We start from the raw sequence: 72089 nt of genomic DNA, 5'->3' as shown, positions 1-72089 counted from the left end.
TGTAAATTAAGACAAGAACATTTATCTGGCAGGCTTTTAAACTACAGCAAATATAGCTGGTTGGCAGTTGTGGAAGTCCTGATTTGTAGCACTGTGAATTTCTGTAATGTAATTATTTATACCAGAGCCAATTTCAAGGTACCATGTAGGTGAACTACCTCAGAAAATTTCTGAAAATTTAACAAAAGTGTCTCTCATGAGGCAGAGAGAGCCATTTCCAGCACATCATTAGATTAGGCAACTATTAGCTATAAGTCATGGGAAATCAGATTATCTTTAGGACTAACTTGGTATAGACAGTGGTTCCAAGTGATTTTATTAGCCCCAGAGTTGTATTATCTTTCCAAGTATCCTTCTATCAGATTCAATTCCCTCCAAATACAATGGATGTAGGTAAAACCACATCCGTTTATATCTATTTGAGAGAGAGGGAGGAGTGTTGAATAGAAGTAACCTCATGAGGAAAGTCCACTATTAACCCCAACAATTGGTGTGGTCACATTTCCAACTTTAATATCACAAGTAGACAAACTCCTTCCTGCCTCAGGCCAAAGGTCACAAATGCATATTGTGCTTCCAGAGAGAGGCACGTTTTCAGCAGCTTCTGTGCCCACCTACAGACATGCTGAGGGAGTGCCTTTAAATGAGTTCTAATTCTGAGGGGGAAAAACTTCTCAAACTCAAGGAAGAAGATAGGAAAGCATTATTCAAAGATATAGAAACTTGAGGTCATCCTGGCTTAAATTATTTAGATGAAAAGGAGCAATTTTAACATTTCTGAGTTTAACTACAGTAATATTTTAATAAATATTATGCCATTTTATTTTCATTACTCTTAAATTTGAATATTCCCTCACAGTTTTCATCATCTCAAAAGCACCTTTTTTCCTATTTATGCCAAGTCACTTTTACATTGTAACTAATCAGTTGTCACATCAGTCACCCTACCCTATCTTCTTTACTGGGTTTTGGAGCCAGCTCACTCTGGGTTCACAGTCAGGCAGAGATGTATGGATTTTGCACCAGGATGGTGTAGCCATAATTCATTCTTCTGCTTGACTTTTGTCCAAGTGTTCCAGAGCTGACTCCAAGAATTAGGAGCCCGGATAGCTTTCATTGCCAGCCTCCCCTTAACACAATGGATAAAGCCTAGAATCCCTACTACAGGCCCCAAAACAAACAAAACAAAAAACATAAAAACCCTAGGAAAATTAAAGGCATAATAAGGCACCTGGTATTTACAAAAAAAAAAAAAAAATCCTTCTATGCTTCATACAGACAGTAATGAAAAACAAGAACAATAAAAATACTTGCTTTCATTTCATGTTTTATTTACAAAGTAATTATAAATGCATCAAATACTACAGAGATTAGAAAGTAAAATTGTGAGTTTTTTCTTTCTTTTTCAGTCTAAGCAGTTTTCTTTTATGTTTATATTCTTTCAGACCTATTCCTATATAAACACAAATAAATAAACCCACATAGATAACATTCATTGTACATTGATTCAGTAAGGTTTTGCTGTAACTAATTCTTTTTTTTTAATTAAAATTGTATCATGGACATTTGTCTAGAGTACACATCACAATTTACTTTTTTTTTTCATTCTGACATATACCATACTTTTTCTAAATATGTATTTATTTATTTATTTTGGTAAAAATTCAGAAAACCAGGGACATATGGTTTGAGCAATTCAGACCAGAGAATGGAGGGATTAAAGCAACCTTCACTTCTCTCCTCATATTTTTATTTAAGGCTCATGCTATTTCCAGTGAGTTTCTAAGCCTCAGCATGGGAGAGATTGCATACCCCAGTCACTTTTTTTTCTTTTTTCCCCCCAGGATTATTGAAAAGATTTATTGAGGTAATATTTGTAAGATACATAAAACAGTGCCTGGCACATGGTAAACACTTAATAAATACTAGCTATTATTGTTGCTGCTGTTATTTTATTCTTATTAATTTAGAGAATTGGGTGAACTGTTTTTGTTTTATTTTTGTATTTGTTGTCTTCTGTTATATTTAACGAAGTTGTTGAAATTGTTCTTCAAAGGTTAAATGAGAAAAGGGAGAGTGTTTTCTCCACTTCCATCCAAGACTGGATAATAAAGGCAAATGTGCCAAATTTGCCTAGTTTGGTTCACTTGCCTGCCAGTGTCCAGGGCTGGCAGGCAGAGCAGTACTGTGACTAGTCATTTTCCCAGAATTGCCTGGAGAGACAGAGGCAGTTCTCAGGTAGACACAGAAGGCTTTTTTATTTTTTTTTTAAGCAGGTGATGGAAGATGGAATGTTTAGCAAAACAAACAAACAAACAAATAAAACAAGCACTACAGAGTGAAATACCTGAATTTTCATATTGAAATGCATTTAAAAAGAAATAATTCACTTTTAAAGAGCGGTTAAAGCCAATTATCCCAATATTGTTTTGTATAGAAAAAAATGTATGGTTCAGGGTCCAATCTATATTGCATTTAGTTTCCAGATCTCTAGTCTCTTTTAACTTAAAATGATGTTGATTTTATAAATGTTTAATACATTGCCTGAGAGATTTCTTTTGTATAAAGTTACTACCTATCTCTTTTAAATTAGCAATTTTTGTAAAGAGATATTTTAAGACCATGGAAATATGCCATTTTTCATCAAACAATTTTTACCCACTGTTTTAATACCTATTAATGATTATAGTCCTGGATCAATTATTAAAATGATTTTGCCAAGTGTTGATTTTTCTAGCTCTATTAGTATTTTTACATTTATCAGTTCCCCTTCTGCTACAATAAGGAATATAATTTCCTTCTTGCCTACTTGTTTACATACTTATTTATTTGCATTAGTATTATCAGCATTGACTCCTGGATCCCTATTTCATTCCACTGATTATAATCCATTGCTATATTTTGATGTTCAAATTGCACATAACACACTTTGAGCAGCAAGATTCTAACCAGCTTTATTTTAGCAAATCCTGCACTGCATTTTTAATGAGTGTTTGTATTTTTGTATGTTTTTAATTTTTACTGGCATTCTCTGGGAAGAGAGTTCATTAATCTCTGCATTTCTAATGTCTGATAGAATGTTCGAATTGTACTAGTCATCAACACTTCCTGGGTGGGTAAAAGGCTACAATAGTTCTCATGTGAATTACTTTCAGTAAAAACTTACTGAAAGAAGTACAATAACCAAAAGGATGAAAAAGTAACTGTACAGCTCAATTATTTGCATAAACATTACCTTGTTAAGGAAAAGACCTTTGCCGACACCCCAGAAACTCCCTTCATGCCCTGCCCAGCAAGTAATCCATCCTTTCTCGTCAAAGGTAATCCCTTCACTTCCACATCATGAGTTATTTTTTTCTGGTTTTGTATTTTATGTAGTAGAATCATGCAGCATTTTTGGGTGTGATCTTTTTCTGCCCAACTTTATGCTTGTGGGATTCATTCACATTTTGTGTCTTATAAGTGGTTCAATTCATTTTCCTTCTTGCATAGTGTTGAATTATGTAAATACCCACAATTTATGGACATTTGAATTCCTTCTGATTTTTCACTATTGAATATGATACTGATATGAACATTGCAACATAGTAGGTCTTATTGCCTATCAGCATACATTGCTGTTGGCTACATGCTGTGTGTGCAAAGGCTGAGACATAGTATATATACATGTATGCTGAAGATTAAGTAGAAAATCCTTACTGTGATTGAACAATTTACAAACAGAATATGAGAATATGAGAGTGTCCATTGCTCTACATTCTCACCATGCTTAGAATTGGCAGTACCTTTTTGTTTTTGGTCATTGGTAGATATGTAGTCATAATACATTACAGTTTTATTTTGCATTTCCTTGATGACTAATAATGTAAAAGAATTCTGGTTTATATGTATATTGGCCTTTTATGATTTACCTTTAGTAAAATCCTTATTCTAATATTTTACATATTTTATTGGTTTTTATTTTTTTACTAATTTATAGACATTATTTACATAATTGAATATGAATTCTTTATTATTGTATCTGTAGCAAATATCTTCTATAGACAGTTGCTTCTACACTGTACTTATGCACAATGTCATATTGTTTTAATTATTGTAGTTTTGCAATGTGTCATGCTTTGTGATAGAACAAATCCACACATCTTGTGATTTTGATTGGAGTTTTAATAATGGCATTTTTAGACTATTGAATCATCTAGTGTTTTTACTTAGCTTATATTTTATTCAGTATTTTACTTTATTTATTTTGTTACATTGTTTTCACTAATTGTAATACTAGGTATATGACTTTTTTCCTGCTGTTTCAAAGGGTATATTTTTATCTGTAGCATTAGCTTTTCTTTCTACATTACTAGTTTACAAGTAGTAAAAATTTTATTTCTTCCTGTTCATTATTTATACCTTTTATTTTTGTTCTTGCTTGTTTCGCTGTCTAGACCATCCAGTACATTGTTAAATAAAAGTAATGGCAATGGACACTTTCACTCTGTTACTTTCTCAGACACAAAGCATTAAATATTTATTTATGAAGAATAATATTGTTAGGACACCATCTATCAAGTTTAGTACTTTCCATTCTATTCCTTGTCTAAAAGAGTTTAGTTTTGTTTTTTAAGTCAGAATAGTTGCTGAATTTTATTGAAGTATTTTACTCTTTGTATTGAAATGATCACGGGATGTTTTTTTCCTCCTGTATTCTGCTAAAGAATCATAATTACTGGTTTTGAAAGGTTAAAAATAATTCCTGAAATTCATTTAAATACATTGTTATGTATTTTGATTTTATATATGACTCTATTCAGTCTAATAATAATGTGTGAAAAAAGTTTGTGCTTGTGTTCCTTACTGAGATCAGTTCCTAATTTTCTTCTAACATTCTCATCAGTATTTAGTAGTAATGCTATGATAACTTCATAATATAAATTGGGAGTGTCTTGTCTGTTTTAATTTTCTGGAAGAGTCGTAAGGTGGCTATTATTCTTTCCTTACTTGTTTAGAAACATCGATCAGTGCAGCCATCTGTGCCTGAAGACTTCCTTGTAAGAAGATTGTGATTATGAACTTTAATTTTTAATAATGATAGAATATTCAAATTTTATACTTTTTTCTTGTGCCATACTTGGTAATTATACTTTCATAAAAATTTGTCTATATCGTGTAAATTTTAAAATGTGTGTTCCAGTTGTTATAATAGCTTCATATCTTTAAAATTCTTTTATTGTATCTCATGGGGACCTTTTTCCTTGCTATTGTTAGTCTAGATAGTGTATAATTACTTTTAATAGATATTTTAAATAACATTTTCAGTTTGTCAATCTTAGTTATTATGTATATTTTTTCTATATTAATAATTTTGACTTTGTCTTTATTATTTTCTTTTTGTTTAATTTCCCTCAGGCTAAATTTACTTTTACTCTTAAAATATCTTCTTCTTTTATGTGATGTCAACGTTTAATGTTATGATTAGTCATTGCTTTTTAGTTTTCTTCTTTTCCAAAATATTTTCATCTGTTAGGCATTTACCTCTTTATGATTTTAACTGTGTCCCACAAGATTGGATATGTAGAGTTTTCATTATAATTTAATTTAGAACACTACTGATTTGCATTAGTAGTTCTCTTTGACCCATGTGCTATTTGGAGTGTGCTGGTAAATTTCCATACATATGCATATTTTATAGATATGTTTTTCTTATTAATTTCTAGCTTAATTAATTGCACTGCAGTTTACAAATTATTCTAAATAATTCAAGTCCTTTGGTATTTCTAGAAATCTGTTTTAATTCAAAGAATTTTTGACATTAAAAATATTCTGTATATTTTACAGTTGATGCACACACTATAATATATTTATGTGTATGTTTATTAGAGAAACTAGTTAACCATGTGTTCCACTATTATATATTCTTACTGATTATTTTCTGTTTATTCTGTCATATATAAGAGGGTAGAGTATTAAATTATACCTGATGACTATTACTTTATTTATGTTGCTCCATACATTTTGAAGCTATATTGATTAAAAAACAATACAATTTTATAATTTGTATATTGTCCTGTGGAAATGTATTTTTTACCTAGTAATGTTTTTTTGACTAAAATTTTGTCTTCTAATATAAATATAGCTATACTTGCTTTCTTTTTATCATTTGCATATGTAAAGGTTTTTTAAATGTTCTATTTTTAGCATTTATCTGTATATATGGCATATATATATCTCCCGTAAGCAACATGAAATTAAACATTTTAACCTAGTTTAACAATCTTTTAATTCTAATTGCAATATGTATTAGTTGGCCAGGGCTTCTGTAGCAAAGTAGATAACAAGTACCACAAACCGGGCAGCTTAAATAACATAAATTTATTGTCTCCCAGTTCTGGAGGCCACAAGTCTGAGATCAAGGTGCAGGCAGGGTTGTTCTGTTTGAGGGCTATGAGAGAGAGTTTTATGCCTCTTGCTTAGCTTCTGTTGGTGTCTGGCGACCTTTGATGTTCTTTGGCTAGTAAAAACATCTTCCTTCATCTTCCGCTAGGGTTCTCACTTGTATCTGTTTCCAGATTTTCCCTTTTTATACAGGCATCAGTTTATTTGGATTTGGAGCCCCTTCTAGTCCAGCATGACTTCACTTTAACTATGTCTGCAGTGGCCCTATATCTAAGTAAGGTCATATTTGGAGGTATGGGGTTAAGACTTCAACGTATGAATTCTCAGGGAACAAAATTCAACCCATAACGAAGTATTTACTACTCTTAATCTTCATTTAGATACAGATAGATTTTGAGTTAAATATACCATATTAGTATTTGTTTCTTCTTTCTCTACTATATTTATTTTTATTTCTTTTCCTTTTTATCTCTTGTCTCCTTTATTGTTGAATACTTTTCCCTTGAGATAATTAAAAGATATTAAATGATTAATTTTTCTTTCTGGTATTAGCTTTCTGTTTCACCTTATTTTATTTTCTAATATAACAATACTCTTATTTTATTATAACAACACTTTTTAAAGTAACAAACCACACAACATTTAAACTTTATTTTTCTGTTTGGCAGAATTTTACTTTTCTCTTTATTATTTTTTTCATTCATTTTGTTTTTATTATAGCACATTTGCTTAATTTACAGCAAGCAGAAAATAAGCTGGGTGTTATTTTATTTAAGTATATTTTATTGATTATGTTGTTACAGTAGCCCTAACTATTTTTCCTTTGTTTCCCTCTACCCAGTAATCCTCTTCCTTCTAGCAATCCCACCCCCTTTAGTTCATGTCCATGGGTCATGCATATAGGTCCCCCGGCATCACCCTTTCCTATACTATTCTTAACTTCTCTGTGTCTATTTTGTACCAACCAATTATGCTTCTTAATTCCTGCACCATTTCTCCATTTCTCCTCCTTCACCCTCCCAGCTGATAAGACTCCAAATGATCCCCATACCTATGATTCTCTTTCAATTCTGTTTTGCTTAGTTGGATTTTGTTTTTATTTTTTAGATTCAGTTATTGATAGTTGTGAGTTTGTTGTCATTTTAATGTTCATAGTTTTGATCTTCTCTTTCTTAAAAAAATCTTTTTCTTAACATTTTATAAAATAATAGCTTGGTGATGATGAACTCTTTTAGCTTTACCTTGTCTGGGAAGCACTTTATCTGCCCTTCCATTTTGAATGATAGCTTTGCTGGATAGAGTAATCTTGGTTGTAGGTCCTTGCTTTCCATCACATTGAATACGTCTTGCCAGTCCCTTCTTGCCTGCAAAGTTTCTTTTAAGGAATCATCTGATAGTCTTATGGAAACTCCTTTGTAGGTAACTCTCTTCTCCTGCTGCTTTTAAGATTCTCTCTCTATCTTTTACTTTTGGCATTTTAATTATGATGTGTCTTGGTGTGTTCCTCTTTGAGTCCAACTTGTTTGGGACTCTCTGTAATCCTGGGACTTGTATGTCTATTTCCTTCACCAAATTAGATTTTTCTTTCATTATTTTTTCAAATAAATTTTCAATTTCTTGCTGTTCCTCTTCTCCTTCTGGCATCCCTAGGATTCAGATGTTGGTATGTTTAAAGTAGTCCCAGAGGTTCCTAAGCCTCTCCTTATTTTTTTCAATTCTTATTTCTTCATTCTGTACTGTATGACTGTTTATTACTTTCTTATGTTCTAAATCATTGATTTGAAGCCCAGTTTTCTTCCCTTCACCATTAGTTTTGTGAGGATTTTCCTTCCTTTCATTTAGTATAGCCTTCACTTCTTCCTGTATGCATTTGCTGAACTTAAGCATGTCTGTCAAGCCTGTGAGCATCTTTATCACCAGTGTTTTGAACTCTACATCTGTTATGTTGGCTATCTCCTCATCTGTGTAGGTTGACTATCTCCTTGTCACTTAGTACTCCCACTGGAATCTTGATCCATTCCCCACTTTGGGCCATACTTCTCTCTCTCTTTAACTTGACAGGCTCCAGTGTTTGTTTGCCTAGGTGTCTTAGGTAGAGTCATCACATCTGTTATGATGTAAGGGGTGGAGCCTTAGGTATTGTCAGTAGGGCGACCCACTTCACCATGTAGTGGCGTAGTGTGGGGGGGAGGGGTCTGAGAGGGAACAATGCCACTCGTTCAGCATTCACCTCTTTTCCAGACACTTCTTCTACTTCCACATGGGACTAGCGCCTCTCCAGCCATTGCCCTGGCCTTCATCCTCAGAGTGGATGGATATGCAGATGTTCTAGGACCATGGGGGCCCTTTAAACAAGCAGACTTTACTGAGAGACTTAGCCCCCACTGATTTGCTCAGTCAGAAGCAATGAAGCTTGATTTTCCCCAGTGCTGGGACCATGAGCTGTGCAGTTTGGTCTGGTGCTAGGAGCACTCCCCAGGTGTCCTTCCCTACTTTTTTAAAACATGTGACTACACTTTCCACCAACCTGCCACTGCTGCTGCTACTGCCACCACTACACCACATCCTCTCCACCCAGGCTCAGTCCCTCCTACCAGTGTTTATATCTTTGTTTGTTTTACATCCATGCAGCTTGATTTATCTGGAACTTCTGGTCGTCTCTAGTTTTGAAGTGTTTGTATTCCTTCTTAGTTGTGGATGGAGATGCAGTGTGTCTGTCTATCTAGGCCTCCATCTTGGCAGGAAGTAGCTAGGTGTTATATTGATGCAAACATTGATGTTTTAAAGGTTGTACACAATAGTAGCTTAAAAGAACATATAAAAATACATTTTTAAGAGCTTCTATACGAAAGAAAATACAAGGTTTAACCCTACAACTCCTCTTTACTAGAACTGCAAACCATAGCTACAATTTTAGACTTCTTGTTGTTTAAACTATACATCTAGGAAAATCTAAAAAATTAAATAAATGTGCATATAAATTATTTCATAGCAGAACATGAACATTAACTGCAAACAGTAAAGAAGTGAAAGTTAGAAATGCTATCAAATATAATTACATATCATTATTTTGGAATATCTTCATTGAGATTCGCATGCCATACAATTCACCCACTTAATTTCTTAACGGGTCGGGGGGGCGGTCACAAAGATTTACCTGTGAGTTTTTACTTAAGAGTTTGATAATTTTAGGTCTTGCATTTAGGTCTATTGGTTATTATTTGTGTACAGTGTAAGGAAGTAGATCCATTCTCCATCTTTCACCTTTCTCTCTGCCTGAGAAGTCTGATAATTATAGATTACATTAAGAGGCTTTTTTATGCAATAGCCAACGAGAGCTTTAACACCTTTGAAGGAATTGCTCACCTTTTGCAGGCCCAGGGGAAACATGGCTGAGGACCGGTCCAGGTTACCATTGTAGGGTTGTAGCATTAGCTGCCACTGTTAAATGCTCTACTCTTGGATCACTCTTGGGGAAGATGGTTCACCAAAAATCATAGCATGTCTAAACTTAACCTGAGAATTTCCAGAAGATGCAAATAAACTGCATGAGCATGTTGATCAGATTCTCAGAGTACCCTTCCACTGTGCTTGACTGCCTCTTATTCAATCCACCTTAATAACTCCATGCAGAATTTCTTATTGCTTATAAGAAAACACCCTGGCTGGTTTGGCTCAGTGGATTGAGCGTTGGCCTGTGAGCTAAGTGTCGCTGGTTCGATCTTCCGGTCAGGGCACATCAGAGAAGGAAAACTCTGATTCCAAAAAACCTCCGCTGCCTTGCGGCATACCTCTTCAGGGGAAAGGCTAAGGGAGTAAACCCCGACAGAAAATCCGGAGCCGGAGTCCCTAAGGCGGTTTGACGTTGTAGTCAACACCGGCAACTCCTGCGGCACACCTGAAGCCAAGCTGTATTGACTTCGTCTTTCCCTTGGATCCTTCAGCTGCGAAGAGAGGGGGGGTCTGCTGCATGGGCAACAGCAGACCCTCCATATCACCCTGCCCAGGATCTGTAGCTTCAGCTCCACTGGAGAGGACACTCCAGCGTCATCGCAAGATGTTGATTCAACACGGGAGGAGACAGATACCGTGTCACTCCCGAGTCGGACTGCACAGCCATTCTCGGCGGTGCAGATAGACTCTTAAGAAGCTACACCATCGTCTCTCGAGACGGACGGCTGCCGCCACATAAGAAAACAGAAAAAAAAGTCTAGCATTTTCTTGCTATTATCTCATTGTATTACTGATTATGTGGAAAAATCGATATATAATAAAAAAGTTTTCTTACAGAGAATATCACATAATTTAAAATCATCACATCATCAGCAAGTTTCATTTATGTGATAAGCTGTGAAAGAACCTAATGTTAACATATTATTGACTTACTCTCTAAGAAACAGTAACATAGACACATATCTATGTTACCTTTCAAATATCTATGAGCAATCTCAATGAATAAATCCAGAATATGACTTAGAACATTTTACTAAATAATATTAGATTGTGTTGTTGTATGAACCAGGCACTCTTATGTATGTTGTTGCAATCATATTTGAAATTGTAGCTATACTTTTCAATAGCACTGTCACTTTTGATGATTGACATAAATCTTTTTGTCTCTTTATTTTAAAATGATTATAGTAATGCCTACATCACAGTGTCATTGTTAATGTCTTTTGCTATAAAGAGTTAAATTTATGTTTTATGTAAATCAAAAGTTCTTCATTTTAATCTGTGTTTTAATCTAATTCCATCTCATTTTTTGACTCCTTTCCAGACCTTCCTTCAAAGTGCCAACCAAGTTTTGTATCATATTAAGCGGTCAACTCTTCAATATTAGTCCATACTGGCATTGGGATTTATTGTATACATCATCCCAGCTGATTCCCAAATAGCAGCAAACCTCCATATTTGTATCTGCTCCAAAGTTTTATTACCATCTGATCTCTGTCCTTTTGTTTGATGATGAATCTTTTCATTTATATCCTTTATATATGTCAGCACTCACCTTCTCTCTTTCTCCACCCCCACCCCAGGTTTTCTTATACTACTTAAGTACATTACTTGATCCCTTTTTTATCTTTGATGCATAGTTGTTTTATACCTCCCATATGATGATTGCTAACTGAAATTTTACAAAGAAACAATGTCTCCCAGAGATCCAAACAGAAAGTGTAGGGCAGTACTCCTCAATTCCTTGACACTATAAGTGTTTATCTACTGTTTTCTCTTGATTTTCACCCTGGAGGTTCTGTCCCATTTATGCATTTGTCTTTATCTTCTTTTTCTAGGCAGAATATTTTTTCTTTATTATCATTTTTTAAAAAGCAAAACAAAAAGAAACAATAAACTAAGGGTGGTAAGATACCTTAACTTTTTTTTTAAGACATAGGCCTTTGAAAAATCACAAGGTAAGAATGAATTTTATTTCTCTTTGCATTTTTTAATGTTCTGTCTACCCCTTGAATAGTAGATGACGAGGTTATGACTAAGTGGGGAGGGGAGATAGAATGAGTAAGAGAATATATGTATAAAAGGATTAAGGAATGTACAAAAATAACATACCTCACTGGCTAATATTTTAAGCTGTCATTTTCCCACAAACTTAGCAAAATTTTTGACACAGAGAAAGCAATCAATATATGGTAGCCAGAGCATCAATCGTCCTAATTTTAGTAGTGATGATAGTGATAATATCATTCACTCACATAATAAAACCTGAATAAGCTCTTAATCCTTCTGGCTTCTGCAAAGGGTGCATTAAATGAGCTTCTACTGCCCAGGAGCTCACCACCTACTGTAGCACGGCACAAATGGAAAGGGCTAAACTTGGACTGTGTTTTTCAAGCACACCCTCCACTCCTGTGACACTTCTGTTGCCTTAGTTCTGCCTACTTAGCTTAAAGGGAAAGTGCTTGAATAAAGGCTATTATTAATCACAGGACACTTTGACTACTTTTTAATAGTTTAAGCATTTTTAAACAATTTCTTATGAAATATATCATTTATACTGAAAAGTGAGTAACACATGCTTGAACAGTGAATGAGTAATTATAAAATGAATGCTTCTTATTTAAGAAATTGAACCTGGCAATCATCCCAGATGTCTTTTGTGTCACATGGAGACCACACTCATTCTCTCCATCCCCTTGAAAATAAACATAATCCATAAATATAGGTTAATGAATAATAGGTATTATGCATAGTTGAATCATGAATAATATGGACATGCAAATATGGATTATGCATAAATAAACATAATAAACAAAAACTTTATTTTAATAACTTGCTTGAATTTCTTTATGGTTTTTATCACTTTTCGAATACATCCCTGTTTTATCAAGTTTGTACAGAAAGTCCATTGTGTTTACTAATATGGGGCTTTCTTTTGCCAATATTATGTTTGTAAACAACGTGTTGCTCCCTGCTGCAGTAGTCATATTTAAAAAACAAAGAAGTTTAATCTTTGCTCAAGGATATGTTTATTGATTTTAGAGAGAGAGGAAGGGGAAGAGAAAGAGAAACAAACATCTATGTGAGAGAAACATCTATAAGTTGCCTCCCATAATACTCTGGTAGGGGAATCAAACCCACAATCTAGGTAAGTGTCCTGACTGGGAATCGAACATACAACCATTTGGTGCATGGAATGCCACTTCAGCCAACTGAGCCACCTGAACAAGGCCATAGTCATGTATTTTCATTGTTTTATAAAATTCCCTTATTAAAATAGATACTAATTTGTTTATTTTTTAAATTTTACTATGGATGAACAACTGGGTTGTTTTCCATTTGAAATGATAACAAATAACACTGGTAAGAACATTTTTCAGCATATCTCCTGAACACATGTGCAACACCACAAGTCTGTTAGACTATTTTTGTGATCAGAAAAAATTCTCAGAACTAAATTAGTTCTTAGAAATAGGCTTATCTCTGTACGATCTTATGTTTCTTAAAATTTAATCTGGTGTAATTCACTGCCTTGTTAATTTTATGGAGATTTTTAAAAGGTTTTCATTAGTATTTCATTTGCTTTTTAAATTATCCTTAGTAAAGGGGACTATATTATATAGCCCAACATTACTGGAATCAGAATTCTATGAGGCATTATTTATAGTTTGAGTTCACTTAAAAGCAATATATAATTCCAGTAACATAGAATCATCAGAATAGGCAAATGTACAAAGACAGAGGTAAAATAGTGGTTGCCTAAGGTGGGGGTTGTGAAACTGTGGTTGGGCAAAACTGGGAAGTGATTGTAAATAGGTATGGGATTTTGGGGGGAGATGAAGAAAATGTTCTAAAATTGATGGGGGCCATGGTTGTATATGTAAATATATTAAAAACCTTTGAATTGTACACTTTAAGTTAGATAAATTGCATGGTATATGAGATATATATCAATAAAGCTGTTATAAAAATTATTTCAATTGCAGCTGAAAATAACAAATCGGTTTTAAAAATTTTTTATTGTACTTTTTTTCTTTATCATTTAGCCTCATTATAACCCTATTCTCCCCACAATCACCATATTGTTGTCCATGTCCATGAATCCTTTTTTCTTTTTGTCCATCCCTCTGCCCCCTCACCTTCCCCATAACTGTCATCCTTCTCTCTATCTATAAGTCTGTCTCTATTTTGCTTGTTAGTTCAGTTTGTTCATTAGATTCCACATGAATGAAATTATATGGTATTTGTCTTTCACTTAGCATAATATTCTCCAATTCTATCCACACTGCTGCAAAAGGTAGAAATTCCTTCTTCCTGCTACATAAATTTTTAAAACAGTTATGGTCATAGTGCACATTCACTTTTATTACCCACTTTTTAATATAAACATTTTGTATTAATTTTCTATTGTTTTGATTTTACCATAATCTTGATGGCTTAAAACAATAGATATCTATTATCTTACAGTTTCATTGTTTATTTGGGCACATCTTACCTGGGTCTTCTGCAGGTTGCAGAAAGCTACAATAAAATTGTTGGCTGTGTTGAGCTCTCATGTGGAGGCTTACCTAGGGAAGAACCACTTCCAAGCTCCCTCAAGTTGTTGGTAAAATGCATTTTCTCACTGATAGATCCAAAAAATTTGTTTCTTCAAAGCCAGCAGTGAAAAAAATCTCTTCTACTTAGAGTACAATTTCAAGGAAAGCTTGGACCATCTTTTGAAAAGTTCATCTGATACATCATGCTCTCAGAATATTAAGTCATTTTCTCTTTCTATTAAGTCAAAGTCAAATAACTAATCATCTTAACACATGCAAAATCATTTTCCCTTTGCAACATACCATTGTTTAAGAGTAAGTTACAAGTTTTGTAAAAGATGTTATTCATTTATTTTTAGAGAAAAAGGAAGAAAGGCAGAAAGAGATGGAGAAAAACATCAATGTGAAAGAGAAACATTTGATTAATTGATTGCTGCTCGCACATGCCCTGACTGAGGACCAAACCTGCAACCCAGGCATGTGCCCTGACCATAATTGAACCTGTGACCTTTTGCTTTGCAGAACAACACCCAACCAACTGAGCCACACCAATCAGGGTATAAGTTACAAGTTTTAACCTAATCAAGGGGAAGATTAAATAAAGTGTATACACCAGGGAGTGAGAATAAGGGGACATCTTAGAATTCTTCCTGTCATACATTATAGCATATCTTTCCTGTTTCTTTATTTTATTTTATATTTTATTGTTTATTCTCTTACAGTTGCCCCACTTTTTCCTCCTTCATCCCCTTCCACCCAGCTGATCTCCCACTTCCATAATCAGTCCCCTCACTGTTGTCCACATCCATGGCTCCTTCATATATGTTCTTTGACTAACCCTTTCACCTTCTTTAAACCAGTCCCCGCCTCTACTTTCTCGTGTTTCAGCTGTCAGCCTGTTCCATTATTCTATGAATTTGGCTCTATTTCTTCTCATCAGTTTATTTTGTTCATTGGATTCTTCTTATAACTGAGATCATATGGTATTTGTCTTTCACTGACTGGCTTATTTCACTTTAGAATTTTTCATTACTAGTATATTCAAACATGAAGTACTTTATAATTCACTTGAACACTAGATTATCAGGACATAATTTTGTGTTACATGCCTAGTTTTAAGGTTTAAAAATATAATCATATCTAAAAAATAGTTGGGTGTCAGTTTTTTTCAGATATTAAATAAGTTGTCCACAAAAACTGGGAAAAAAGGGTAGGTACATTATTAAAATTTACTTAGTGTCTAGTTCTGTTTTCAGATCAATGAAGGCAATGAGTAGACACTAGATTCATCTCATTAAAATGTTAGTGTCAAACTTTGACAAGTGACACTTGAAAAATAATCATGAATCAAAAGGTAATCATTATTTTATAAAATAATAAATAATGATGAAAATGCCCCTAGATTAGACAATGGGGTGCTGTCAAGATATTTAAAATAACTCACTTCTTTTGCCAGCAAACCAGCCATATCCATCATATCCTTCAGGAATTGCATACTCACAGATTTTAATACTAGTATTTTGTTCATTTTAAAGTCTCCTAGCCTAATTTAAATAGCACATATACTTTTGAAGATAAATTATTCCAAACCATATTTGGTACTTTAGTATTCTTAAAATCATGCTGTAACAAGTTGAGATTGGTTCGGCTGTAGCAGGGAGTTTTCACTCAACATCTGTCCAACTTCCACTTTTTTATGATTCAGAAACATTCTAATGCTTGATTTAAAATTCACCAAGTTAATATATTTCATTCTGAGGTTGCTAACAGGTTCTTTCACATTATGATTATTGCTGTTCTTTGCCTTCGTGCTGCTATGATGACTGCTACTGCTCCTGCCTCTGCTCCTGGGGCATCTATTATGAGCCAGTCATTGTGTTCAATGGTTCAGACATATCTTTGGTGAATAAAATTGGTTCTTGTGTTTATCTTTAAGCATAAGTTTGCATAGTGCAACATTTGAAGGTAACACAAACCCCAAACCCAGATGCATTTATAAATCATGAAAATTTTACAATATTTTCTTCAGATGAAGAAGAGAAGATAGCACTGCCCAAAATAGAATAAAACATTCTGTAATGCTCTTCATCCATCACTTCCTTCCTGATTCAAGGCTGCTAAATTCATGATGTCTCTCCCTTGTAAAAAAATGTCAATATTGGGCTTTTCCTTTACCCTCTCATTCTATACTTATTCTTTTCTCCAGCCTTCAGGACCTTTTTTAATTTTAGAGGTCTTATCACTCTACATGTCTACTGCCTGGAGCAAAATTGTGAGACTTTCTCTTCCTTGTAGGCTCATCAGAACTGATATTGCAATTACAAATAATTATTTTACAAAATAGTGTTTTTATTATTTTAATTACTACAACTTGTAACACTTTTTCAGACACTTGCTAAAAGTTAAATTTCCATCTTTATTCATTCAACAAATATTCATTGAGAACCCTTTTTGTCCCAGGTCTTCCTCTAGTGTCAAGGATACAAAGGTAAATGAAAGACAAAAATCCATTCCCTCATAGAATTGTAATTTTACTTGGTGGAGTCAAAAATAAACAAAGAAACAAAATGTGTGGAAGTTGAGTTGATGGTAATTGTTATGGAGAAAAATAAATGATTATAGGGTGGGGTTATAATATAGAGTGGACAGGGTAAGTGCACTATGAAGAAGACATTTAAATAAAAATTAGACAGAATTGAGGGATTAAACTATACCTATGCATAACGATGGGTTGGTAAAAGCAGAAAAAAAGCAAAAAACAAAAAGAGAGTGCAAAGTTTTTAGCAATAGTTTGCCCAATGTGTCTGAAAAACAGCAAAGCGGCCCATGTGATCCAAGTGGAGTGACCACTGAAATCAAAGATACAGTGTAGATAGATCATGTAGGACTTTGTGGCTATTATAAGAATGTGAGCATTTTCTCTGAGTGATATGGAAAGCCAGCAAAAGGTTCTTGGTTTCCTCTAAGTTTTAACAAGATCCCTCTGGCTGCTTTGTGGAAAATAGACTGAAGGGGCACAATGTCTGAAGCAGGATGACTAGTTAGGAGGCTATTGTTACATTATAAGTGAAAGGTAATGAAAAGTCAAAGCAGGAGATATAATCTCATTATGTATATATATTTTACTGTATAGTCTATGAAACTGTTAATAAGCAAGATATGGTATATAACAAAAGAGAAAAGTAACAAATAATTCCAAGGCTTTGGGCCTCGGCTTTGAAAAGAATAAAGTCGAACTATGATTAGAATGAAATAATATGGGAAGTGTAAAGCAGATCTGTGAGGCAAAATGAGGAACTCAGTTGTAGATATGTTTTGAGATTATTAGAGATCAAAATGGAGCAGAAGAATTGGCAGTTCAGTACAGAAAGGGAGCGCTCCAGACTTCTAGGAATGATGTTTTTGTATCCTTTACTCAGTTATCTCTTAAATTTATAATTTATTAATAAAAATGATCATGGATTTATGATGTTGTAATATTATATTACTTTTAGAAATATGAAAAAAATCACATTAAAATGATCATTATGTTGTAAAAGCTAAAATGATGTCAGTAAAATATGAGGAGAATCTACCTATTAATACTGGGTAGGGAGAGTGTGTTAGAGGGAGGGAAAGGGAGAGAGAGAATGAGAAAGAGAGAGAGAGAAAAACACTGCTTTCAGTGGTATGAAAGCTCCCATATGGTGTCAGTTTGTCAAAATATTTTTGTGGAGTACCGCCAGAAACTTTCACCCACACACATATTTAGTATTTAAACACTCAATAGTAAATTCACTTCTTCCTTTGTATATGTGTATGTCTTTCTTTGTTCTCCCGTTTCCTGATCTTTTCATTTAGATTTTCTATTGGTGATAACTGGCTGCATCAATGTAGGCAATAATGTCAGCCAAAATTTAACCACACTTTTTGTCTGAAGAAATATCCAGATTTCTAGATACCTGAACTGTGTCAAAGTATCTGTGCTGTTCATCCTGTCTGCATTGCTCTGCAACAGTGCCTTTTAATTGCTATGGCAACAGCACAATAGAGCCAATAGAGCCAGAGATTAGTCACATGAAATGTAAAACACCATTCTGAAACTGAAACATAATGGATACATGACATCTCAAAGGCTCAGAGACTCACCTTTCAGAATATCGAAAAAAATTGGATAAAGTACAAAATCATTTACTAGATTTGAAACATCAATTAATAACATTTATATTGTATTATTACCCTTTTTCTGCCCTTTCAAATTGTCATAAAATTAAGATGAATTCTGAGGAGAAAGCTTTTGTGTTGTTGGAAATTGAGGAAAACAGGGGTCATCTATTTTGCATAGGCGGGGTAGCCATTTCTCTGCATTTCATATTTGTGATGTTTCATGCCCCGAACCTTTCCCTCTCCTCTGTGTTCATTGAAACCTGATTATATTGCAAGGAGCTACAATGGAAAGAGAAACCAGTGCATTAAATCCAGATTAAAGTCTTAGCAGGCTTTCACTGGGATTCGATTTCCCCACTATTCAATACCAGTGCAGACATGGAACACAGTGCTTTTTTCCCATGATGTTTCCCACATGGCCAGGGTTTTAGGGGGCACACATCTTCAGGTAAAATTTGATAAGGAGCAACTGTGTAATAATACCCCAGCGAAAAAGTTACTCTTTATCTGAGAAGTTATTATCATTTACTTGTGACTCTTTATCTAAAGGCTACATGCCTATAAGTTTTACACAGAATATTCTCCCTTTATGAACTTCCTTCAGTACTGTCTCTTTACTTCTCTTCCCACAGTGAACATTAAATTATTAAACATGGAATTTGGCTATCCCTTGTTTCATTGCCCTTTTAAAATCCATGCCTTGGGTACTCACTATTTACACACAAGTGGATTATCAAATTATTTTACTAAACAAATAACCATCTACTCTCCAGATATATTAAACTTATTCCATAGAGACATTGTTGTCTTTCTTAGTTGAAGTTTTAAATATACATTATCTTGAACTTTGGTACACACATCAACTCTCCACCTTCCCAAATATTTTCCATGTATATCTGGACAGCCACGAGGAGTGCTCACACGCCATGAATATCCATTTTAGGAAACCACGTGCCACGTGTGCCAGTTGACCCAATTCCAAACTCCTGCTGTTCCAGCACTGTGGGAAATCTTCACAGCCTCTCAGCCCCAGGCTGCTCTAGGCTGCTTTCTCCCTCCTACAAGATCACTAATAATATTTACTCTCAATATCTATGGGCCCTCAATGGCATTATGGTCTCTGCAGACAGACTTCCAACTTGGCAAGAAGGAGGGCAACTCAATCTATATCAGTAGGAGAACACTGAGACCTCTTTATACACAGAAATCACTCTCCTTTCTATAAGGTAGAATTTATGTTCTTCAAAAGAATATTAGCTATATGGACTTAAGCCTTTGGGTAACTTCAGTCATGTCTTGACATACCAAAGAAAAATGACTGACAGTGGTTAAACATGGCATTTGGGTTGTTGTCCAATGTGCTTATAATTCTCTACGACAGTAATATGCAAGCACCTTAATTATAAAGAGAGACCAGGAAAATAAATGAGTATATCACTTGATGACTTTAAACAGTCATTGTTGGAATCAACAATATTTTGTGTCTAAAGGTTACATAATCATAAAAACACAATGTAAATAATATTTATAAGCATCATTTTATCCTAGGAAGAGCATAGGTTTTGAATATAGATCTACCTTCATCTTAAACCTGGCTGTTTTTGTTTTTATGTGACCTTGAGGGATAGCTTAATATTTCTTAACTTTTATTTTATTATATAAAATGGAAATAAAAGTAACTACTTTTTATGGGTTGTGCAAGTATTAAACGGGATTTGGTATAATAAATACATTGTATAAAATATCCATCTTGGTTTCTAATATAAGCTAACAAAATTATTGTTAAAAACATTTTATAAAAGAAATAAACTATCTATGTAGCTTTCACTTTAATTTTAAAAAGCAAATAACTGCTGGAACATTTTCACATCTACAAGGTAGATATTTGTACATATACTAGATGGCAAATATTCCATTTAGTAAACTGGTTTAATATAAAAGTTTTCAGTATCTCAATATAGTTTTCTAACCTATAAAATAATAAGACTATTATTTCCTTCATTTTACCTGTGTTCAATGAATGTTAACTTGTCTTTTAAAAAAATTTGTTTTGTTCAAGTAATTGACCTCTTATCTGTAGTGCAGTAGTGTAAATGTGTTAATGTATACATATTCCATGTTAAATAAAAGAAAATATATGTATACACATATGTTGAGAATAAAAGTTACAGGATACTGTATTAACTCAGAGCCATTTGTACTGTGTTAATTTTTAAAAATTTTTTTATTACATTTTATTGATTATATTGTCAGAATAGTTCCATTTTTTCCCCTTTGCCCCCCCCACCCAGTACTCCCCTCCCCTAGCAATCCGTCCCCTCCCCAGTCCATGCCCATAGGTCATGCATGCAATCTCTCCGGTTTCTCCCTTTCCTATATTATTATTATTTTAGAATTAATTCATTAATCGGTTTCTTTTTATAACAATAAAAAAAGTAACATCCCCCCCCCACCAGACTTTAGCCCCTTTATAATCTTATAGAGGACAGTGGGCGACGGTCTCAAATGTCATGCCTAAAGGAGACATGCTTGGGCTCTGGTTGTTACCAAAAACCCTGAGGGACCAAGGGTGATCTTAGAACGTAATAAAAGCCCACGAGGATAAAGGCCTGGTACCTAGGTTGGATGTGCGGCCCATGGCAATATTTCCAGGGAAGGAATGAAGGTTGCTTTCCTGAAAGATGGCTAGAAGGGACCTTAAGGCACAATGGAAAACCTGAAGGACTTGGAAAAGACAGGTGTTTACAGGCAAGTCTGATTGGCAGGTACATGGCTCAGCTTCTGCACCTTGAAGGGCAGACTGAAGGTCACCCTAAATGTTCCGTGTGTAAGTTCCAGCAAAGCAGAACTAAAGATCATAAGTGATCATTTGCTGCTCTTGTTGAGTTCATGCAAATGAACAGGATAAGTTAAAAATGAACCTAATGCAAACCCTTTAATGACAAGGGGGATAATCTTAGGGAGAAAAATTGTGACCCAAGGAAAATCACAATGCCCATTGGTAGACTATAAAGTAATACAGCTAACCATCATTAAAATTTCTTTTCATGTACTGTGTTAATTTAAATATGAAAATATACGTTAAGTTAAAACTTTTCACAGTCTGCCTTCTTTTATTGTGTTTGTGTTTGTCCTAGTTGGATCCAGCCTTCTAAACTTGATACATTCTAGGAATCACCTACCTTGTCTGTGGTGCAGATATTAAATAAATCTTGATGAAGAAATTAATAAAATAATTAATGAATGGATGAAGGGGTGAATTTTAAAAACTTATTTTTTTCAATGTGCTTAGGAATTTTACTAGTAGCTCTCATAATCAAAAACCAAAGGGTAATTGTAGGTTTTAGCTGTCAGACTTTGAGGCTTGGTTTTAACATGTTCAATGGTCATATCCTCAGTACATATTCTAGTAGAGAATGGAGTTATAATGTCATCAGTTAAAGTCCTACTTTTAAAAAATTGGGCAGAAATCTAAAATACTTGTATTTTAAATGTGTTACATGTGTTTCATGATGCAAACTACATTATAAAAGATTTGTTACAACACATATCCTAAAACAACTCATCGGCACCAACAGGCATCATCGTCTGTCCTCAAGCATTAGCCTGGGCACAGAGAAACTAATAGATTTGGTGGTGCTCTGCTGAGTGATGGAAGCTCCCGAGGAGCCCAATAGCTTTTCTTTAACACAACATATAAATTGGTAGCATATTGGTTAATGCAGAGCATAGATTATACCCTCAGTTGGTTGTAAAATCTAAATTTGCTTTTATATTCCATTGTAGTTGCCAAATAAATATGGATTCTCTCGAGCATATAATAACCATGGATGAAAGAAGAATGAAGTATGGAAAATCATTTTCCCATTTATGTGTGATTGACTCTTCTTGTTTTTAAATATGTCATTACTTTGTGTCTGAAGGGATTAGCTTGAAAGAATACATAATATAGAGATGTATAAATATTATCTTAAGAGCTGCAACTCTGTGACCACTTACTGAGTTATACCCCACTAAAATATTATTATTAAAAACCCATTTGTGTTGTTAGAGAATTTAACTATTTAGAGAAAGCAATAGACAAATAATGATTTATAACAGTTTTACTCAACTAGATAAGAATGCGAATAGTGTCTTTGATGACCTTTATAAATTTCTAAATCCTGAGTTCCAGTAAAGTACAGCAACTATTCTGCTCTACCATTCACATTCATTTTTTCCAAGTGGTAATACATTAACCTAGGGAGTATGTCAAGATTAGTTTATGAACTTCTAGGAATTAAAAACTCGGTTTCTTTACATGATTCCTTAACTCCTATCTTTCAGAAACTTAGAAATCATCACCCAACCTTAGATAACATGGCAAATACCACTTAAAAAAAGAAACATAGAGTTAAGGATGTGACCCAAGCTTTATTCTGAACTTACCCTTACTTTCTATACCATCATATTGGCATTGAGGTCATATTATATCAGGCAGTATTTATGTTGCCCGTTGAAGTATACCTGATTATGAAATAAGGTGCATAACTGGAGTTAGAGTGAAATGACATCTTTGAAGATATATGACAGAGTTAAGAAAAATATGACTAACTTCTGATTAACTACCAATAATGTGTCATTTTATAAATTATTTTTTCTTTGGAACCAATACATAGAAACATAATAGTAATTTTACAGTACTTCATTTTGCATTTAGAATAAGACAGGACATTGCAAAAAAACACATCTGATAAAGAACTGTTATCCAAAATGTACAATGAAGTCTTAAAAGGTAAAATTAAAAAATAATAAAATAAAATAAAAATGGGCCAAAGATCTTAATGGACAACTCACCAAAGAATATTTCGAGATGGCAAGTAGTATATGAAAAGATACCCCAAACAATATGTCACCAGGAAAGTGCAAATTAAAACCACACCTCTGTGAATGACCAAGATATGAAGCACTGCCAACACCAAGTGCCAGTGAGGGTGAGGTACAGCAGGAGGTCTCATTCGTTGCTGATAGGAACTAGGGTCCAGCCACTTTGGAAGACAATTTGGCACTTTCTTACAAAAATAAACACATTCTTACCATGTATTCCAGCAATCATATTCTTGATATTTACCCAAAGGAGTTAAATATTTATGTCTACAGAGAAGCCTTTATACAGATGTGTATAGAAGCTTCATTCGTAATTGCCAAAGCTGGAAGCAACCAAAATGTTCTTCAGTAGGTGAGTAGATGAATGAACAATGGTACATTCAGACGATGGAATATTATTCAGTGCTGAAAAGACTGAGGTATAAAGCCATAAAAAGACATGGAAGTACCTTAAAATATAGTACTAAGTGAAAAAAAGTCAAACTGGAAAAGCTCCATACTATACAGTTCCAACTATATGACATAATAGAAAAGGCAGAACAGAACCATGGAGACACAAAAGAAGTCTGTGGTTATCAGGGAGAGATGGGCTATGGAGAGTTGAATAGGCAGAGCACAGAGGATTTTGGGGGGTAGTGAAAATATTCTGTATGATTCCATAATGGTGGATGTCTGTCATTATACATTTGTTCAAACCCATAGAATGTATAAAATCAAGAGTGAACCCTAATGTAAACTGTGGACTTTGGATGATTTCAATGTGTCAAATTACATTCATCGATCAGAACAAATTTACCACACTGGTGGGGAATGTTGATATGGAGGAGACTCTTCATGTGTGGGAGCAGTTGTTATATGAGAAATCTCTGTGTATTTCTCTATATTTTGTTGTAAACCTAAAAGTGCTCTATAAAATAAAGTGTTAAAAAGGTTTTTAAAAGCCCTGGTCAGTGTGACTCAGATTGTTGGAGTGTTGTCCTGTAACTGAAAAATTATAGATTTTATGTCTCTTCCTCACTCTTCCTCTTTCTCTAAAAACAATGAAACAATTTCCACATGTGAGGATAAAAGTTTTTTGTTTTTTTTTTAATATTTTTAAAATTTAGGCTGATTTCTCCTCCCTCCAATTTATGTCAGGTAGGTCCTCCTATTTACCTTTGTGTTGGTGGGGAAAATAGGGTCTCTTCCGTTTCATAAAGGACTGTCACTTTCTGGAATATGAGGTCTGTCTGGAAAAAAATCCAACCATCATTAATACAATGAGGACAATTTGCATGACACCGATGTAACCTGGCAGCCAAGGAGAGTGGACTGGAATGTGCAGACATCAGCAATGACGACTTCACTGTACTAGTCAGGGGGGTGGTAGACATCCTTGAGTGAGCATGTGTACTGTGTGGCTGTCACATTCAAAATGACTAAGCAAGTAGAGCAACAAATCTGCATCAAATTTTATGTTGAGCTTGAATATTTCTCTGTGGACACTAAACAGATGATTCAGAAGGCCACAGCTATGGGCAACTGGTGATTGGCAGCTTCATCACAACAATGCTCCCGTTCATGCATCACGTCTCATGCAGAGTTTTTTGGCAAAATATCAATCACACTGGTGACTCAGCCCCTCTACAGCTGAGATTTGGCACCCTGTGACTTCTGGATTTTCCCGAAACTAAAATCATCCTTGAAAGGGAAGAGATTTCAGACCATCAATGAGATTCAGGAAAATACAATGGGGCAGCTGACGGTGATTGGGAGAACTGTGTGAGGTCCCGAGGCACCTACTCTGAAGGGGATTGAGATGTCATTGTCCTGAGTACACTGTTTCTTATATCTTCTTCAATAAATGTCTTTTTTCATAGTGCATGGCTGTATACTTTCTGGACAGACCTCATACAGTTCCTTTAAATTTATTTGCATCCTCAGCATTATGATGTTATTTTTAAAAACATATATGATTTGTAGCTAACCCAGCTTATTTGATGGTTAGAGTGAGAATGATGGTTTTTGTAACAAGAAAAATGTGTTATACTTACTCACAGATATATAATTTCTGTTGCTTTTTGTCCATTTCTAAAGATTCAAGATCTCATGTGGTATAATTTTCATTCTGTCTGAGGAGAACTCCTTTATATTTTCTTATAGTACAATTCTACTCATGATGAATCTTTCTGTTTGTTTCTCTCAAAATATGTTTTACTTTTATCTTTTATGAATGGATACATCCACATCCAAGTTGACAGACTTTCCTTTTTCCTGAAGCTTTTTAGAGACATTTTTATTGTCTTCCATCTTGCTTTCCTTCCGAAAGGAAGTCAGTAAGTAGTCAGACATTAGTTTCATTTTGTCACCTATCGTCTTGTAACGTGTCTCATTTATGTGACTGCTTTTAAGACGTTTTTCTTTTTCTTTGGTTGTCTTTGATATTTTTAAGATGTGTGTGGGTGTGGTTTTTCTTATTCTGAATTTAATTAATGGGTTGCTGGGCTTTTATCACAAAGTGAAAAAATGTTGCCCTTTTTTTTTAAATAAATTTTTACTTTAGTCTTTTTCTGATATTGCAATTGTGTGTATGCTTGACTTCTTAATTATTTTTTTCCACAAGTCACTGAGTCTTTGTTCAAATTTATTTCCATTTTTTGCCTTTTTAATCAGTGTTTCATAATGGTTAGGATTTATTCCCCTATCTCAGTGTAGAGATTCCTGGAGTTCTGGTAACTTGTCTTTCTGGTTCTCTGCCTCATGCATTCAGGCCACCTGACTGTGCACTCCCATTTCTGTCTCTTCAATAAATAAGACTCCCAATGCTTTGCCTTGCTTTCTCTTTTGCGCTATGGATTAGAAGGTGTCTCCAGAAGCAATGATAGGGTTCATTTTTTAAGATTCACTTTTCTCAAGGAATACAGTTCTGTTCTTCTTTTTTTTACTGATGTCTGAAAACTATAGTTTTATATATTTTTGTACTTTTTTGCTGCTTATTTTGGAAAGGCTACTTCAGTACTAGTGATTCTATCATGAGCAGAGAGTAGAACTCTATTTCATTTGTTGAAAATGGTAATTCTTATTAATTCAAACCACATTTAATATTGCATAAACTAGGCATAAAGTAAATTGAACCTATACAAATGTTTTATATAGAAAACAAGGTGTATTATTTCTAGAATAACTTCATATTTCATATTTTTTCAACTGAACATTTGAATGATTTATCCAGCTATTCCCCCTTTTGGCATTTAAAACTAAATATAGCTTATGTAAACTTTTAAGCATACGGGCTAGTATTTTTATTTTTGAGCATTAATTTCAAGAGGAAATATTTAAGGTCAAACTGGAAAATGAAACTGTCAGTTTCTTTTTAATTAAATTTGGATAAATGTAAATGCATTTAAGACTTTAAGAAAAAGAAAATTTAATGCGATATCTTTTTGGAGTCACTGTTAAGCATTTTGATAACTGCTTTCTATAAATTATCTTCAAAAATTCCCATTTGTATCAAATAAATTTTTTTCAATGCTCAGAGCATGTGTTGTAAATTTTTGGCATTTTTATTTTTGAGAATATGATTCTATATTAATGTTAGGATGTGAAGGTTGTACTATGTTATAAAGAATTTGTAACAATGAATAAAATCCCATAAAAATTAATTACTTTCAAACAAGATTAACAATGTCTAATATTGTCTCTTATTGTTTCTGCCCAACCTAGTAAATTAAAACACTTGGAAATCCTTAAATAGGTCTTTAAGCTTTTAAACTTAAGATGTGTTTGGGGTTGATGGGAAGTTTTCCTGAACTCCTTCACTCCACTTTGGGCTAAATATCTCTTTTCTGTGCACCCATGGAGGTCCCCAGCCATATTTCAAAAATACTGCTTAATTTAGACAATTATAATAATCTATTACCTTCTTTTCCATTTGATTTTAAATCCCATGAGGCCGTGAATGGTATCTTTTTCATCCTCATGTCCATTATATCCTCTGATCCAGAGTAGGTATTTTATATTTGTTAAGTAAACAAGTGAATAAATCACTTCTGTATTTCAATTTGGATAAAAATATTCTATTAATTTTCTACTAGGAATATGAACTTTGGTCAAATAATTGAATGTTAACTCTACATTTTGTGTCTTTTCTTACAGGCTCTTAAATCTGATCTACAATGGAAAAATTCCTTTTTTATCTGTTTTTCATTGGCATAGCAGCGAGAGCTCAGATCTGTCCAAAGCGTTGTGTCTGTCAGATTTTGTCTCCTAATCTTGCAACCCTTTGTGCCAAGAAAGGGCTTTTATTTGTTCCACCAAACATTGACAGAAGAACTGTGGAACTGCGATTGGCAGACAATTTTGTTACAAATATCAAAAGGAAAGATTTTGCCAATATGACCAGCTTGGTGGACCTGACTCTGTCCAGGAATACAATAAGTTTTATTACACCTCATGCTTTTGCTGACTTACGAAATTTGAGGGCATTGCATTTGAATAGCAACAGATTGACTAAAATTACAAATGATATGTTCAGTGGGCTTTCCAATCTCCATCATTTGATATTGAACAATAATCAGCTGACTTTAATTTCATCTACAGCATTTGATGATGTCTTTGCCCTTGAAGAGCTGGACCTGTCCTATAATAATTTAGAAACAATCCCTTGGGATGCTGTTGAGAAGATGGTTAGCTTGCACACCCTTAGTTTGGATCACAATATGATCGATAACATTCCTAAGGGGACTTTCTCCCACTTGCACAAGATGACTCGGCTAGATGTAACATCAAATAAATTGCAGAAGCTGCCACCTGACCCTCTCTTTCAGCGAGCTCAGGTACTAGTGACCTCAGGAATCATAAACCCATCAACTTTTGCATTAAGTTTTGGTGGAAACCCTTTGCATTGCAATTGTGAATTGTTATGGTTGAGGCGTCTGTCCAGAGAAGATGATCTGGAGACCTGTGCTTCTCCAGCACTTCTAACTGGTCGCTATTTTTGGTCAGTTCCTGAGGAAGAGTTTTTGTGTGAGCCTCCTCTCATTACTCGTCATACACACGAGATGAGAGTCCTGGAGGGCCAAAGGGCAACCTTGAGGTGCAAAGCCAGGGGAGACCCTGAACCTGCAATTCACTGGATTTCTCCTGAGGGGAAGCTGATTTCCAATGCAACGAGATCTCTGGTGTATGATAATGGGACACTCGACATTGTGATAACGACTGTAAAGGACACCGGTGCTTTCACCTGCATTGCTTCCAATCCTGCGGGGGAAGCAACACAGACAGTGGATCTTCATATAATCAAGCTCCCTCACTTACTGAACAGTACAAACCACATCCATGAGCCTGATCCTGGTTCTTCAGATATCTCAACTTCTACTAAGTCAGGTTCTAATACAAGCAGTAGTAATGGGGATACTAAACTGAGTCAAGATAAAATTGTGGTGACAGAAGCAACATCATCTACGGTATTACTTAAATTTAATTTTCAAATAAATATCCCTGGAATACGTATGTTTCAAATCCAGTACAATGGTACTTACGATGACACCCTTGTTTACAGGTAAGAAAAATTAAGCAAATTTTCATACTTAATGTGCATCATAGTGTAGAGCTTGTTAAGGCACTCTGGTAATTTTTCATCACAGCGCTACTCAGTATTGTAATTATAGTATTCCATTTTTTAAATGTATAATGTAAGCCTTGTAAAAGATGAATACATGTGGGGAACTATTTTGAATGGTATTATTGTTAGAGAGTTCAAATTTATATTTAATATTATGCTTACCCCCCCATCTAAGAGATGTGACTATCAGAGAACAAGACTGATTTATTTAAAAAATTCAAAAACATACCAGAACTTACACACCCATATGAGTGTTCTTTCCTTCAAGGAAGTCATGTTGGGAGGCTATACCATTATCCCAATGATGCTGCTCAAAACACTTTTGGAATTATCTTTAGAACCTTCGCCATACTATTTTGAATATCCTCAGTGGTGGCAAATCATCGTCTTTTGAGGGTGAATTTGAATTTTGGAAACAAGCAAAAGCCATTTGGAGCCAAGTCTTGTGAATAAGGTGGGTGATCAAGATGGGTATTACCATTTTTGGTCAAAAATATGATGTAACTATAAAATAATGAGACTGATATTTTCAGTAACTGACTTATTTTGTGTGTGTGTGTTGCCTCATATATGATGGTTCTTAAGACAGTTCCAAAGGGAAGCTTTGTAAGTATTTTGAGCAGTGAGAGATTCTCTGGAGTTTAGTATGTAATCTCCTGTAAGGACAATGATGGAGAGAAATTGCATCTGACTAAAGAATTTCTGGTATGTTTTTTTTTTTAAGTTCAGCCTCATTGATTTATAGTCACATCTTGCCCAATTTTTAGCTGGAATTATACCTTTCTACCCCATATAATTTCCCTCTTGATAGATTCTTATCAATCCTAGGAAATGATGCAAATCATTGCTTTGCTATATGTGTGTGTATACATGCACTTATACACACACACATATATATTTGCCTTTTGTAAAGTTAGGTCACCTTGGTTCTTATATACCTATGTGAGTTCTTGAAGGTAAAATCATTTTCTCTCATGTATAGAAGGGAGATAAATTTTTAAAAGTGAGCATGAGATGGTAAGAAAAACAAAACTGGCCCAGCTACCCATATGATCAATCCTAGGCAAGGTTCTACCTGACTGAGGTTTAATTTTCTCATCTTTAAAAAGAAAAGGTTAGAGTAAATTGTTCCTAATATCTCTCTTATTGCTAAATGTATGGGATGTAGACCTTGGTGCAAGTATATTAGCATCAAGTAGTTTTGGTCTTGTCACTCAGCTCTTCACCTGGGCAGTGGGTTATGTTACCCACAGTGAAAGAAGCCTCCACTTCCAGCTCCTCACCTTCCCATAGCTTCTACACATTCTTTATATTTTAAACATAAACTCTGTGAAACAGGTTAGTTTCTATTTTCTAAATTCTAAGATTTTAATCCTGCCATGACAAGAAAATTCTATGTAACTATGAGGAAAATGGCTTGACTTCTAGATCTTAAAGTTTGTCTTGTATAGAATTGTGATAATGCTTATCTCACACAGTCGTTATAAAAGTTAAATTATAGTGTATATATAATGCTTAGCAATGCCTGATATTTATCATCACTCACTAAACAGTAGTGATCTCAATCACAAATACATGCTCTGACCTAAGAGTTTCCTGGTACATTTAGACAGCATTGTTCAGATTGTATAATAGATTAGCATTGCCAGCTTTTTTTAAAAAGACTATCTTTCAGGGTAAAAATAGAGTTTCAAGTCTTTCTCCACAACAAATACTAATTTATGTCATAGTTTAAGTTGCTACTGAAAAAAAAAAAAACGTGGAAAATAGGTTCCCACAGAAAACTCTTGTTATATAACTGATTCAGAGATATCTATAAACTCACCAAATTTTAAAAACTGTGTTTTGAAAGTAATCCCATCATCCCACAATGAGGAGGACAAGGGATGTATGCTTTCTGGTCAATAGCCTTGCCCTGTTTATGTTTACAGGATAATATTACACATTTTTATATAGATAAAAACATACAGGGAACTAAGTGTTGAAGGTTTAAAAGGTGGTTGAGATCAAGAAATAAAGTAATTTAATCATAGTAACTATCTTAGTTTTTAAAGATAGTTTTACTGGGTACCATTCCCTGTCAGCTTATAACTGGTTTGGAAAATAAATACTCCAAAATTTATTTCCATCCTGGTTTCTTTTTTATTATTATTATTATTATTGTTTTTCAATTACAGTTGTCCCATTTTCCCCTTCATTCTGGTTTCTAATGTGATTGTCAGTGTTTTTCCTTCATTCAAATTGGCTTTTAGTCACAGAGGTGTTGTAAGTGCTAAATGGATTTGTTTAGTAGTCAGATAATGTCAGTCACACCTTTCAAAAGCAATATGTCATAAATGATTTTTTAGAAGTGGCTTTTATTAGGAGTTCTGCTTTGCCAAGCAATGTAATTAGTAAGTTTTTTAAAGGCACGATGCAGGCACTCTTACCATAATGCAGAATCCAACAATAACTCTTTGCCATTTTTACTGGGTAAATATATGATTAGATCATTTTTCCTGTATTTCATATATGTTATAATGGGGCTTACCCGAATGAGAACTGAAATGAAGCAGAACTGAATCATAATGACTCTGTGTGTATATGTTTCATTTCCTTTTTAATATTAACATATTTCCATTCTCCCTCAGAATGATACCTCCTACGAGCAAAACTTTTCTTGTCAATAACCTGGCTGCTGGAACTATGTACGACTTGTGTGTCTTGGCAATATATGATGATGGCGTCACTTCCCTCACTGCCACAAGAGTCGTGGGTTGCATCCAGTTTACTACGGAGCAGGATTACGTGCGATGCCATTTCATGCAGTCCCAGTTTTTGGGAGGCACCATGATTATTATTATTGGTGGAATAATTGTAGCATCTGTGCTGGTTTTCATCATCATTCTCATGATCCGGTATAAGGTTTGTAACAATAATGGGCAACACAAGGTCACCAAGGTCAGCAATGTCTACTCTCAAACTAACGGGGCTCAAATGCAAGGCTGCAGTGTAACACTGCCCCAGTCCATGTCCAAACAAGCCGTAGGGCATGAAGAGAACGTTCAGTGTTGTAAAGTCACCAGTGACAATGTGCTGCAATCTTCAGAAATTTGTTCAAGTCAGGACTCCTCTACCACTACCTCTGCTTTGCCTCCTACCTGGACTTCAAGCACTCCTGTGTCCCAAAAGCCGAAAAGAAAGACAGGCACAAAGCCAAGTACCGAACCACAGAATGAAGTTGTCACAAATGTTGAGTCCCAAAACACTAACAGGAACAACTCAACTGCATTGCAGTTAGCTAGTCGACCTCCTGATTCTGTCACAGAGGGGCCCACATCTAAAAGAGCACATTCAAAGCCAAGTAAGTTTCTCACTCTGCCTGCTGAGAGACCCAGAGCAAGGCACAGGTACTCCCTGAATGGAGAATTAAAGGAATACTATTGTTATATTAACTCACTGAGCACATGTGGACTATTTTCTAAAAGAAGCATGTCTATGAATGCGATGCTAATTCAGTCAAATAGTTCTGATGGGCATAGTGGAAAAGAAGCTCTTTCAATTTCTTAGTATACATTGGAAAGCACTATGTAAGATATTTCTTTTTAATGAAAAAAAAAAATCAAAAGCTTACATAAGAAATTGGAATTTAAGATTTCAGTCCTTTCTCTCTGACACACAGCTAAAAGAGCCAAGGTGTATAAACCTCTAGGATACAGTTATTTGTTATTTATATATAATTTTATACACATATATATGGGGAAAAGCATGACATAGTAGCAGTGCCTTTCCCAAAAAGGACTGGCTTCCAGGTTCTGCAATAGCAGATCACAAAATGAAAGTTGTCATAGAAGAAATAGTCTTGCATAAATAATGATATTTCTTTGTCTTACAAAGGACCACCTATGAATAATTGGTATTTTCAATGAATAGATTGCCTACTTCTTTCGATGACAGTGGTGTTTGTTTTTAGGCAAATAGTGTAGAGAACAATTTTGTGTTGTTATGTTATTTAAAATAAAGTATTAAGTAAGTACACCCAGACAAGTGTTAAAATTAGTACCCTTCTAAACATTGTTCTTGGTGCTGGTGTCTTAATGGTTCTATGATATTTCTCATTCAGGACACAGCTTTTTTAGTGGAGAGCATAAGAAAATACAATTGATTGTGTATTTATCCAAAAAAAATCCAGTTCAGTTTTAAGGCATAGGCCACAGTGTTATATGCATCTATGTTGGCATATGAACGTGCTTTTGTTCATTTAATACACATTTGCTGAATGAATGAGTTTTATCTTTTTCTTAATGCATGTTAAAAGGGGAGACAAAAATACAAGGCTGCCTTTATCAAAGGGATGTTTATTTTTATTACTAAGTAATTTAAAAAACTTCTACTAAATTTATTACATTTATAAGCAACATAAAGTTATTGCTCATTAACCAGATAGTGGATTCATTTTTCCCTTTTGCACTGAAATTCTGAACTCACTGTTTCTCTGTTAGAGTAAATTCACTTTATTATTTTAACTAAAATCTATGATAGAATTGAATTATAAATCATGCAGCTTTTTAAAAAATAATTTTAAATTTAGTTAAGCAATATTATTGCTCCTTGTTAATGTGGCATTTTTGGATATTCACTGAAATCAAGGTCTACAGATAAATTTTTCTATCAACTTGTAGAACATCTTACAATATTATATACTAACATGATGGTCTTTTATTAAAGATTGGTGAGGGTTAACATTAATGATTTTTTTATCTTACAATATGTTTTTTATTAAAGATTGGTAAGTGAAGGTTAACATTAATGCTTTTTTTGGTTTTGTTTTGAGAACAAGGCTTATGTGGTAACCTTGCAGGAAAAAAAATTAGTCATATATAATAAGCATTCATTAACTCAGATCACCTGAAATACTATTTAAAACACAGTTGAGGAATGTCAATCATTAGTTCAATTTCCTCTTGTTAGAGGCATATATAAAAATTTCAGTTAATTTTGACTTTATAGAGGTACTTCTTATAACACATGATTCATCATAATGACATTCAAAAGAGGGCAAGATTAAGGCAATTAGATATTACTTTCCATACCAGTCTTGAAAATGATTGTTTGATGGGCTTTTATTACCTTAGGTGTTTCCTGAGTGCCTTCTCTGCCCTGCTTCCCTTTCCTAAAGTTTGCCTTTCATGTTTCTAAAATCTAATCAGCATTCATAGATCAGGTACATAGTTCTTGTGAGGAATACATGAGATCACGTATGGTACTGTTTTATAAAATCAAAAATGTTATGTGTATTTTCGACACTATTTCTATAATAATGCTTTAATGCCAAATAACATTTTTATTTTTTAATTTCAAACATTGATACACAATTATTTTTCTTTTTATAACGATGTATAATTGACATACAACATTATAATACTTTCAGTTATATAACATAATGATTCAGTATTTGTATATATTGTGAAGTTATCACCACAACAAGTCTATCACCACACAGTTACTGAATTCCTTTTTCTGTGATGAGTACATCTAAATTATACTCTCTTAGCAATTTTCAAATATGCATACAGCATTATTAACTATATTATCAAGCTGTACATTATGTACCCATGACTTCCTTACTTTATAACTAGAACTTGGTGCCTCTTGACTTCCTTCATCCATTTTGACCTACTAGCTCTCCCCTCCCCTGTCTCTGACAACCAACAATTCATTCTCTATACCAATGAGCCTGGCTTTTACTTTGTTTTGTTTTTCAGAGTTCACATATAAGTGAGATCATATGGTATTCGTCTTTCTGTAATAATGCTTTAATCCCAATTAAACACTGTAAATTATCATTAATTACTTAATCCTTTTCTTAAGAGGGAAGGAGAAAGAGAGGGAGAGAAACATCAATGTGTGGTTGCCTCTCATGTGCCCCTAACGACAGACCTGGCCTACAACCCAGGCCTGTGCCCTAAATGAGAATCAAACCTCCAACCCTTTGGTTCACAGGCGGATGCTCAATCCACTGAGCCACACCAGCCAGGGATAATTGCTTAATTCTTCACAACGTGCTGATTAACAAAGTATATTATTTTTCCCTTTCTAGTTTTACCTATGTAATATTTTAAAATCTTGAATATAGAAAAACTTTTGAAACTTACAGAAATTAAGCCCAAAGAAGGTATCACTGGGATTATGAAGACTGAACAATTGGGTTCTGAAATCATGCAACATAGGCAGCAGCTTAGCATATTTACTCCAAGCTACTGATTCATGTACTTTGTATTTTACAGTTGCCCATATTTTAAAAAATCAATTTCCTGCTTATATTTCTAATGAAACTTTGATTAAAATTTTTTTCTTTCTCATAAACATTTGGACCTCTTTAATATCTAACCATGTGAAATTCATCCTGTTTTGACTAAAGCCATTGAAACCATTTAAATTTTTATTACTTTTACAAAACTATTTTCAGGGTGTGTTAACCAAAGGATTGAACACTCGTTCTTAGAAATGATAAGAAGTCCTGTGTTCCTGTCTTTCAAAATGTTTGTATTTTGAGAGATCAACAAAAGATTGGACTACCAAGAGGGACAAATGAACTTTTTGTTGTTGTTGTTTTATTAAGTATATAAAAAATTTTGCTCAGGGTAGTTTCAGTGCAAAGTGAGTGAAAAATAAATCTATAAGAAGTTTGGGGTTGATTCAATGTACCAAGCATAGTGTCCAAAACACAATATGACTCATGTGAATGAACTGGTGAATAAATAGATAAATAAGTGAGTGAATAGGGCCAGGGAGGAAGTAGCAGTAATAAGAATTTTGTTAATGACCACAATGCAAAGATTTGTGGCCCATATATTTTATTACTATAAACACAAAATCCTTTATCTCTTTCTTGTTGTTTTTCATTGTCATTTCTTGCATTCCTCATTTAACCAACCCTGTGTGTATGTTATGCGCGTGTGTGCATTCTGTATATACGTATGGCCCAAAGCATATAGTTTGCTATTTTTTGTTGGTGACTATGTATGTATAAGCCACATATGGTTTTTGCTTCCTTGTTCATAAATATTTGCTTCCTTGATCATAACTATTTGCTTTGACCTTTAACCCTTTTACTATGGTTATGACTTCAGCTTGTTAAATGGTAAAAATATTAACAGACAATATATTTAAAGATTTACTCTAAACAGTTTTTAATTACTGTATATTTGTTTCTTTGTTGTTTTTATTTCTTTTGGATAATTGTCTCCAATTTGAAAATATCAAACTGCTATTAAAGTAGGTCTTTTAAAAAATATATATAATATCTGAGTGTTATAAAGGGATCATGAAGCATCCAAAGCTTCCTCAAAATTCTAAAGGGAAACAAAATTTGGTGTGATTAATATTATTTATTTTTAATCTACAAATAGATTAATACAGGAGTACATTAAATACAGTAATTTAAATTAGATACTGTAGCACCTTCACTGTGGGCAATTTATTTCCTATGTTTTTACCAACCATTAAATGTAGTTAGTTTAGTTGGTGTCACAATAAGCTATTTTATGCTTTCAGGCAGTTGATTTTAGCTGTTTTGTAGATATTGTCTACTCAAAAATTTAGAATATAAGTTTTTGAACTGTTGTAAGCCATCTATAAACATAACTAGTCTAGTACTAAATGATACTCTCTCCACAAGAACTGAAGAATTTTCTAAAGTAAACATATTACATTTGTCTACAGATATCTCATTTTATCTTTTTTGTCAAGTATTTTCTACTTCACTTTAAAGCACTCATAAAGTTCCTACTTCCAAACTAAATTTTAATTTAGTTTATTAGTTTGTATTAATACTGAAAGGAAAATAAATATTTTGTTTATAAAGCTAAACAAATTAATAGAATGATTATCACAAAGTTCACATTAATTATCTTTTAGTTCCTAAATTTTAGTATTTTCCCCTCTGTTTATTCACAATAATAAATTTTAAAACCATCGTTAAAATGCCAATAGCTAAAAAAATTCCAAAAACAGAAAGCAATTATTTACATACAATTGTGAAGGTAAAGGGGACGTTTTTCAAAGAAGATGGCAGATATGAGACCATTTTCTTCTCAATGTGACTGAATACCAAGTCCATTTTATAATGCTAAAAAAGCAATGCTCAATTATCTGAGCCAAAATGAAAACTATGTACTCTCTTTACCATATAGCTTTCCTTTGTGTCACAGGAAGAATCATTTTTTCTACTATAAGTGTATGTGGATGCATGTGTGAGTGTGTGTTAAGGGTTTGGTGAAAGGGCTTCAGCATAGATGTGGGTTAGATGGGAAAACATATTTTTCTTATCCTCCTCAGTGGGTGATGATGATAATCCTCATCCTCATCATCTACTTTATAATGCTTATAAGTTAAATGTTAGTTGAGTAAATCAATGAATAAGAAATATCTGTTTTAAAATTTCATGGAGGAAAGAGAAAATAATCAAAATTAATGACTGGAATTTTATAATAGTTTCAGAGCTCTTGTCCCTTAGATTACTTAATCCTTTCACTCTCATGCTAGATCAATATATGCTGGGATTACAAATACAATTAGTTTTGTCATTTTTGATTATTTTAGGTTTTTCTTTTTGTTTTTTTTTTTGCAATAGAAACTATCCTTTTTGTTGTAGCAGTACGAATAATCGCTTAATATATGAAGAATGGTATATATATGACTGCAGTTGAATCATCTCAAAACATGGTATTTTGTGAAATGGGGCATTAGAAAGCAGCAGTTTTTTTATGGGGAGTTTGTTCAGCTATTTCAAAGTCAAAATTTAGAATTGGAAGTTACCATTGAATAAAACACATACACTGTACATGTATATAATCTATATAAGTTAAAAGTCTATATATGTAATATAGATATTTTATATGTATATTTATAAATTAATCAATTAAAATCACAATTTGGGGTTCTGTAAAATGTAATAAATTAATGTAACAGAGTTATATTTAAATGGGCTGACTATCAGAGAACTGCTCCAAGAATAGCTCTATAAACTATACCTGCTATTTATCAGATTATAGTGGAATATAAACTCTCTAGTACAAATTCATTTTTCTGAACATCCTAATGAAAATCACCTCTACTACTTGTCTACCTTTATATATTCTCTTCAAATAGGTGACTATTGTGTTCATGGATTTAAAAAAAAAAAATCAAATACATTTAGGGGAAAGCTACGAAGTCCCTTTCTTTTGTGTTTGGAAGTGGATATACATTTAATCTTGCCTCAAAAATGAGCTAGAGAGATACTGTAAGTCTGCCCCAAGATATGTTTACTAAATAATTATTTCAGTAACATGAAGGGACTTACCTAATATATTATATAATGACTCTGCTGTAATGCAAGTTCCTAATTGTTTTCTTCTGTATAATGTGAACATGTCCTTTATTGCTTTTAGCAATCTAGAGATGTAAAACCTTATCTCCAGAAGCCATTGTAAATGTATATGGGTTTTTGTGCTGGAGTTTTATAAGAAAGGATTTTGTATTATTCTCATGACACTCACCTGTACACCCTGAAAATGACTTTTTCTTGAGATGCCTAATTTTTTTCTTATCATTGTGTCACGTTTTAATGACCAGTAGAAGTATTTGCTTTAAAAGAGAACATTTTCGGGAGAAATAGAATGTGTGTTGTGCAGAGCTGCCTAATGGTATTAAACATTTATAGCTGATTGGGATCACATATGGATAGTTGAGGGCAGAATATTTGCATTTTAGAATATTACTGTTTTATATAAAGATAAAAATGTACTTGGTAAAACATGTTCTTGCTTGTGGGTTATTGAATAATGGCTTATATTGTAAGTGATTGTTTTATGCTCTGTGTGGCGAATATGGTAAAACTACATTTCCTCCCTTGAATTTCTTTTCCTTCGTGTATCTTTTCATATTAATCAAATGCAACTCTGTAGTTGAAATGTTAGTTTTGAGCAGGGAAAATGAAGAGAGGCCTTATTCTCCTATTAAAGCTCTTGCAGGAAAAGTGCATTTCATATTGATACTTATTTTAGTAACTAGAATAATATTCTAAAAATCATAATGTATAGTATTATGAATCAAGAAGTAGCTATAGAGAACTGTAAAATATTATAAAAGTCAATTGCAATTAACCCAAGAACTGGTGAGTTAAAAAAAGAAAAAGTCTAGATAAATCTTTCTTTAGAGGAATCTTATCAAGATTTCAGTGAGAAGTGTTTTAAGGTCTGTTCCTTAAAAAATTAATTGTTCATGATACTGAAATTTTATTCCCAGATGCTTTGCTGACTAATGTTGACCAGATTGCCCAGGAAACACAGGTGAGATTCTTATTACCTGTCATGTACTTCAGCATTTTAGATGGTGTATTCTTTTATAAGTAAGCTTTTAATTATTGTTTTGCTAGCTTATGAAACATTGAAACTTTCAATTAAAACTTAACATTAGCAGTAAAGAATGAAATTCAGTAGAGCTACATGAATTTCCTATTCCTAAATTTAGACATATTTTTGGTTAAGTGAACATTTCTGATTCATACCATAAGAATAAAGGAACACTGATAAGTCTGGAGTCACTCTTGGAATCGTACATAATATAATGTGCATTTAAAAAATATGTCCCAATGGGAAGAAAATCACTTAATAAGAATGCGTTCACTCCTATCCTTGACCTCCACATCCTAATAGGAGCTGAGATGACACATTATCCTTCAATGAAAGTCGAGGAGCAGAAGTGTTTCACCCTTATCTAAAATGAATGAAGCTGCTATAAAATGGAGGAAAAGACTATCCATGAAATATTCATGGTGTTCCTTTTGTCAGCAACAAATTACTCTTCTAGCTGGTTTTTTTTTTTTTTTTTTTTTTAAGTTCCAAATGAGTATTTGATTCCTGCATTTTAATTGGATCAGAAAGGGTGTTTTCAGAGCAAAATAGCACTTTAGCAATCTGTTCAAACAGCTGGAATCATCAGCTATTTGCTTAGTGTTTGGCAAAGAAAAAAAAGAACACCCTGCTTTTAAAAGTTCAAAAAGGCCATTAATTTATTTATTGGTAGTAAAAATAAGACCTTGTTTTTCTAATATTTTGTGTTTAAAAGATAACAAGAGCTTGGACGGTCATTCACAGTTTCCCCTAATAAATTCCATTCCCAAATCAAACAAAACGTTTTTTATGCATTATTTCATAGCTGAATTTAGGACTCCACTCTTACGTTGGAGAGAGAGAGAGAGAGAGAAAGAGAGAGAGAGAGACAGAGAGACAGAGAGATGGCTAACAAGAAACAATCAATATAGCACAGGAGTCTAGCACATACTTTATGTTCCATTTTGCATACCCATCCATCCTGCATGAAGGTGCATTGTGTTACCACCACCCGGTTTTTCTTTCCCAATCTTAACCTGTCTCTGTCTCCCTTCTTTCCTCCTTCCTTCCTTTCCTCCCTCTCTCCCCTTGATTTTAAAAAGTTCATTTATCATATAACTTTGCACATTTAGCTGTCCTGAAAGTTAGAACATCTTTAGAAAGCTGTAAGGAAGTAAACAGTTAATCTATCAGAAGCATGGTCCTGAATGATGCTAACTATTCTATCATGATTTGGAAGCAGGAAAGTCTATCTGAATCATTTTTCAATTACCAATTAAAATAATTTCACAAATTTTCACATTTTATGAGACATGTTACATAGTATTGGGTTTATTTATTTATTTTGCCACATTATTAGAAGTCAAATTTTCAAAAAAGTAAGCTCCTTGGGAGTTTGTGTACTACCAGAGATGGCAGAGGGTTTGCTAAGGTGACACATGCACAAGATTTTGAATAGTAACTTTCTTTGTCCTAAAGTAGTATTAATTACAGAAACTTCAAAAAGTACGATTAAGAAAAAAAGTAGATATAAATCCATCATAATCCAACAACTAGACTTAGATACTAATAATATAGTGTATAATCTTTCAGTGATTCATCATTTGTACTTTTAGTAAATTCACATGTACATGTGTTCATTTTGTACTAAATTTACATAGTGAATGTATATATGTAAGAGGTCACCTTTTTAAAAAAAAGTCGTTTAGTCTCTTTTAATTCCTTTTATGAAACAATAACTATGTCATGTCATGAAAAATTTCCTTCCATGTTCTGGCTAATTCTCTTTCTTTGCTCTCTATAAGCCTTTGCAAGAAAAATAAATTCACATGCAACGAGTAATTTTAACAAAATTTAGTGGCAATACATCATTCACTTGTTATGTAACTCCTTGCTACATTTCTATTATCAGATATAAATCACCACAGGACCTTAAAATAAATATTCTTGCTACTTAGTAAATGATTTCTGGCAGAGCAGGCCTATTGTTCTACAGCTCTCAGCTGAACCAGACTGTGGTGCCTCTGCAGACACTGACCTATATGCTCTGAGTCCCCACATGGCCTTCACATGTCAGCAATACTTTGCTGTGTGTGAGTGACATGTGAGGAACACAGCTGACATGGATTCCTGTGCTCACACTGCTCCACTCTTTTATGGGAGGGAGGATATAAAATTTAATTTTAAGTTTATATTTTCTTCAGGATGGTAGCATATATATTTTCCAAAAACTGGACACTGCCTATTACATTACATTTAAAATAAAATGCTCTCTATGTATATAGAAGGTAAAATTTAAAAAACACAACCTGTTTCTTTCTTAATATATAAGAATGTTTCCAGGGCAACAATATTAAATTGATTTTACCACAGTTCTTAACAGAACATCAAGCTCTAATAAGAAGGTACAGAGAGGGCAGGAAAGTTTCCTCCACTTACAGGGTTAGGTGGTCTTTTTCATTCTCAAGTAACCGCTAAGATGATTTTTTTCTGAGGGTGAAGAGTTAACACATTTATTTTATTTCCATTAGTCAGACCATGCCCTGGCTGGTTTGGCTCAGTGGATTGAGCGTCGGCCTGCGAGCTAAGTGTCGCTGGTTCGATCTTCCAGTCAGGGCACATCAGAGAAGGAAAACTCTGACTCCAAAAAACCTCCGCTGCCTTGCGGCATACCTCTTCAGGGGAAAGGCTAAGGGAGTAAACCCCGACAGAAAATCCGGAGCCGGAGTCCCTAAGGCGGTTTGACGTTGTAGTCAACACCGGCAACTCCTGCGGCGCACCTGAACCCAAGCTGTATCGACTCCGTCTTTCCCTTGGACCCTTCAGCTGCGAAGAGAGGGGGGGTCTGCTGCATGGGCAACAGCAGACCCTCCATATCACCCTGCCCAGGCTCTGTAGCTTCAGCTTCACTGGAGAGGACACTCCAGCGTCATCGCAAGATGTCGATTCAACACGGGAGGAGACAGATACCGTGTCACTCCCGAGTCGGACTGCACAGCCATTCTCGGCGGTGCAGATAGACTCTTAAGAAGCTACACCATCGTCTCTCGAGACGGACGGCTGCCGACGACGAGTCAGACCATGCCCTGCATCAGTTTTCTCCCCTAAGGCTGTTCCTGTATGTTTATAGAAATAAACTGAAATTAAAAGAATTAGTGTATCACAAATAATATCCTTCTAAAATGAAATCATAAGATTCTAATCACACTAAGATTACTTGAGAACAAAGTGGAAATAAATCATTGATAAAATTAGTGATAATTACAAGTAAACTGGCATGTACACATAAATTTACCTTATCTTTGAAAGATTTTATGGTTAAAATGAACCCGGTAAAGCAGTTGATATGCTATGTCTGGCAATTTAAACAGGAACAGTTGGCTGTTTGTATTTATATTGAAAATACATGAAGTAAAATTTTTTTAAAAGTGTTTGCTCTATTCAAACCAACAAAATACATGTACATTGTGTGTGTGTTTCTAAGTATGCACATGAAATATTGCTTATTCTGTGGTTGCTTGCACCTGTTTTTAAAATAACTGATTCCTAATTTTAATAAATTTGATTCCTGATTATTTTGTTTAGCACTAGGCAAGGTACTTAAAAATTTCTTTAAAATTTTGCCAGAAAAAATCTGTAAAGATGCAAAACCATAAAAAAGTGCTATTCTTTTTAGAGAAACTACTAATATATAAATGAATAGAAAGTAATATTGATTGTAAGTAAAGAGCTACATTTAAACAACTATGGGAAAACACAAGAAAATATAGGAAATAAGTGCTGAATAGCAAAGCAAATGTGTACATATGATTCACATATCTCTCCAAAGCTTTTTTTCAAGGAAGAATGACCTACGTAAAATATTTGGTTGTGTAGGTTTTTTTTTAAATGATATTCCCTTCAAGTTAATGTTAAAAATAAGAGTAATAATATAGGCCATATGTAGAAAACATTTTATAATAATTAAGGGCACACTTTTAACATATTTATTTGAACATTACAGAAAATCAGAAAAAAAAATTAACCCTAGTGTCAGTCTTGACCTTTAGAATTCATTTTGTTCTTTTTCAGATTTTGTTTTTTAGTTTTGTGTTTATTTCATTTTATTTTAAATTGTTTTTGCTATTACAGTCATTTCCGCGTTTCTCACTTTCCCCGCCTCTACCCAGCCCCACTCTCTCCCCTCCTTAAGTCAATCCCCATACAGTGGCCTGTGCCTGTGAGTCATGCATCAATGTTCTTTTAATACCTCCTTCGCTACTTTTCATCCATCTCCAGCCCTGACTCCAGCAGCTGTTAGTCTGCTTCATGTATCTAAGCTTCTGTTTCTATTCTGTTCATTAGTTTATTGTGTTCATTAGATTCCACATTTAAGTGAGATTATGTGGTATTTGTCTCTCACTGACTGACTTAATTCACTTAGCATAATATTTTCCAGGACCATCCTGTCAGAAAACATAAGAAATCTTTTTTACTGCTGCATAGTATTCATGTTTATAATGTACCATGGTTTTCTTGATCCACTCATTGACCTGTGGGCACTTAGGCTGTTTCCAGCACTTGGCTATTGTAAATAGCACTGCTATGAACATAGGGGTGCACTTTTTTTTGTATTGGTGTTTCAGGATCCTTAGGATATATTTCCATAAATGGAATCATTGTGTCAAAAGGAATTTCCATTTTTAATTTTTTGAGGATACTCCATATATTCCACATTGGCTACACCAGACTATATGCCCACCAACAGTGCAGTAGGGTTTCCATTTCTCCGCATCCTCACCAGCACTTGTTGTTGGTTGATTTATTGATGATGGCCATTGTGACAGTTGTAAGGTGATATCTCATTGTGGTTTTAATTTGTATTTCTCTGATGATTAGTAATGTTGAGCATTTTTTTATATGTCTATGGACCCTCTGTATGTCCTCTTCGAAAAAGTGTTTATTTAGGTCTTTTGCCCATTTCTTAATTGGTTAAAGTCTTTCTGGTGCTGAGTTGTATTAGTTGTTTTTATATTTTGGAGATTAAGTCCTTATCAGAAGTATGACTGGCAAATATGTTCTCTCATACAGTGGATACCCTTTTTATTTTGGTGATTTTTTTTAGCTGTGCAGAAGCTTTTTAATTTGATGTAGTTTCATTTGTTTATTTTCTTCTTCATTTCCAGTGCCTTAGGAGAAATGCAAAAATATTGCTATGCGACATATCTGAGATTTTACTGCCTATGTTTTCTTCTAGTATTTTTATGGCATCATGGCTTACATTTAAGTCTTTTATCCATTTTGAGTTTATTCTTTTATATGGTGGAAGTTAGTGGTCTAGTTTCATTTTTTTGCACGTCCCTGTCCAGTTCTCCCAGCACCATTTCTTGAAGAGACTGTCTTTGCTCCACTGTATGCTTTCATCATCTTTGTCAAATGTTGATTGATCGTAAAGGCATGGCTTTATTCCTGGGCTCTCTGTTCTGTTCCATTGATCTATGTCTTTTAACTATATAAGATAAAAATCTTTCAGCCCTGGCTGGTGTGGCTCAGTTGCTTGGAGCATCTTCCACAGCCAAAGGGCTGTGGGTTCAATTCCTAGTCTGGGTGCATAAGGGAGGTAACACACACTTCTCTCTTGCACCGGTATTTCTCATAATCCCTTCCAAAAAAATAAAAACAATCAAAAGATGTCCTCAGATGAGGGTTAAAAATAACTTTCATAGCTCTTTTTTAAATTCTCACTTGAGGACTTGTTTATTAATTTGAGAGAGAAGGGAAGGGAGACAGAGAGGGAGAGAGAGATGTGAAAGAGAAACATGGCTCAGTTGCCTCCTATATGTGCCCCGAGAAGGGATCGAACGCACAACAACTCGGTGAATGGACGGCACTCCAACAGACTCAGCCAGCCTGCCAGGGCTCTTTTGTAGCATTTCAGAACATTCTGATTGCAGACAGCAACAGCATTTTCACACAAATTCATTTAACATCAGAATATATATCCTTCTCTTAATGTTGAGGTATCTTTAATTTGCTCTTTTCTTTGTAGTACTGTTAATAAGACTATCCACAATATTTTGCATTATACCCTTATAAATGTTTCTGAAGACCATTGCCAAAGCATCCTGAACTGACCCCAAATTTGTAATCTTTAGTTCTTGTAAAAATTTGGCACAATTGTTACAGTCTATTTTGCTTATTTATGTGTGACGCTCTTAGATTTTGGGTTCCTTGTTTAGATCTTTATGGAATCATTGTAAGAGTTTGTCTATTGATAAGTAAAGTAAAACATGTTATTTTAAATATCCTACATACACAAGTTTTTGTTATCTTTTCATTAATGGTCATACCTTCAAAGCAGAAAAATTTACACCATAGTATGTAAAACTGATAGCTATATCTTAATTTTTAAAATTAACAGCTTTTATATAAATCATAATTCCAAACTTTGTTAACAATACTATGTAATGTGAAATTAAATACTAAAATTTATTTAAGACATATCAGCTTATAGAATCATCAATTTGATTTTAAAATAAAGTTTGTTATTCTGGAAGGATTTATTTCAAAAGTCAAACTACTTATGCTATCTCCTATATTTTTCTCCTGTGTATATTTAGTCTTTTCAACATTACTACTTCTTGAAACTTGAACATTGGTATAATACAATTAGATATTTTTTCTATTAAAGGGAATATATTATTAAACATACAAAAAGTTGATATTCAATTTCATCAGAATAAGCTATGCTATAAACCTAATATAGAGGGATTTAGATATATCCCATTTTAATTTGGCAATTTTGCAATTTTTAAAGAATATTCCAGGTAAAATATGATAATAATATCTTTATTTCAGTTGTTTCCAGGGTAATTATTTTTTATGAATAAGATACACATCTGATATCTTTTAACAATCCTCAAACATTTTGTAAATGTCTTGTTCAATAATTCCAAAACATTACTGTTTATGCCAAAAATATTTTCTCTTATTTAGATTATTATGTTTTTGAAATATATTTTCTTAAAGATATTTTAGTATTTAATAATATACTTTAATGATTTGATCACCAAGTTATCCAAATAGGTTCTGCATCAGCATTTTGATATAGAATATTCAGTAAAGTAAGAATCTGTATTTCATGATTCATCTGTGCCATATATTTTATAACCCCTAAATTTTAAACATGTAGTTGGTTTTGAATGGAAAGGAGAATTACTTCTATTTCATATGTATGAAATTGTATAGTTCTCAAAATTTTTTCCAATCTTCATTAAGCATAGACTTTATAGACATATGTTCTAAGTACCCAGAGCATATTAGAGGGAAAACACTTATAATTTATTATTCATATGATTTAATTATAGAAGTATCTTTTATATGTGAAACAGTAATATATTTAGATAGTTGCATAATGCTTTTTATATTTTTTCTTTCAAAGTCATGCTAACTATTAAATGATTTTATGTGAAAGTTTGTGTTAGTTTTTACTTTTATTAGTTTGGTTGGTGAGAAACTAATTATTGAAAATGAATAATTGTCTTCACTGTTATTAAATGTATAATTAAATTTTATACAAAACTTCCAGCAGAATATCTAAAAAGTAGAGATCTCTTAGGTTTTACATATGATGAACACATTTGATCTAATATGTTCATGTTTTTAAAAACAGCATGAATATCTGTTAAAACTTAGATGCTATGCAATAATGAATAAAATCATTATATTTCTTATCTTGAGAGTATAAATGTGAAACACCAAAGCAGGTGGAAATTTCATTTCACAATTTGGCTTTGACTTGCATAGCTATTTAGGCTTAATACATTTAGATTCTTTTTTAAATAAAAGTATTTAATATATTCACCTATTTGAAATTACCAAGTCATATCTTAAGTTCTACTGTGCATGTCTAGGCTGCTTTCAGAGCAGTGTTTTGTATTTCATAGCAAGAAGCTCCCGTCTGAGTGCTTACTGTTCAGTAACTTGCAGATTTGTAGCACGATGATTTTATAAGCTATGTGTTTCTTTCTTTCTTTTTTCCCCCTTTCATTTCAGAGGCTGGAGTTAATCTGAAAAGCACCACTTCTCTCTCTCCTGAACAAAGTTGCCACTGATATTTTTAATGGATAAAATTCAAAAATGTTTCAATTCACAATGGCTAATTGTTGACCCAGTGTCCTAGAAGAAATTGCCCACAGGACCTGAAACAGAAGTCTCTGATGTTGGTGGAACTGGCTCCATCAGATCACGTTTCATCCCCTTTTAAAACCAAATTGATTTTTCTTCTGGCCCACAGTATTTTTTTTAAGAACAAAAGAAAAAAAGCATACATTGGCATCGAGTTCTGTATCAATCCATGTTACTTTGCCATCCATGATTTAAGGCTGTAGAATCTTGAATAATCTATATCACTTTAACAAATAAATGTTTTACTATGACAGAATTTGTACATTGCCTGATTTGTGGAACTATCACTTGCTTCAAGTATGAATGGTGAAATGATGACTGCAAGAAGTAATAATACTATTTTACATTTATGTAGTGCAAAAACCTTGAGGGATAACAAATTGCTTTATAATACTGGAACTATTTTTTCTGTGACTGAAGTCCACCCACCTCTATGGGAGAGCAGTACAGCTGTTTAAATAGCATTACAAACATTTTATGCCTCAGTGTAAGACAGAAAGTGATGGGAATCTCTTTTCCTAGTGGAACTTAAGAAAGCGTCGAGGTAGGCATATTGTCATTAATACAAATGTATTCATTGCTTTTCTGGAGAAACAAGGCAATGATGTTTTAATAATTTTAGGCCTCATGTTTCATTTTAAGTGCCCATTTCTTCAATTTTGCACAAGTCAAGGCTAAATAAAGAATGTATATTTGATTTAACACCAGCGTAAGTAGGAGTAAAATATCTTTGATGGCTAATAAATGTTAATATGGTCATATTTAAGCATTATCCAAGCTTAGCATTTAAGAGCTGGTCCTGGTGTCAAGCAGGCCTGAGTTCAAATTCCAGAGCTAAGTGAATTTGTCCATATCCACCCTACACTCCGAAGGTCTTACAGGAAAAACATATTGTAAAATTTGTAAACACACTCAAATTAATCACTGCATTTGGTGTAAACAGGAAATTCAATTAGAAATATTAGTAGTATTGTTATTAACAATTGAGGCAAATTCTTTAAAACATTAGAGATTTTATTTGTTACTTGAAATTCTGGTCGTTATCAATTATTAAAAGCAATATGTAGTTTATAATTTTTTAACTAGTTAAAACTAAAAAAGCCAGAAAACATCGTCTTTTAAGAAATTTAGGTTGATCTGTTAACCATTTCACATCTCTCAGACTATTATAAATATTCAACCATTCAAAGAGAGGTTACCAAATGCCAGCCATTAATTAGATGGCACTTGGAATCTGTGCTCAGGAGCCAACTATACTAGACAGCAATTTAAACGTATGCACACACACACATAAACACTCACACACTCCCAGATACATGCAATGCATGACTGAAACAGAAATAACAGTTTTGAGTTGAAATATAGTAGTTAATTTGTGACCTTGGACAACTGTCTTTCATTCTGTTTTGTGACAACTCTAATGACCTAGAGCCATCCTGTTTACATGTGTGTAAATGTATTTATGTATGAATATATTTTTATGATGACAAGGGGACAAAATGAACAATATTTTATACAATAGAATCATAAGATATTTGTCTTTTCATATCTGGCTTATCCCATTTACCATAATAGTTCAAGGCTCATCCATATTGAAGCATGTATGAAAACTTTATTATTTCTTTTTATAGCTGAATAATATTCCATTGCCTGCATTTGGCACATTTTGTTTATCCATTCATCCTTTGATGGCACTTGAGTCATTTCCACCTTGTAGGCACAGCAAAGGAATAACGCTAAAGTGAACATTGTTATACAGGTATACACCATTATTTTTCACTCCATAAGACACTTTTTTTCCCCAAAAAGTGGAAGGAAATGTCTGTGCATCTTATGAGGCAAATATTGCATCACAGACCATGATGTGTATTACCTGACCTGGGGTTTCCAGAAAACTAGAAGAGTACTTGAACTTTAAAGTCTCTCCTCATTTATTAATGACAGTGGTGATGGTTCTTAATACTGCTGTTGACTACTGTTTGCTTTACATGATTGAAATATTATTCTGTTATATTTTATTAAATATTTTAGTACACCATTTGGTTCAGAATATTTTTTTTCTTGTTTTCCTCCTTTAAACCTAGGTGCGTCTTATGGTTAGGTGCATCTGATAGTGTGAAAAATATGATATATTTCTTTCAGTTTCCAATTCTTTGGCTATCGACCAAGCAGTGGAATTTCTGGTTCATACAGCATTTTTGTTGTTGTTGAGTTTTGAGTTTTTTGAGGAACTGTTAAAACTGTTCTTCACTGTGGCTATAGCATTTTACATTCACTCAGTATGTAGGGGTGCAAGGGTTCCTATTAGACCAATTTGTAATTTAAAATTTTTTAATAGTCTTTCTAGTAGGTATGAATTAGCTCCTTGTGGTAGTGATTTGTAGTTACTTAATCCCTAATGATATTGATCTTCTTCTCATGTTCTTATTGGCCATTTGTATATCTCTTTTGGCGAAATGGTAATTCAAGTTCTTACCTGTTTTTAAATTGGGTTGTCTTATGTTATTGAGTTTGTGTTCTCAATATATTCTAGATATTAAAGTCTGCTCATATATATCATTTGCAAGTATTTTCTCCAATTCTTTAGGTTAATTCTTCACTTTCCTGATATTTTACTTTGATGAACAAAATGTTTAATTTTTATCAAGTCTAATTGTGTAATTTTGAGTGTTTGCTTTTAGCATTATATTTAAGAATTTATTGCCCAATCCAAGGTCATCAAGACTTGTCCCTATGTTTTCACTTAAAAGTTGTATGATTTTAGCTTTTATATTTAGATGATTGATCCATTTTGATTCATTCTTTCCCATTGAATAGACTTGACAATTTGTAAAAAATTAGTTGTCTATAGTTATATGGGTTTATTTCTAGACTCTATATTCTATTCCGTTGGTCTCTATGTCTGTCTTCATGCAAGTACCACAATATTTCAGTTACTGTGGCTTTGTAAGTTTTGAAACCAGAAAGTGTGAGTCCTCCAGCTTTATTCTTAATAGTCTGGCGAGTCTGAACCCCCCTTCCAATTACATGTGAATTTGAGGGATGGTTTTTCCAGTTTTGCAAAGCAGTAATTGGCATTTTGATAGGATTGCCTCGAACCTGCAGAAATGACCTTATAACGATATTAAGTCTTTCAATCCATGAGCACAGCATGTCTTTCCAATTACTTGTGTCTTTATAATTTCTTCCAACAATGCTTTCTAGTTTTCAGTGCACTAGTCTTTCGCCTCCTTGGATAAATTTATTCTTAGGTATTTTATTTTTTTAGATTCTATTGGAATTGGAATTGCTTTCTTAATTTCCTTTGTGGATTCTTTATTCTTGCCATATTTCAAAAAATGCCTGATTCCTGGGTGTTAACCTTATATCCTACAACTTGGTCTAATTTATTAGATCTAATAGCTTTCTTGGGAGTTCTTTGGGAGTTCTACATGTAAAAGCATGCTATCTGTGAATAGACATGGTTTACTTCTTCTTTTCATATTTGGATGCTTTTATTTCCTTTTCTTGTCTAGTTACTCTGGCTAGAAATTCCAGTACAGTATTTAATGGCAGTGGCAAAAATGGATTTCCTTGTCTTTTTTTTTTTATCATAGAGGAGAGTTTTTAATCTTTCAATATGGAAGCTATAGGTGTTTAAAAGTTGGCCTTTATTTTGTCAAGTTTCCTTCTGTTCTTAATTTTCTGATGTTTTTATCATGAAGAGATGTTGAGTTTTTTCAAATGCATTTTATGTCAACTGTGAAGATAATGTGTGGTTTATTTGTTTATTTGTTGTCAGAGCAGCCTTGCTCTGAGAAATCACCCAGAGACCACTGTGGGACCAGGCAACGGGTTTGTTGAGGAAAAAAGGGGGAGGGAGTATGGAGGGGAGAGGCAGCTCCTGGACTGACTTCAGGGTCCATAGGAGCAAGGGGAAGGGGGAGCAAGGGAATGGGGACTCCCAGTCCCAGCCCAGACTTCTGCAGGTGAGCTTTTTAAACTTGCCAACCGCACATTTCAGTGAGGGTAAGTTTGTCCTATTAGCATATTCAGTAGATAGTTTGCATCTCATTGATTCCCCTGCCCCACCAGATTAGTTAACATATCCTTTTGTCTGACCAGGTTTCCACCCTGGCTGCCTCTATAGTCTGATATTGGTTTGTTCCTTTTTTAAAACTTATTTTTATTAATATAATGTATTAATATTATTGGAATTTCTTCACTTCTGTGATAAATCCCACATGGTCCCAGTGTATAACACTTCTAATATGATATTGCATTTGTTTTTCTCATGTTTTGTTAAAAATGTTTGCAACTCCATACACAATAAATACTGGTGTATAGTTTTATTTTCTTTGATGGTTTTCTCTAGCTACAGTATTAGGTAATGCTGGCTGGTTTCTTAGAATTCCTTTTTTTTTTTCTGAAGAGGTTTAAAAGAATTGTGTGAATTCTTACTTTAGTGTTTGGTAGAATTTTCCAGTGAACCCATCTGGTTTCTTTGTTGGGTGGTTTTGGATTATTAATTCAATGTCTTTATTGTAGCTGTTGAGATTTTCCATTTTCCCTTGGCTTTGTTTAGGTAATTTTAGTCATTATAAAAACTTGTCAGTTTCATCTAAGCTGTCTAGTTTGTTGGGGTACAATTTTTTCTACTATTGTCCTATAATATTTTGTTTATTTAAAGTCAGGTCTATACATTACTAAAAGTAGTTTAAGTCTCCAACTATTATTGTAGAACTGTTTATTTGTCTTCAGGTCTGTCAGTGTTTGCTTCTTATATTTGAGACAGTGTTTACTGGTGCATATATTACAACTGTTATACTCTTGATGATATAATTGGTTTTAGAATGTTTTTTCACTATCATAAATCTAATTATTATAATTGTTAACTGAATGAATTTGAGTTCACTACACTCATTTGGTAGGTATAAACTTGTCTGATCTATTTCACTTGCTTCCAATCCAAACTATTATTGATTTTCTTCTTAAATAATTTACTAACCTTAAAGTTTCACTTTTTCTTTCTAATTGCAATCTCATTTTAAGGCCTAACAGCCATCACCTACCTGAGTCTTGTCAACTAACCCATAAGCCAGGCCCTCTGTCATTAACATATTGACACCCATTAGGAGCTTGCTTTCACAAACCAGCATTCCCAAATGCCACCTAATTAAATCACCAGCAAGGTCTTTTTCTCTATATAGGTTAGTAAAGTGAGTCATAAATAACTCTCTATCTAAGCCTGATATAAGTACCAAATTAAAAGAGACATCAAAAGAAATAAAACTATGTTTTTCAAAAGAATTTATGATCTATATGCATAAATCACTTTAGCACCATAAAATGTGAATACATGTAAAAGTTGACTGTAAGTACTTTAAGAATATTATTGCATACACGCAGGAAAACTGTTGTTTATGAGGTTTTATTGAGCTAGTTTAAGCTATCTTTTGTTGTTGTTGCTGTTCCTGTGCAAGGAAAAGGACTCCCAGGGTACCTATAAAGGTAAGGCCTAATATAATATTTTGTCCCACCTAGGCAGGACAAAACGTGCAAAGGTACAGAATAAGAAAACAATTACGTGGGTAAAAACTTATTTTTCCAACGAGTTAAGAACATAAAATTTATGATTTATCATAGTTAACAATTTAAATATAAAAATTTAATTGAATGTGATTAGAAGAGTTTTATTTAAATTAATTTCTGGGTGGAATGACTTAGAAAATGTTCACAGGGATTCTACAAACACGAAAAGCCCTCTATTTTATTGCAAAGGGAAGATTTCAAAATCTCAAGTCCCCTTCATCAAACTTATTCAATTCTGCAACCACTGGAGATACAGAAATAAATGACTCTGTGGCCTCTGAATTGTTCATATTTAGGTGGTAGGTAAATGTATAGATACTCTGTTAGTTCTTTCAAGCTGTTCTAACAAAAATATTGTGGACTGGGTGGCTTATAAACAAGAGAAAGCTATAATTCACAGTTCTGGAAGCAGGGAAGTTCAAGATCAAGGTGCAGATTTGCTTATGTTATGGTGAAGGCCATCTTCCTGTTTCATAGCTGATGTCTTATCATTGTATCCTCCCATGGTGAAAGGAGCTAGAGATCTCACTAGAGCTTTTTTTATAAGGCACTATCCCAATCATGAGGGTTCCATTCATCATTTAAGCACCACACCACCGAAAGCCCACCACCTCCTAATAATGTTGAGATTTCAATCTATTAATTTTGGCTCAATCAAGCATTAAGGCCATAGTATACATGTTTACATCATAATTCACATTGTTAGGGATTTAGGACTACAACTGTGTGGGAGCAGAATACAAACCAACACAATGACTATGAACAAGAGGGATGAAAAAGAGCCCACAACAATGGTGCTACTTACGATGAGTAAAAATTAATAGTGTCCCCCAATCATAATTCTAATTATGGAACAACAAGATGGTACGGGACCACTTTGAAACTACTCTCGGTACTTTACTACATCAACTCAAACCATCTTCTCCACACCCTGAATTTTATATCTGCGTGTGTTATTTATTGAAATGCGTAACTTTCTCTCCAGACTTAAAATTTGAGATCAGATTCTATTTTCTACTCTCTTTTGGATCTCCTACCATGTTCAGTATTCTGCTATGAATATATAAGCTATGCCATAGATATGTATTTGTAATATAAATGTTGCACCAATAGCTAGGTGCAAAAAGAACTGAGAAATGGCAAATTTGGAGTCAGCTATGAGAATGTGGAAGTCTTCTGTGATGAGATTACAGTAATAGGTAACAAAGAGAAGTTGAAATAAGATGCTAAAAGGTAACTCGGCAACCTACACTTATTATAAACATATTTATTTGTATTTAACACATTTGTTAGAATTACATACTACTGGGATAGAGAAGAGAGGTGACCTTTGACCATCTATGTGGTTCATATCAAATCAATCTACTAACTCTCATAGGAAACTTTGTACCTGGGCTAGGAGAACTCATTTTTACAGGAGTAAATAAATGTATAAACAGCAAGCTTTTAAACAAGATATGTGTGCTGTAAGCATAATAGATAGGTACACTGTGAGAAACAAAGAGAAATAAATGATTATAAATAATTACATGTTTCTAGAGTTTTGGTATCTGAAAGTATGGTGATTAACACTGAGTTATGGAAAATATGAGTGGTATAAAGTGTTATTTCCATTTTAACATGTGTTATGTTATAATTTATAATAAATATTTATTTGGTCTTTGTTCCTGGTTGTGTCAAAGAGCTCCTAAAACGCTTAGAAGTCCTTAAGTGAGGAGAGTGATAAAGACACCTTTTGTTATGTTGATCAGGTGGTTTTTGGACCTCACTGGAATGGGGGCTGGTTGCCAGGAGAACGAACCTTGTGATTAGAGGGTTGAAACTTTTTCCTACTCCCTCTGCTGCACCTCCAGGGAAGGGAGAGACAGAAGGTAAGATCTGTTGGCAATGGCCAGTAATTTAATCAATAATGAAACCTCCATAACAACCCAGAAAGACTGGGTTTTAAAACTTCCAGGTTGATGAATGCAGATACTTGAGGAGAATGGTGCTCTTGGCAAGAGCATTGAAGTGCTGGGCCCTTTCCCCATGCTGTATACTATGCACATCTTCTATTATAAAAGGATATCCTTTTATAATAACCAGTAATCTAGAAACTAAATATGTTTCCTGAGTTCTGTGAACTGCTCTAGCAGATTAATCAAACCAAAAGAGAAGGGTCATGGTCACCTCTGATCTACAGTTTATTAGTCAGAATGGAATTGCCATCCTGAGATGAAGGGGGTCTTTGGAATCTTGAATTTGTTCCTGACTGGCCAGAGGCACAGGTGACAACCTAAGCTTGTGAGTACCGTGCATACCATTGGAGGGATCGGAGAATGTAGTCTTATAGGGCTAAACCCTTACCCTGTAAGATCTGACACTCTCCAAGTAGATAGGAAGTCAGAATTGAGTTGAATTGTGCAACTGGGGTCTGGAGATTGGTAACCGGAAACTTTTAACATGATAAACTTTTGTTTGATAACAATAGCAATAAGAATTTAGAGTTTGCAATTGAAGATATACATTAACTATGTATTGTACAAATTATATTTTAAAACACCATTCTTGGGTAGTTAATCACCCTTGTCTCGCTCTTCTCCAGGAAAAAATAAAATAAAATAAATGTTTTTCTTTTCTCGTGAACTCACAGCAGTCTTCACACAATATTTCTATCTGTCATCTGTTCTATAATTACTTTAATTTACTCAAATTAATTCCTAGACATATCTTTCAAACACTTCTTAACATTCTCTTCCCAATGGGGGCTGCTACCCTCGTTGAACTAAAGGTTTTGAGTCAAGTGAGTTAATCCATACATCCTTAGAAAGTGTGAATAGCTAAAACTGGCTGTATACATATTTTTGTATTTCTATTTTTGTCAGTTATTTAATATTATTTTTACTTATTTTATTAGGAATTATTTGTATTTCACATTATTAAATCAGAAAAGAGATAAATTGCTATTATAAAATATAGGTAGATCTAAGCTCATTTTACTTTAAATGCCTCAAGAATTGGAATTTTACCCAATAATTTCATGCCTGTGCCCTTTTAGAGTTCTGTTATTTTCCTCTGTTGACTCACTGGTAAATGCTTGACTAAATAGCACTCAAATACTAGAATGATAAGTTATTTTATTTTATTTTTTATTTTTAAGATATAATTTTTAATAGCATGATCAATTAAAATTTGCAATGAATATTATTTGGATAAAATACTCTATCATTTATATATCTGATTTTGTGATCCAAAATATTACTTTACTTGTTTACGTGATAAATGAAATTCATAGTAATTAAACACCAACAATTTAATCCTGCTTTGGGCAGATTATTTGAAACAATGCAACTTGATCATACTAAATTCTAGTGCTATGGTCCAATTGTGTTATTACTCTACCTAGTCTTTTTATTCAAGAATAAATATTACAGTGTAGTCAAGACTTTCTTTCAAAGTAACATTTTCAACATTTTTTAAATGACACCAAATGGTACCTACAGCATTTCTCAAACTAGATTTACTTCAGAAACCAGTCAATGTTTGGCTTTCAATCCTGCTCCAGGGACATCTGTGTGGAGCCGAAATATCTAGTCTACTTCGTCCAGTCATCAAAAGTAATTTTATTTTAATTTTTATTTTTTTCAGGGTGTGGCTTGTATGCATTTATTGTTGGTAATGATTATTCTTTGACATAGGTAATCCTGAGCCTTGACTAGAAGTCATTCCACTAATTTGCCTCGATGTAAAAATCATAAGAAGTAATTGAGAAAATAGTCCTTTCTTCCCTGTATTGTGCTCAGAGTATTACAAATTTCCTTAATTGTATAGTTCTTTTAATGTGATAATGTGCACACACATGGGTATATATGCACACACGGCAAGTATTCTTTCCTAATCTGCAACAATGGTGACAGGTTTTCAACTATCCAGTATAAAAGTTTTCAAACTTATCACATATAAAAATTAATTTTAAAGTAGGTGGTCAGAGAACAAGATTCCGAGAATGGGCTTACAGGATGTCACAATATTTGGAAATTACAAAATGCAGTTAACATAACTTAATATTACCTTCACCATTTGGATTAATTGATGTTATGTAGATGCTGTCTTATATGACATGAATATTTCATTAAAAAACCCATTAATTTCTGACAATATCGGGTAAAATTCTTTGTCTTTATCAACTGAGAAGTTTAATATTTTCCTTATAAAGTGTTTGGATTATTTAAAATGAAATTTTTATTTTCAAATAAATGGGAAACTGCTTTTTATTAAATTACACTATTTTAGTGACACCATACCAACATCCTATATTAACTCACAGTTTGGAGGTCTTTTCCACACTAAAAAATATGTCCTCTAAAATGAATCTGTCAAACTGTTTGGGGCATAAAATTTCAACTGTCTATCAAATAACAGTCCACTCTTTTATGCTAAATTATGAGAGAATTATTTGCAATGTTTAATTATATAAATTAAATAATATTAGTAAATTAAACTCCAAAATATTGTTATTTAGTTCCTAAAGATATTTTTCATAGTGCTTTTATCATTATTCTGAGCATTAGCTCACAAGAGAAGAAGAATATGGAGGTTTAAAGTTTTCCAAAGGAAAATATATCAACTTAAGTCTCACTATTATTGCGTTCCTTAGAATTTCAAATTTCCTTAGATCTCACAATGTAGCCAAAATTCTGACTAATATTATACTTTGACACAAAAAAGAGAGCAAATCAACATTAATAATTCAGAAAGTATTTGAATAATAGTAATAGCCATTCATTTCACTAAAGTAGTTAAATTATTATAGTGTTTTATTTAAATCAATAAGAAATTAAGTCTAAATCAATAATAATTTATTATGTAACATTTTATTGCTTAAACATTTTTATAAGCATAAAATATTTCCCAAAAGGTTGTATTCTAAAGTATAATCTAGATGTTAGATTAACCAACTGTTTAATAAATCAAATACTGAGAATATATATCAATGGTAACTAAAAGGAGATATTTGTTTCAGAGAATCTTTGAAGTTAAAATAGAGGATAATTACTCAATGTCCAGTTATTTTAGTTAAGTAAATAAGACAGACTTTTAATTTTCCCCCGAGTGTTGCATATTTAAATTCTGAGGAATATCTTATTTGTATCATCACTAATTTTTAATTCTTTTCATTTTTTTAACTTTTATTCTGCTTCTGTTCCATGTTATAGATTTTAATGTGATATTTTACAATTTTATTTTTTACCCTAAAGTCTACAAAATTATCTTCAAATTGTACTATTTGTCCTGTGAATTATAATTTATATGTTCAACTATATTTTCATATTTTTGTATTTTAAGATATTTTATATTGATTTAATTATTTGTTATTTAATTCTTTTTTTCCTCTCTTAGTTGACTATAGGATTTTTCTTGGTGTTGACTCTTTTGTAACTGTATTAGTATTAAAATAGTTATAATTATTTTGCTATTTGTAATACTTCTAATTTAACAATACCCAAAAAAGTAGGCATAATAGAAAGATTATATGTACTAAATATCAGAAATGAAAAATTACATTTACAACAATATGCAAAAGTCATCTAGCAGTAGTAAATGAATGTTAATCTTTGTGTCTTATTAAAATAAACTGATTTGAGGAGAAGCCCTAGGCAGAGAGAGTAGGTAGGGAATTAGCTCTGGGAAGTTATGTGTATACATTTATGGACCACAGCAGTGGATGTGCGTAGGAAAAGCAAGGCATAATAAAGAAAATACAAGAAGATTGAATCTATAGTATAAATTTGCTAATTTTGTGTGGAATCTGAGGGCAAGTGTAGAGTAGAAAACTGTCAAAACATCTTAAATAAGAAAGTTGGAAATTAAGAAAAAGCCTGATAATGAAAATATGAGATATATTTCTAGACCCAAGGCAAATTTCAGTCTGTAAGTTAAATTACATTTTTAAGTTGATACAAGAGATCTGTTTTGAATAGTCTAGAGACTATACCAAGTATGAAAGAACATAATAGTGCAGGTTATTGTGATATGGCTACAATAAACAGAGGGCATGCCAAAATTGAAATAGTGATGAATTTCACATGACCTCTGTGTGTATTCTAGGTTTTTTCTTGTGCTCAATTACATAACAATAGATATTTCCTACTTGTGAATTCTGCTTACCCACATTTCCTTTCCTGAACTTGCCAAAGTATGGTGCTCAACAATGAAGATTAAAGTTAGGCTCACTACATTTATTCATTTGTTGTTTAAGCTGATTTTCCAGTGTAAAATAGAAAGAAACATTTACATAATGATGAATATAATTCAAGATGTGTGACTTTTTCTATTACCATTTGGAAAAAATACAATATATTTTTTTCAATTATTAAGAATAAAATTTTTAATTCTGTATCTTAATTTAAAAAAAGGATTTATAACTCTTCAATGTAACTACTAAACCATATGCTGATGACATTTTTATGGCACCATAGAAATAATTTATAAAGTTTTGAAAACCATGGTCTAGCATTTTGGGTTTGGAGCCAGAATTCAAGTATATTAGAGAGTAGCTATTTCATCCAACAAATAAGAATTGATTTTAGTTTTAAGTGTTGTCTAATTCACTTACCTTAAATTATTTAAGCATCTCATGAATATATTCAGTAGTAAATTACAGTTAGAACATTTGTCTTCAAAAATAGAACATTTTATTTTACAAGAGATGGCAATCATAAGTTCACTAGGAGGAGCGGATACAGTATTATCTTTCCTAGTTTGAGCTCGATCCAGTATTCAAAGCTAACATATTTTAGAGGACAGGTATTCAAAGTTCTGTAATCCTTATCACTGTAATATTTTAGTATTTTACATTCTTTATTTAGTAATAATACTTATATAGCTATTGATGTGGTGTGTTAAGCCTTATTCTCATGGTACTCATCACCTTAGAACAATCTATTAGGTGGCAGCTCTGTAAAGTTCATTCCAATACTCTGTGGAAACTAAAAAAATTCTCTGTGTGAGGACATATGGGGGGCTAACCCCCCCAAACAGGAATTATCTTCTGGAGGGTGGGTCCTTCGTAATTTAGGCTTCCCCCTCTAGGTGATTGTTCAAGGAAACCATCTCTTTCAGTGTACCAGCTGGCTTTGTTGTGAGAGGTTACGTTTGGCTTCAGTGATTTTTTTTTTTGAAGTCTCTTTCAACATGTTTGCCCATTTCATGATGGGTGATTTACAAGCACACCTGATATATCTAGATCTAGCTGTATCTATATACCTAGATAGGTCTAGCTACATAGAAAAACTTTCTAATGATTAGCAGTTCTACCCTTATCCCACTGAGTGTTCAGCAGTTTTTGACCAAAAATGGCATGAGCCCTGTGTCCCACCCTCTCTATCCACCAGATCTCACCTTGATTGACTTTTTCTGTTTCCCTGGATAAGAAAAGTCCCCAAAGAGAAACATGTGCCCATATGGAAGAGGTGAAACAAACAAACAAACAAACAAACAAAAGCAGAATCACTAAAAAGCATCAAAATCGACAAGTTCAAAATATGTTTTAAGCAGTGGAAAAATGTCTCAGTAGGTGTATTGCATCAAATAGAGAGTACTTTGAAGGTGACTAAAATTTATACATATAAGAATAAATACACAATTTTTATTAATAACTTCTGTTTTGGGGGGGTACACCCTCATATAATGGCTACAATTTTTTTAAAGTAAAAATATGAGGCTATGTTTTTCATAACAATTTACCTAATATTGAGACAATTTTGATTGTCTATACCCAAGAATGGGGATGGAGTTAATAAAGTTTAAGCCATTTTTTTTGTTGCCCCTGCTATCTGTTAAGAAAACTAAGCCCACTCAGGAGATAGGAGAGAGATGGCATTGAGTTGTCCTGCACTGACAAGTAAGAAGTTGGCCTTTGGAATATGAAACTGCCTGGCAAATATAGAAAAAAATTTAGTCAAATTTCCGTGGCCTTTTAAAAACTTCTTTGAATTAGATCTTATACCATTTGTATGTAGAATATATCCTAGTCACAGGCTAAATTGAACTTACCCATTCATTAGTCACCAACTATTAAACAATTAGCTCAGGAAAACAGCTGATTCAAAAGTATTAAGCTCCTTATAATTAGCCACAGACTGAATGTTTGGGTGTAAGTAGACATGCATGTGCAGTCCTCTTTCTGGACACTCTTAGAGAATGTTTTTCAGATTGAATAGACAGGTCAAAATCCAGACCAAAAATCTCACTACAAATGTGTCAGAATGGTCTCCAAGTTCAAAGTTGCTAACTTAAAAGCTAAGGGGACATGAAAAGCTTAATACTTATTTACTTAATCTTCATCATTATATGTATAAATGAAATCACTTACTTGTATTGAAATCCAGGTGCAAATATAAAAATGTACCAAGTCTGCTTCCTAAGCACCAATATCATTTTCCCTCTGCAGTTGGATTATTAAGTTAATCTCTACTCTACTCTAAATAAGTAAAACAGAGTTACTCTGAAAATTATAAAGTTATCTATAACAGGAGAAAGAGATACCATCACCTGAAGGAGAATACTATATAATCAAAATGAGACAGTACTCCTATTTCTGACTGAAGAACCCATCCCACACCACCTGTGTCTATCTGGAACCTATGCTAACCTGTGACACATGCTTGCCACCTTCACCCTGCAGAGCGCTCAGAGCAACAGTGTAAGTAACTCTCTAGAACCCTCCTGGACACTGGAAGGAAGGCCACAGGAGCCCCTACATACCTAAACCAGCCCTCTTTAGTTTTGTACTCTTTTCCTGATACTATGAGAGCAGAACAAACTCTCACTCTCAAAAACAATATATAAATTACATATATAAAAATAATACATACCTGTCTACACAGAATACATTTTATTTTACTGTGCATAATATACTGCCATGTTCACCTCTATGAATCCATGAATCAAGAAGTATTTCCCTGTGTTAACCAATCCTGTTTGAAAATATGATACAAAATATTGCATAACATCATTTTTAAAAATAGATTTTAATTAATCAAACTATACCCTTATTTACAGTATTAAGGTGTTTTCTCTTTTTGTGTGGTATAAGCACAAGGATGAGAAATACAACTACTTCTAGCAGTCAAAGGATGTTTTCATTCTAATGATTCTTGATGCATATGATCAAAATGTCATTCAGAGGCATTGGACTACATTATCTTCCCATCAATAGTACCTGGAATCACCTGTCTTATCAAAACTTTTCTAACATAGAATTATAATTAAAGAAAAGAAAGTCTTTGATCAACCTCTAGTCTTGAAAGTATATTATAATTATATGGCTAAATCCTTGACTAATAATGAATTTGGTCATTTTTTACATGTTTATTGTTCTATAATATTCCCACATTCATCTTTTTGCACGTATTTATATTAACTAATAAGGAAAATATCAATAACTTGTCATGTCTATTGACATTTTCTGAGATTGTCATTTGCCTTATAGTTTCATATAATATTATGCAAATATTACATTTTTAATTTAAATGTATTTTATATGTATTTAAATATAAATTATTTTCTGGGAAGTTATTTTGTTTGTCTTTTTTTTTCAGATTTAATGTGTTTTATCGATTAAAATATTACATTTGTGCCAATTTCCCTTCCCTCTGCTCCCCTCCACCCGGTGGCCCCCCTCCCTCCAGTTATCCCCCCCTTTTAGATTATGTCCATTAGTTGTGCATACAGTTCCTCCCAACCTCTCTCCGTCTATTCCATTCCCTCCTACCATGATCCCCAATTCCTATATCATCTCCCTCCCTCTCCCCACTCCCCCTCCCTGTTGACATCCCCCCAATATGCTTCCCGTACCCACAGTTCCTTTTCCACTCTCGTTGCCTGTTTAGTTTGCCTTTGTTTCATCTCCCTAGCTTCTGTTTTTTTAAACCAGTCCCTTTAACATCTCATATAACAGTGGTTTGGATCTAATGAAATCTTTCAGTTTTATTTTGTCCTGGAAACACTTTCTCTGTCCTTCTATTCTGAATGACAATTTCGCTGGATAGAGTATTCGTGGTTGTAGGTTTTGGATTTTCATTACTTTGAATGTTTCTTGCCAGTCCCTTCTTGCCTGTAGGGTCCCTTGAGAAGTCAGCTGATAGTCTAATTGGGACCCCTTTGTACATAATTCTTTTCTTCTCTCTTGCTGCTTTTAAGATTCTCTCTTTATCTTTAATTTTTGACATTTTGATTATAATGTGTCTTGGAGTCGTTCTCCCTGGGTCCAGTCTCTTGGGAACTCTCCTTGCTTCCTGGACCTGCAAGTCTATTCCCTTCCCCAAGTCTGGGAAGTTCTCTTTTATTATATTTTCACTCAATTTTTCAAGTTCTAGTTCATCTTCCTCACTCTCTGGCAAACCAATGATTCTTATGTTGGGCCTTTTATAGTGTCCCAGAGGTTTCTGATCCTCTCATCGTTGCTTCCCATTTCCTCTCTCTGCATTGGTTGACTGCTTGTTCCTTCTCCATATTCCAGTTTGTTGAAATGAACTCTGGATTTTTTTTCCTCACCATCTGTCTCGTATGTGGTTTTGTTCCTTTCGTTATGAATGTTTTTCGCTTCTTTCTTATCTTTTTCCTGCTCTTTTGTGAATTCTGTAAGCCACCTGATAACAATGGCCCAGAACTGAGCCTCTGACAGGTTTCTTATCTGTTCATCTGTCAGGTTCTCTATCTGTTGCCTGGTGAGCTGTGCCACCGGGATTTCTATAGTTGTCTGCCTCATTTTGACAGATGCGTTTTGTTTTCTTGGGCCGGCTACACGGGGCGGAGCCTGTGTACGCGTCACAATTCAGCGACCGGCGCCTGTCCTATTTCGCAGCCCTGTGGTGCTTTCTTTGGGGGCGGGGGTCCAAGATGGATTCACACAGTTATTCAGCTAGGAGACCGGGATCCGTCCTCCCGCCCCCCTGGGCCTCACTGTTCAAGGCAATGCGGTGGCTGCTTTCCCCAGCGCTGGGGTCGCGCACCACCAGGGGCTTGACCGCAGCCGGGATTCCTCGCCGCCCCAGGTGCGACCGCAAACAGCGCTGCCCTCTTTAACTCTTACCTGCCCAAATGGCACCGCTGGTTTATAACTTCATGTGTTGGGCTTCCGTGTAGTTTTATTTTCTGGAATTTCTAGTTATCCTTTGTTTTGAAGTAGTTGTATTCCTCTCTAGTTGTAGAGGGAGACCTAGCGTGTCCGTCTAAGCCTCCATCTTGGCCGGAAGTCCATTTTGTTTGTCTTTATGCTTAGAAATTCTTCACTGTATTGATAATAAATATTCACCAATGTTATCTTTAAATTACTGTATTAGTTAGAACTTTCTTTTCAACTCATTTTTTTCTGAAATATATGTGCGAGCCATTTATTTTTAATTTTATTATTTAATTTTTTTGATTTACAACATTTGTCAAATAATACCTTTATACATCACTGACTTTTTCATTATGCTTCAGAAACCAAATACCATATATATGAGGTCTGTCCAGAGGATATCCAGCCATGAAATATAAAAAACAAAGACATTTACTGAAGAAGATATAAGATACAAGAAATATTGTACACAGGACAATGATGCCTCAGTCCCCTTCAAATTAGGCACTTTGGGACCTCACACAGTTCTCCCAGTCCCCGTAAGCAGCCCATCATATTTTCCTGAATCTCATTTATGGTCTGAAATAGTTTCTCTTTTAAAGGTTATTTTAGTTTTGGGAAAAGCCAGTAGTTTTAGGGTACCATATCTTGGCTGTAGTGGGGCTGAATCACCTGGGTGATTTGATATTTTGCCAAAAATTCTGCATGGGACTTGTTGCATGAAAAGGCATGTTGTCATGATGAAGCTGCCGATGACCAGATGCCCATAGATGCAGCCTTCTGAATCATCCAAATAGTTTCTATAGGGGAAATGTTTAAACTTAATGCAAAATTTGATACAGATTTGTCACTCTACTTACTCAGTTATTTTGAATGTCTACCACCCCCACTGACTAGTACAGAGGAGGCATTGTTGTTCATGCCTGTGCATTCCAATCCACTCTCCTTGGCTGCCAGTTACATCGATATCCCACAAACTGTTTTTGTTATAATAACAATGGATGGACTTTTTCTGGTCAGACCCCATATACAAATACACACAGTCTGTTTTGATACAATCAATTATTGTAATAATCTGACTAATGCCATATCATTTTTTTTATTCTTGAGGCACATTATTTAACTTTAAATTACATGATCAAATGCAATTTTTTCTAGAACTCTTTTTATTTATATACTTAACTAGAATTATCTTGCATTTTTCTTAATTACTTAAAAAATGTATTGAGGGAGAAGTAACATCTTTATACATTTATGTCTTTCAATCGAGGAATATAATAAGAATTCTTCAAAGCTTCTCTTTTGTCTTTAAGATTTACAATTTTTGGTTGTGACTCTGTACTTTTGTCATTACATTTAAGGTCACCTTCAAAAGTGAGAAGAATTTTTTTTCTGTATTTTCTGTAACTTGATATTTCTACCTGAATTACAAGGTGATTTCTGTGAGTATTCCTCTCAATTGCAAGACATTGAGTTTTGGAGCAATTGCATACAGCTTTTAAGATTTGTCTGAAATTTAACATGTCTGAATTTGCAAACAAATCATAATACTTGTTACTTGTGTGTCTTTGGGAAAAATAGTCACACTATTTTTACCTCTACTTCCTATTAGCAGAAAAACTTCCATAGGTTTCTTGTGAAATAAATATGTTATTAATGCTAGACTGCTTATACAGTGCCAACTGTAAAAAGTGCTCACCTGTAAAATCTTTATTTTTAATGTGCTCAAATGTAAGATATTAGCTATTACTAGTAGGATTATATCTTACAACAAATATATAATGAGAGTGTGGATATAATTGGTAAAGTAGTATGATGAAACAGAGCAGTGATACAGTCAATGTTTTTGGATCAGTCAAATTAATTTACTGAATCATCTAGACATCAGATAGAGTGAGCGATCCAGAATTTTATAACTCCTGTCAAAAAAAGCAACGGGATCATTTGATACCGGAGAAAAGATCTACAGCAGCTGAAGAAGCATAAACTTTAGTTTACTTAATAATATGATAGTGAATTTCTCAATATTATTATATGTTATAAAGGAAGGACCGGATAATATCTGCCCATTATTACAGATAGAAGACTAAGAAACTTCTTTCAGTCAGGCCTGTGGGAGAATTGATGGGGTGTCTGGGTAGGAGAATTTCCCATAAGAAATTGAAACTGTCAGTTTCAGAATCTTTGGGATTGAAGAATCTTTAAGCCAAGAAAACAATATCAAAAATGGTCCCAGAAAGGTATTGTCATGGGAGTTCTTGGCAGAAGCAGGAATAAAAACTTCAGGGAAGGACAAAATGAGTCCAAAGAAGGATTCAAAAATACATGCATAAAAAATAAAGTAATATCTTTACACAGTTGGTGAAACTATAGAACAATCATAAGAAAGATATAATATTAATGAAAAAATAATAGAAAAAAACACCAGTTTTTCAATAAAGGAGCAGTTATTGGTCTTAAATTTAGGAATTGTTACCTCAAATATAGGTAAAAATAAAAGAAACAACAGAATGATATCACAATTATCAATAAAAATAATTGTCAGTCTGTATTTTTAGATCTCATTTAGTTAATATGTAAACTTAATATAAGGGTAAAAACTTTTTTATTCAGGAAACAATATTTTGTCACACACCAATTGAAAAGTGAAATTAAATCCAGATGATCAAGGGTAATGTTTGAAGTAATACTTCTCAAATTAATTGGTAGGTCTATGAATAAATGTAAGCAAGCATAAACTGTAAAAACCAGTAATGATAATAATTACCAATTTGGGAGTAAACGGATATAATAACAAGATAAAATAGGTTGATTAAAATTAAAGCATTCAGACTTTACATTATTCATAAAGAGAGTAGTAGAGACAGAGATTAAGAAAATCCCAAAGTAAACAATAGTTGTGAAAATGAACATACTTGTTACAATGTAAACATAGGAAGTTTAATTGCCAAAAAAGGGGAAATAATATAAAATGAAGCAAACATGACAAATAAAATAGTAGGCAAAAAAGAAATAAAAAGGTATATCAAATTCAAAAGTCAATCTAAGATGCTAGAAATTCTTGTATATAAGTATAATACATACTATTTATAATTTACTAATAACACTATATAGCAGTATATATTATTTATTCAACTAGAAAGAAATAATACAATAAAAATAAAAATATTAAGTACATAAAATAATATATATATAATATATAAATATTTGTGTGAGCTTGGTTTTTGTGTATATAAACCAGTAAATATTTATACATATGTGTACTTACTAGTGATAAAGAGAATTATTACTAAGATTATTTCTGATACCACAGAAAAATAAAATTATTCTGAACCTGTATATATCTAAAATAAAATTTTGACACTACAAAACAAACATTTCAACATTGACAAGGTAAAATTGAGAACTTCACAGTCAATTAGGATTTTAATAGATACTATCCATGACAGATAAAATTGGCAAAATGAGAAATGATACAAACTATTTTTTATAAAGACTTATTTATTTACATTTAGAGAGAAAGGAAGGGAAGGAGAAAGAGAGAGAGAGAAACCTTGATGTGTGAGAGAAACATAAATGAGTTACCTCTCTCATGCTCCCAACCAGGGACCTGGCCCACAGCCCAAGCATGTGCCCTGACTGGGAATCAAATAGGCAACCTTTTGGTTTATAGAATGATGCCCAATCCACTGAGCCATACCAGTCAGTGCATAAACTATTTCAATAATATAATTAAGAAACTATTTCTAAAGAACATTAATGGAATCTTAGTCTATAAATATAGTAAGCACTTTTCTTTAATTATGTATGGACTATTTAGGAACATTAACCATGTATTCAGCCACACACACAAAAAAAATCTCAGTACAGAAGAACTGAATGAGCTTATATAAACAGGATATCTTGTCTCAATGGAATTATTAGAACTCACTAATGAAGAGATAAGACTTAATGTATTACTTTAAGAAATTTAAATAATTTATTGAAGAAAAATTCATTGTAAAAAGTTTAGACACATGAATACATAAACATAGCATTACAGTATTTTTAGGATGCATCTAAAATAGCATTTGGAAAGAAATGTAAATACAGATCCATATATTAGAAAGGAAGAAAGATTGCATATTAATGTGTAACTCAAAAAGTTGCAAAAAGAACAGTTGTAAGTTGATAGATAAGGAAGGAAATTAATACATCTATTTGACTGTTAAACTTTAAGTAAAAAGTAAATAAAAGAAAAAATAGTTGACAAGAATATGAAGATTGTTTTTATTATAAATGAAATTCAAGAGAAAAATGTCCTGGGATGATTGATCTAGAAAGATGAGAAAAGTTATTAACACTATATTGAATATTAGGTATTTAAAATAAGTACTGTTATAAACCAATTATATAATATTAAGTTGAAACTGTTATATGTCAATTATATCTCAATTAAAAAGAAATATGTTTGAAATCTTAAAGGAAAGACAATATCTGCAGGAAAAAAATAATCTAAATCAATAAGAAAAACAAAACAGATATTAAGTATTCACACATGAATTGCACATGGATTTTTAAATGGCTTCCACCAAACTTTCTAGAAACAGATAATCTATAGGATATAAATTGTACCAAATAATGGAACAAGAGTGAACTCATTCACTTTTTTGATAAGAATAATGTTAGTGACAAAATCAGACAAGGAGAAGAAAACTATGAGTAGAAACTGTAAACCAATTCATCTATGGATAGTCATATTACAAAAAACCGAAACAGATATCATTCTTAAAGCAAAAGCTCATGCACCAACACACAGAAACTCACAAACATCTTTTGTAATAAACAAGGTTCTAGAAGTGTAGACCAGTGCACCAAGCAAGAAAAAGAAATATAATAGCAAGTCAAAAAGAGCAATTTCCTTATTAAGAGACATATTGTCCACCTAGAAAATCAACATGTGCTATAGCTACATTGTTTCACCTAATAACAACGTTCAGAAAGATTGCTGTTTTTAAGAACATTATAAAATAGCAAAAGTGATCAAATACATTCAAACAATAAGATTTATGATGTTATTGTCTGTGTCTTTGTGTTATAAAAAGTCCTAGAAAAGATTCTCTTGTTGATCTTTAATCTTTAAATGAAATATGATTTATTAAAAAATTTCTTAGTTTTCTATTATTATTTATGACATTATTAGTCTTGTTTACATTGTAAAGCTCTTATTTACTCAACAAAATAGCCCATGTTTAATGTCATAAAAAGTAAAATTCAAACTAATTTAGAGTGTATATTTTTAAAGTAAATAATGAAAACAGGCAACATTTGTGACTTATTCTGTATAAAATATACTTATAGTTGTAAATTTTCTCAAGATAATGTCAATTTTATTCATTAAGCATGCCAATAATAGTCCTAAGGTAGAATTTATTTCTTAATTTTGGTTCATCTTAGATTCTTACATTGTTTCCATCTCTAAAATCAATTAGAAAACATTGAAATCTCATTATTCTCTTTATTTTGGTAAAAAATGAGTAACATAAAACTTACCAACTTAACCATTTTTAAATGTACACAATAGTCGTGGTAAGTATATGCATATTATTATGTACAAAATTTCATCACTTCTAAACATTTTTTTACAGCAGAAATTGCTAACTTCCTATACCACACGTTGAGTTTATCTATGTTTCAATTCAAACCTGTGAACTGGATTCCTAATATTTTGTAGATACATTCTTAGCTTATTTTTTTCTAATAAAATTAAAATATTTATGGTTATAAGGAAATCACCTTAATGTTTTTCATTAAATATTCATCTTTACAGATGTCAATTAAAAAAAATGATTTGAGTACTACTTTCACTTCATTTTTCCTGTAAAACTGGTGAACTCGACATATAAAGATAAATAATATATTATTTAAAATATCTCATCTCCATATGTCAATCGATCCAACAGCCCTATATAAAGAAATGTATCATGCCAGTAAACGATCAATAAAAATGAAAAACTGTTGAGAGAGGTCATTGGGAACCTGTAATAGCCAGTTAACCTTAGAGTCGAACCTGGGTGATCGGAGGCTCCCTACCCCTTCCCTATTCTTGGAATGTGTGTTCTACTTGCCTTTCCCCTGCCCAGATGGTGTCCCATGAAAATGTGATGATGTGACTATCTGAATCATATGTGACTGAACCCAGTTAAGATCTCTATATAAATGTTTAATATTTGGTGGGCAGGGTGCAGCCTCTCAAGACATGTCTCATAAATATGCCCTCTTCCTTATAAAAGCTGCCACCTACTGATGTGCAGCAGTCTGCTTTTTCTTTGTCATCTCCCCACCTTCTGCGAATAGAGGAGACTGGTTTCAGGTTTCATTCACGAAGCTCCTGAGAAGATTGCAAACCAGCAAAAGCATATTAACCTAGAAATAAGATTGTACAGGTTACAATATATAATGTATTTAGGTTTGGGGGAATATTGTTCATTGTACCTACATAGGTTTACATTAATATTTACATTTTTATATCGGTAATAAAAACTAAAATTCAGTGTGAAATTTCTTTTTCTTGGCCAGGTCATTTAGTGTTTATTGGTTCCCATAAGAGTGACTATTATACTCTTTAAAAATGTCTTAATTTCATCATGTAATATATAAATCATTCCAAACACCTCTTTTCTAGGGGACTATAAAATATCCTTGGTCTTTTGGTTACATGTACATATCTTACAGATATGAAAATTAAGCTGTAATGTAGTCTCTGAATTTCCATATTTTTAAGATAGCACAGGTCATCTCAGAACTCTAGGGAGAGAGCAAGAGGTGTTTCTACACTAGTTCCTGCAAATAATTCCAACACTGAGGAAGCAAGCAAATCACTTATTCCTATGGTCACTAAACTGACCTCAGTACCTGGGGGCCTACTGAGTTGGTATGTCTGTGGTAAAGAGGGCAGTGTGCTGACAAAGCTTGTGCAATGTCATTACCTATTCTTACTGGACTGATGTTTCCTGTGGTAACTAGTACTCACTTCATATACCATGCAGACAATCTTCCCCTCATATTGTTTGGGAATGTAGTCTGGCCAACTGGGAAGGCAAGATACTGGGCACTGAAGAACACAGCATTGAAACTCTAGGCTTGGTGTTTGGTATTTCCATTCTGTGTGTTTTGACAGTAATTTAAACTCTGAATCCTAGTTTTGTTATAATAAACAGCAAATAATAATGTCTATTTTCTAATATTATTATACGGATTTAAAAAGATAATGTATGAAACTATTGTGTGTTGTTAAAATGGAAGCATGGTTGTAAGTACTAAAAATTCTTTACTACTTGATTCTCAAAATAGTGATTGAGAGCAACATTCAGAAGGAAGTAAAATAATATGTCAGTTTATCTTAGTTATATAAAATAATCGTAGATGTAATTTTTTAGTTTCTAAGCATGATTCTTGACATTGTTATGTTCACAAAGAACTAGACAAATCAAGGTATGATTGACAGAAGTAACGTCTTATTAAAAATGAATCTTCCACAAGTTCTAAATTTTAAACAATTCAAATATAAGCAGCTCATGTGTATATGTAGTGTATGTGCATTAACATGAATTTGTATTTTCATGTCTAATTGTATATGATCTATGATATTAATGGGGAAATGGTAAAGGCTCAAAATAGGAGAATTTTCTGAAAATAGATGGCTATAAAAACCAATGTTATAAAATTAATTCCTCTCAATTTTTACTATGGTTTTTTACTCTGGATAAAATGGCAAAATTATAACTTAAAAATAACTAAAAGATTCCTGTAATGTGGAGAAAAATAACTTTCATTACATTATACCTCCAGTCCAAATTTTTGTGAACTATACAACCACTTTTTTGGTTGAAATGGTTTGATTTACCTTTAGGTGATGGCATATG

General features: G+C 33.3%; 1 protein-coding gene across 1 annotated transcript; it reads left to right on the top strand.

The window, feature by feature from the left end:
* Positions 1-27527: 27527 nt before the first annotated feature.
* On the top strand, positions 27528-47748 carry LRFN5 (leucine rich repeat and fibronectin type III domain containing 5). Its single transcript, XM_090271834.1, has 4 exons — positions 27528-28926; positions 31620-32332; positions 39259-39302; positions 47379-47748. The coding sequence occupies exons 1-4, from the start codon at positions 27542-27544 to the stop codon at positions 47394-47396; spliced, it is 2160 nt and encodes a 719-aa protein (XP_090127960.1). The 5' UTR covers positions 27528-27541; the 3' UTR covers positions 47397-47748.
* Positions 47749-72089: the final 24341 nt, after the last annotated feature.

Source organism: Furipterus horrens, unplaced genomic scaffold (assembly GCF_987537825.1).
Source record: "Furipterus horrens unplaced genomic scaffold, mFurHor1.1.pri manual_scaffold_3, whole genome shotgun sequence".
In the NCBI taxonomy this organism is placed as follows: Eukaryota; Metazoa; Chordata; class Mammalia; order Chiroptera; family Furipteridae; genus Furipterus; species Furipterus horrens.
Note: the sequence above shows the minus strand (reverse complement) of the source record. Positions and strands in the feature narration are given on the sequence as shown.

Coding starts and splice junctions, on each gene's coding strand:
- LRFN5 (XM_090271834.1), top strand. CDS start 27,542: ATGGAAAAATTCCTTTTTTATCTGTTTTTCATTGGCATAGCAGCGAGA. Junction 28,927..31,619: donor GATGACACCCTTGTTTACAG/GTAAGAAAAATT, acceptor ATTCTCCCTCAG/AATGATACCTCCTACGAGCA. Junction 32,333..39,258: donor AAGAGCACATTCAAAGCCAA/GTAAGTTTCTCA, acceptor TTTTATTCCCAG/ATGCTTTGCTGACTAATGTT.